The following is a 72,089-nucleotide window of genomic DNA, read 5'->3' on the forward strand; positions in this document are numbered from 1 at the left end:
CGCATTTTCTTGTCCGTGTGAATGCTTATTTTGGTCTCCCGGATTTCTTCAGGAGTTCCTAAATTAACCGGTTCGGTGTCATTAAGATTTGGCTTAGGTTTATTCTCAAAATGTTCCAACTCTCGGTTTATTTCCCTAAAAGCTTCTTCTTCATCATATTCTGGTTCTAGATTTATTAATTCATAGTTAAATAGCTCGTTGTGATCTGGGCGTGAAGTCTGCAAGCATGTCATATTTAAAGCCGCATTATTATAACTGAAAGGAAAGATAAAAGGAAAAATGACAAAAATCAGAACAAAAGAAAGAATGGGAAAGCAATGATGATTTTTTTTCTTTATTTTTCTTTGGGAAATTGGAAGACAACAATGTTTACAACTCAATAATTCAAAACAACAATTGAAAGGAAGAAAACGTTCAAGTTATGTCCTGGAAATAACTTGTGACACAGGAAAGGTGGCAGGATAGGTCTACCCGGACTTCCGTCTAGTTGGGAATGGCGTGGCCTCCCAGTTTCGAAGTTTGGCGTTCGGCCCCACGTACAGCATCTCAGCAGTGCTCTTGCCTTCACCTGGTTGAACCATGTGAGTCTCGTAGAGCATTTCTCTCATTGCCCCACATATCTCCTCGATTTCCTCAGCCGTGAAGACCTCGTCGTCCTCTTCTTCGGTGTATCTTGGCTTGATGAAGGTTTCATATAAATCCAGCAATGGTTGAGGTAACTTCCAACCCTCATTTTTCCTTTTCTTTGCCCACTCTTCGTCTGCTGGAGTGGGTTTGAAACCTAGTCCAAAAGGTTTCTTGGTGACTGGCAAGGTGATGGGTTCTGTTATTCCCTGCAGGGTTCGTCCAAGCCCTTTCCCTGGCCTAAATCCGTGCCGGATCATCTCTTTGGCCACCATAACCGAGGCGTTAGACAAGAAAGGTTGGGGGCAGGGTATTCCCTCTTCGTGCTGCTCTGCCAGTACAATCTCGAAAGCTTGATAGACCGTATGTTCGCTCCCTTCTCTCGGTTCAAGATATGGGATGGATGGGTCCCGATAGATAGCATGCTCGTCTTCTCCATGGACCACGATCTCTCAGTCTTCGTACTCGAACTTCACCATCTGGTAAAGAGTGGAAGGCACGGCTCCTGCCGCATGGATCCAAGGTCTGCCGAGGAGAAAATTGTAGGATGTATCCATGTCGAGCACCTGGAAGGTTACTTCAAATTCGACTGGCCCTATGACCAACAACAAGTCTATTTCCCCCATGGTATCTCTCTTGATGCCGTCGAAAGCCCTTACGCAGACATTGTTGGGTCGGATTCTTCCGGTCCCAATTTCCATTCTTTGTAGCGTGGAGAGCGGGCAATGTCAACACCTGATCCCCCATCCAACATTACCCGCTTGACATAGTAGTCCTCGCATTTAACTGTTAGATGCAAGGCCTTGTTGTGTGCCGCTCCTTCCGGGGGTAAATCATTCTTGCTGAAAGAGATTTGGTTGACGGCGAAGAATCTTTCTGTCATCCGCTCTAGTTGTTCAACCGAGGTTTCAACTGGCACATATGCTTCATTCAGGGTCTTCAGTAAGATCTTTTGATGCTCGGCCGACCTCATCAACAATGATAGCATGGACACTTGCTCGGGGTACTTGCGCAGTTGATCTATCACTTCGTAATCCGGCATTTTCATTTGTTGGAAGAACACTTCCGCTTCTTCAACGCTTACAGGCTTCTTTGGTGGGAAGCGTCGTTGTGTGGCGTTGTTCAGCTCTTGGGTATTTGAATACCTTCCAATGAAAGTGTTTTCTGGAATTTCTCCCATGACCTCTTTACCTTTGTACATTACCAAAGTCTTCTGATAATTCCACGGTACTGTGGACGAGTTGGTCATCGGCTTTTGTGGCACGCGTTCGATAACCACTGGCTCATTCAGCCGAGGTGGTTGAATCGTCCCCCGGACCACATAGGCCCCTTTTGGCACGTACATAGGTTTTGCCTTTTTGATACCGAAGTTCTGCGTCTTCTCAGCTTGACCTCGTGGTATGTAAAGAACTTCATCCTTTACCGGTACCACTTTCTTCTCCACCTTCTTTTCAGGCTCGCTCTTTATAGCCTTGGCCTCCTTCCCCTTTTCTGGTTTCTGGTCTGTCTCAGGCCTTTTCCCCATGTCTACAATGGCGATTATAGCTTTCAGAGCAGGGTCGAATTCTTTGTCTTCGCAAATCATTCCGATCAGCGGCCCATTATTGTGAGCAGGCAATGGGTTGTTAGTTACATTTGGGATCTCCTCATCCCTTAGCACTATTTTCCCCTGCTCTATCAAATTCTCGACCACTCTTTTCAACGACCAGCAGTCATTTGTATCGTGTCCCTCGGCCCCTGAATGATAGGCGCATCTGACTCCAGCTTTGTAAGAAGGTGACATCGGGTTTTGCCTCGTTTGAGGGATTGGTTGCAAGAAACCCAACTGGACTAGCTTCGGGAACAAAGTAGAGTATGGTTCACCGATGGGCGTGAAAGTCCGCCTTCTAGGTGGTTCCTGAGGGCGGAAGTTATTCTGCGGAGGTTGTGGGTTATAGTGGTTGCGGTAAGGAGGCTGATTTCTGGGAGGTGGAGCTTGGCCTCGGTTGGCTTGTTGCGGTGGATGGGCATAAGGTTGGGCATTCATGACCATATAGGGTTGATGAGCATATGCCAGATTTGAGTGGGGATAGTAGTGTTGTGGGGTTCTTTCCGGAAAATGGGGCCTGGGATTATGATATTCCCTTGCTTCCGAGGCTGTCATGGCCGTTTCTTCCTTCTTCTTCCCTCTTGCCATTCCCCCAGACCCGCTTTGGACGGCTTGGGAGGTCGCCCTTATGGCTGCTTGACTCAGAATCCTACCTGTTTTCAGACCATTTTCCACCATCTCTCCAATCTTAATTGCTTCTGCAAACGGCTTTCCCATGGCTGACATCATGTTTTGGAAATAGTCAGACTCTTGAGCCTGGAGAAAAGTGGTGACCATTTCTACCTCATCCATGGGAGGCTTCACCCTCGACGCCTGCTCACGCCACTTAATAACATATTCTCTGAAGCTTTCTGAAGGTTTCTTCTTCAAATTCGATAGAGAATTTCGGTCTGGTGCAATGTCGATGTTATACTGGAATTGTTTCACAAAATCTCTGGCGAGATCATCCCATATATGCCATCGGGACATTTCCTGGTCCATATACCATTCCGAGGCTATCCCTACTAGACTTTCCCCAAAATATGCCATTAGCAGTTCTTCTTTTCCGCCGGCTCCCCGCAATTGGTTGCAATATTTCTTAAGATGTGCAATGGGGTCACCGTGCCCATCGTATTTCTCGAACTTTGGGGTCTTGAAACCCACTGGAAGGTGCACGTGAGGGAACATGCATAGGTCGGCGTAAGAGACGCTCTTCTGTCCGCTCAAACCCTGCATATTTTTCAAACTTTGTTCAAGGCTTCTCATTCTTTTGTCCATCTCATTCTGTTCTGCAATTCTGGGGTTCTGATCCTGCCCGGGTGCAAGCTCGCACTAAGGCGGTGGAGGATTAGTGTTGGTAGCGAACCTAGTTGGTTCCATTGAGAACGAGGGTGCCTGGAATGTAAAAGAGGATGAGTCAAAGCTTGGCTTGTACGTAGCAGGCTGTGCCGTAATCGGGCAGGGCGGTGCAGTAAAGATGTTCATGCTTGCATCGGTGGCTGACATTCGGGGATGAGGCTCAGAAGGCGATCCAGCAGAGAAGGCTGAAGTGGCTGGTATCCAAATGGGGTAGCGGGATAATTTATGGGGACATTAGAAGTCCCGCTTGACCTGGAAAATAACTCAGGGAATCCGGGGACGACACTTGGCGGTTCTTTTCCGTTATTCCAGTCGTCCATCATTTCCAACATACGGAGTCGTAGGATTCTATTTTCTTCCGCAGTTGTGGATTCAGGTGTGAGGACAGCTGAGATCGAGCTCTCCTCGGAAACAGAGATTGTTTGTAACGGAATTTCTGAAGACATTTCCACACTTCCTTTTGACCTGGTGAAGTAAGTGTGAGTACTGCTTCCGATATTAACAACAGGTAGTTGAACACTTCTCTTTGACCTCGTGAAGTATGAGTGTGAGGCCAGACTTTCACCAAACCAATCGTCTTTTCCAAAAACCTGGGGTACTCAAAGACAAACGCACGGTTAATATGCAGCAAATAACATATAGGTAATCTCACGTTGGGCATGATGCACCTATACAGTTAAGTGGATTCCTACATGTTTGCGACGAGAGCATGCGTCGTTCCGTCATTCTTTTTAGGCTTCCCTTTTCTCATCATTTTTCTTCTCTTTTTGTTTTTCTTTTATGTTTTTATTTTGCGGAAAAAATGCGATCGGATCCGATGAGGATTGCCTACGTATCACGACGCCACGTGAATCAGATCATTACGTAGTTCAAAACACAAATGAAAGAAACACACCTTTTATTGTTGAAACGGTCTATTACAAACTACATTTGGCAAAAGAAAGAGCAAACTTTGAAAATAAACCCAGACTAAAAATCACCCTGATGGGAAAAACAGGCAGAAGATGCTAAGATACAGACTTGACTCATGAGTGCATTATGGTTTTGAAAATTGGTGTCCGCGGGGCATCGTTCGGCCTCGCCGCGGTCCTAGGTGTGAGATCCCTCTCAAGTTGCTCCAGCTCATGCATAGTCTGCTTGACATAACCCATCACTGCCGAGAGGACGGTAACGCTGGTCATGTTCTCACATCGTAGACATCGTCTGGTGATGGCATGGGCAATGGCCTTGATCCTATCTCTGGTTTGCTTCTTCTCTACGAGTAGGCGTTTTATCTGATCGCTACATATCTTGAATACCTGAGCATCCTGCATATGCTGATTCTTCAGTCGCCGTACTTCTAACTTCATCTGGGCTAATGAGTCATACCAGTATCTGCTCTCAATTTGGAAATTCTTAGCCTGATCAGCTGCTTTGATCTCAAGTATAGCCATCTCTTTCTTCATTTTGGCAACAGTTATCTCGTGGTCGTGTTTCGATTGGTTCAAGTGTCAGCGATGCTTCTCTACTCTTATCCCCCACTGTGCCTTGAGCTTTGACATAATCTTTCCCGATTCTTCTAAACCATCTCGCCATTCCGCGACTTCTCTTTTTAAACCCTTAATCAACTGCTGGTCTGATCGACTTCTGGGCTGTTCATCAAGAGACAATCTCAATTTTTGGATTTGGGCCTTAAGTTCTTCATTCTCTTGGACCAATTTATTCTTTTCGCTTCGATCCGCCGCAATTTGTATGCTGTTATTGAACTTCAGACTGTCAATTTGTAGCTTCAAATCACCAATCTCTGTCCGATACCCCTTTTCTTTTGCTAACCAATTCCATTGCCCTTGGGATGATTCTACAAAGTCTTTGAGATGCGGTCTTTTAGCTGGTCTTTCGCAAGACAGGTCGCCTCTGAACCAAGCGTGATACCCTAGGGCAACTTCCCCTTTTGCTATATCCATCACACAAGTGCTTGCCGTCAGATGTTGGCACTCACTCCAGATTTGGCGAACTTCTTCTTCGGGAAAACGACCGTCTGGACTGATCTCAATCACTTGGGTACTCAGATCTTCATCTTTCGGCACCACTTGATACCTCCCAAGTTGCCTCAAAACCCGATATGGTGCGTAGGGTTGGATGCTTTTAAGTCCCATCAACAGAAAGTGGGGCCTGGTTGCTGGCATGTATATGATTTCCTCAACAGGCGACCATCCGAGCGTCCACTGGATTTGGCTAGCAGTGAGAGTTCGGAAAAATGAGGTCCATGATGTGACGCCCTCAGGTAGATTGAAACCTTTGACTCTAGTGTAGAATTCTCCAATGCAAGTCTTCTCGAGCGAACTGTAACCCAAGAGCGGAGAGCGGTGGCATAAGTGATCGGTCATCCATATTTGAAACAGTAGGTTACATCCTTCGAAAAAGTCGCCCTTGGCTCGACAAGCAGTGAGAGCCCGAAAAATGTCAGCCATAATCATAGGTGCTAGAGTACTCTTATCTTGGGTGAGCAAAGTACTGACAACCCCAGTTATTTTTAGATCGATGTTGCCGTCCTTCCTTGGGAACACTATAAGACCTAAGAAGGCCATCATGAAAGCTAACTGCCTGTGTTCGTCCCACTTTTGTCGGTTGCCTTTACTACACAGTTTGAAATCCGGCTTATTGAATGAACCCGCCCTCATGACCGTATCTAGCATACATGAGATGGAGACTGCAGAAACCTTTGGCAAGATCTGGATGGTGAAATGTTCGGGGTATTTTCAGAAAATCCAAAAACCGGTGTACCGTGACGGCCCTAGGTGCAATCAAGTATTTGAACCTTAACGGAGCTTCATTACCCCCAATGTATCCCGCTATTTCCTCCAACGTCGGGGTGAGTTCGAAGTCTGAGAAATGAAATACATTGTGCGCCGAATCCCAGTAAGTGACCAATGATCTGATAATATCGCCCCGAGGCTGAATGTCTAGTAAATCCGGGAGATTTTTCAGATATTTCCTCACTTTGCCCTGCCCCTCCTTGCCTAAGTCGTTCCACCATAATCGCAACTCAAAAGGGATCTTGGTCATTATTGAAAACGGTTCGTTTTGTATCGTGCCCATCCTGCACATTTATTTAGGGTGATAAACTTTATTCGACTCAAAAATTAAAATTATCTAGATTTTCTTTTAGAAACTTTTTTTTTTTACAAAAACGGGAGGTTGGACACGACGAGGGTTGCCTACGTATCTCACCCCGTGCGAGAATCAAACCGGCGTAGTTCAGTCGGATCAAAATAGGGGAAACAAAAATAAAGCCCTTTAAAGAAGAATAACTTTTTTTTTTGAAATTTTGTTATATGTTTTTTTTATTTTATTATTTATTCTTGAAGAGAGACCAAGGAAATATTTACACATTTTAAACTTCCTCTTTTTTCGAAAATCTTTTAAAGAGGTGCTACAAATGAAACAATAAAAAAAATTATTTATTATTTATATATTTTTTGGATTTTGAAAGTGATTAAAAGGAATAGTCAAACTGAGAGACAAGCCCCCTTTTTTCATCATTTTTTATATATTTTAGAAAATTCCGGTTAGGTTTGACATTACTCGGACATGGTTTTTTTCCAAAAGAATAAGTAATTATCTCCCTACCCTGCTATTCTTTTTTTGAAAATTTTTCGGAGACCGGTCAACATGCAGATCTGAAGCAAATAGATGCGCACAACAAACGGGATGCAGCAGGATGGTCTTTTCATTCCAGGTTGCCTGTCCTAGACGGACCCAACCCCTGTGTTGAGTCCCCTATGTCAAATGCAACATGATGCAGATAAGCGTTCCTACTAGGGATCCGGCATGAGGTTTCGTTATACTAGGTTTATAACCTGGGTAGATGTTCTAGACTGTGTACCCGAGCGGACAACTCGAGTCGAGGAGGGGCAACTTACCGGGAACCAAAAGGCCGTCCGGCTTCGTAACTTATCCGTCCTCTTTCTTATTTCAGGTATCGACACTAACAGAATAGGGAGCCTCGACCAGCGAGCTTCTCCCCGGAGGTGAAGAGAGAAGGGTTCGGCACAGTTCATATACAGTTCAGATAATATCAAAGCGGTAAAAGACAACATTTAGCACGTTATGCCAAAACATGTAATAAAGATCAGATAATAAAGCCAAATATAACAATTATTCTAAGCTCGAATTCTTGAACCCTGAACCGGGGATTCTGGGTTCGTCGTTTCCCAGCAGAGTCGCCAGAGCTGTCACACCTCCTTTTTGCGCGCCCGCCCCGAAGGGTAGAATGCGCGAGGGAGTTTTTTCAATTTAAGTGACAATATTCGAAATGAGATTATTTATTTAATTCAGAGTCGCCACTTGGGAAAGGTTTGGCTTTTGGTGTCCCAAGTCACCGGTTTATCTTGAATCCCAAATCGAGGAAATTTTCGACTTTTCCAAATGAAGTCTGCGAACCAGAAATTCTAAGTAAGGAATTCTGTTGACCCGAGGGAAGGTGTTAGGCACCCTCGAATCCCGTGGTTCTAGCACGGTCGCTTAAATTGTTATAATGGCTAAATATCTGATTTAAATACATGTTGTGACTTATGTGCTTTTATTAAGTTTAAACCGCTTTTATTATTATCATTTATTTTTATAGAATTGCAACGTCGTGAAAATGCATCTCGAACCACGTCACAATCAATGCACCCGTAGTTGTTAACACATTTCGACTCCGTTGAGATTTGGATTCGGGTCACATCAATGTGCACCCGAGTTTAAGAATGTAATTTAATTAAGTCGTGCCTAAAAAGTCTAACGCATTATTATTTTTGGGGAAGGCCATGAAATACACTGAACGGCCTGTCCTGAATTCTAAATATTTATTATGGTTAGTTATTGAGGGCCCCGCAATTTGCATTTTTATTTGGCGAGGCTCGTCTCTATTTTAGAAAGGATATCCTAAAGCGGCTACATTTCTAAATGCGTTTGTCTAAAAATAGAAGAAGAAAGATACATGTTAATTCAAGTATATGCTTTGGCCTAACCCGGATCCTTATCAATTCTGATTAATTATTTATAAGATGGAGAGACGTCATACCTTGTGAAACATGCTTTAATTGGACAAATAAGTTACATACGAGATTGACGAAATACAACACTTAATCCGAACAACATCCTTAAGTCGGATTTAAATTAACTTGCTTAAGCAGGATTAATAGAATTCCTTATTAAAGGATGTTACCGATGATGTTCAAAACTAGTCCTATAAACTGCCTAAAGAAATCAAAACTGGGTGATTCAAAACTGTATTATATTTGGCTAGATTTAACAGCCATTTGCCCCTACCTATTCAAAACATGCTGAAAGAGTGAGTTTAATTCTAACAATCGTATTAAATAGTTTCACATTCCATGAATTGTATTTACATCCTGTATGCTACAAAACGAATCAAATATCGTAGTTTTAGATCAACATAAATTTTAATTAAGTACAAACTTACTAATGTATTCTCTATTAGACTAACAAACTAAAATTTACACAGCTTGACAATATTTATAAAAGTTTATAAGTGGAGCAACAGATGATTATAATTCCTTCAGATCTTTCGATTCAACTTTCATTGCGACATCAGTTACATCAGATGGATTCGAAGTGTGTACCTGAGGAGATGCTTACAATGAAAGAAGCAGGAGTGTCAGTTGAGCAGCAGTGTAAACGAAATAGCAGCAGTAACAGATAAATAGCAGCAGGGCAAATTGAACAAAAACCCAGTGCAAGAGGCAAAATTTCAGAATGATAGCAATGACCAGTAGTATAGAAACAGAAATCCAGACAATCCAATTCCAAGAGAATCAACCAATGCAAACCAAACTAACACACTTAGCTGATACTTTGACAGAAAACAGAACTGACTGAACAGGTTGAGCAGACTGAGAATCGAACAAAAGCAGTAAGAAAACCAGTTTCTGATTTCTGTATTTTTATCCCTCTCACTATCTCTTTTCCTTTCAAAAATACAATGTCAATTTTCAGTCTTGAAATCTATTTGGGCTATCAAAAAGAATTCTTTTCCAGTTTCTGTTTTTCAGAATTTAAACTCTCCAGATGTTCCCTCTCAGTTTATCTCTCTCTGTGTATTATCCAATCTCCCTAAACTGATGGAAGTTCTCCCTTTTATAAACCTAAAATCAACCCTTTAACAGTCTGTTAGACAATCAGAACACCCCTCCCATGTGCTATCTTCTTTTCAGTTTCCACTTACTATTTAAATAAGAACACAACCCCATGATATTCCCTGGCAGACTTACCTTTTGAGTAAGGTTTATTATTTCTGAAACTAAAGCAAAATATGGGCAGCAGAATGTAATCTGACAGCATATACTGTCAAACTATTTTAAACTTAACAAAAGCCTTTATGCAGGACACAGGTTGTGCACAAATGCACATGTGGTGCACAAGTGCACATGTTGTGCACAAGTGCACATGCCCTCCAATTCAGAACTGTAACTAAACAAAACATTCCTTTTACATTTCTGATTCAAATTAACAACTATAAGTAACTAAACTCAGTTACTAATTGATTCAGGCAATGCTTAGCAGAAGCAAGTCAATTTGTTATTGTTCGGACAGCTGAAACTAATTGACGACACATGTCGACTCGACTATATTAATCATAACATGTACAATCGTAGCCAAAAATCAGAAATCCAAGAGTATCACACAAGGGGTTCAGATTGCAATGTTAATACAGAAATGACCTTGGGAGCTAATTGAATGACCAATTACGAATTCAATTGAACATACAGTTTACACACACACATTATGAAGAAAGACTTGACCGAATACAGGAGTCCGGGCAAGGTGGACAATCAACAGTTGATAAAAAATTCAAAGACAAATTACACAAAACATGAACAGACCTTTAATCAGCACATGGACTAAAATAAAGAAAAAGGAAAACAAAACTCACCTTAAATCTCGAAAAATCAAAAAGTCTTGGCTTGGATTCGAACAGACCCTTCTCAAGGTTGAACGGACTTTAATCGAAGTGTTTCTCAAAAGGGAAACACTTCAATTAAGGTCCATTAGACCCTAATCTCTTGGTTTAAACAGGCACGGAACAGGCACGAGGTTTAAACCTAATCTCTTGGTTTAAACAGGCACGGAACAGACCCTTGGTTTAGCTTGGATTAAACCCTAATCTCTTGGTTTAAACAGGCACGAAACAAGCACGAGGTTTAAACCTAATCTCTTGGTTTAAACAGGCACGGAACAGACCCTTGGTTTAGCTTGGACTAGACCCTAATCTCTTGGTTTAAACAGGCACGGACCAGGCACGAGGAAACCTAGGGTTCAAAAAATCAGATCTGGGATTCGTGTTTCCCTGGTTAGATTCGGACCAAACCAAACATGGTTTGGTCACGAGGGAGGTTCGGGGACTATCTGGTGCGAAGCTAGGGTAGATCGAGGTAAGTCAGGTTCCGACTCGAATCTTCAAATGAAGATTCGAGAAGGTGGGAGGGGATTCGAAATGTGTAGTTGGTGGATTTGGGTTCAGGACGGTGAGGAGCATCTATGGTGTTAAGGAGGGGGTCACCGGCGTCCATGCCGTCGGCTTTCATGGTGAAGGTATACAGGGGCGGCTAGGGTTTCGTGGGGAAGGGGATGAGGACGAAGGCTGGGGTCTTGGATGGGGGGGGCAGGGTATGGTAGGAGGCTTATATATGGAATAGGTGGATTGATCTCAGCCGTTGGATGAGGCACGATGAAGGGCCAGGATCCTTCAACTAATGGGAAACGGTGTCGTTTTAGACCTAAGGGGGTTGGGTCGGTCCGGGCGGAATGGATCGGGTTTGTTCATGGGTTAATAGGGAAGTGATCTTGGCCGTTGATCAATCTGAGATCAACGGCCTAGATCAGACTAGGTCACTACGACGTCGTTTGGACGCTCTGGGTGTCAGCTGTTGTGGACCGGATTACATAGGGGTTTGGGTTTGAGTTTGGGCCTCGAATTAAAATTACATAAACACTTAATACAATTATTTGCACACATATATTAAAATATTTAAAGCAGGTAAAATCAACAAAACAAAAATCACGGACAAAGATGCCTATTTATGATTTTTCTATTTAATAACCGGATTACGGTTCAAACTACGCATGACACATACATTTTTTGTATTTTGTTTTAATAAAAATAAAAAATGGGCAAAAAATCATAAATAATTAACAAAGTGCCACGTAAAATCCAAAAATTGTACAGCAGGACCATTTGTTATTATTTTTTATTTCTTTTGGAGCGATTGTCGCGTAAGACAAAAATCACGTGCTCACAGCCATACTTCAAAACAACTCTAGATTGATCTGATGGGTTGGGGCTATTGAAGTCCCCCGATTTTGTTTGGAGACATGCGTTGATATATGGGGCCACCGGGGGCGCTGCTCCAAATGTAGGTCATCTTCGAGTACCAGGGGGTCCCTATTAGTCTTGTGTAGATGGCCCTTTAGGTTGTATAAGATAGACTTCTGCTGAGGAGCTTACATGTATTTGGGCGCTTCCTTGGACCTTTGTGTAGCTTTCGCGACCGGAGCTTCCTGCGTTTACTCCTCCTTTTTAGAAAGAGTGAATCGTGAGATCAGTTGCTTGCCTTGTGTTGAGTGCCAGCGTTTAGAGCTCATCGAGGCCCGACTTCTTTGGGCTAGGGTTTCTTGACGTAGAGTGCTGCCCCGAGCATGGAGATAATACGAACGACTCTTCGAGTTATGACTCCTTGTTGGAGGACGCTTCAGGGATCGAACATCGACCCGTTGATCTGTATCGAGGCTGTTGGCTTCCCGGGGCTTGCCTCGGGCAGGTGAATTGTTAATGCTTCTCGCATATATGTGGAGCAGCTTCGGCTTCTTCGCAAGACTTTACTATTTTCATGTAGCCACCTTTCCGTTCTGGTATAGAGTACTACATATTTCTAGGCGCGAAAGTATTGGTGCGCACCTTTGCTTTGGCATTTCAATCTCACCATAGCCATGGAAACCGCTTTGGGGCCGATCCGACAAGGGGCCGAGGGTGCTGCTCCTAGTGCTCAGGAATCAAGGGAGTTTGCTTTGGAGACGGTGTCCTTGCTAAGGGGAGAACATCTAGAGATGGCAAGGATATACTTTTGGTGGAGCGAAGGGATAGTCCTGCAGGCGCTTTCTCCCGACGATTGCATCGCGGACTCTACTAATGGATTCCTAAACGTGTATTTATATCCTTTTGCATTTGGCCCTCCTGATAGGATTGTCACAGATTCATCCATCATTTTGGCGAATGGTGTTGATGATGAGGCTCTTCACGAAGAAGGCCGGGCTTGAATTTACGCCTAATCACCTTGTCAGGTTGTATCGGCCTTTTCATCACCAAGGCCTGCTAACTCTGAAGTGCCGCTCGTCCATGCTCTTTGTAGTTGACAATGAGTAAGACGGGGATCGAGAGTGGGCTAGTTGGTTTGTCCGGGTTCGGACAACTGACATTATCCCTGCGGAGTTCTTGCCATTTCCTGAATGGTGGAATCACGCTCGTGAGTGAGGCGTTTGGCACTTTTTTGGATCTCGTCTATAGTGAAAATCAGCTATGTAATAATGTTGTTTCTTCTATTACAGCAACTCATGGGTGCCGGGTGAAGTTATGATCTGCCCGGCTGGGTTCGGAAGCTGGTGACCCATTCATCCTGTGACGAACGTAGGTGCCGAGCCGTGCTTCGCACCGGATGAGGAACGCAACACCGAGGTATATGCATATGTTTCCTTTGTTTCGCCTTCGTATACCTGAGATAACATTTTCCCCCTTCCATCTGTGTAGGATTCGTCCTTTGTAGATATCGGGTGGTTCCTCGGGACAAAACAATGTTTCTCTGAAAAGGGGAAGGAGCCGTTGGCCTCTGGTTTGGGGGATGATGGCAACGAGAGGGATCGGAACTTGCGATGTGATGGAGCTTTAAGTGGTGCCGGTCGGGTTCATATTTTTGGAGAGGGGGCGTCCCCCGAGTCTGCCACTCCCGGAGTGCCTGATTCCCAGCCGGTGGTTCCTTTGAATGAACACACTGCTCCAGGGGCCGGTTCTTCTAGGGCCTTAGGGGCGGGATCAACATGAGTGTGTTCCGACTTCGAGGAAGTCCGTCGTATTCACTTCTTGGTGAGTTTTTCGTACAGTTTCACTGTGTCCCGTATCATCCTTCTTCTATTGAACCTCCCTCGTGCAGGCTTGCGATAGGCTTAGGTCTGAGCTGCTCCGTCGAGGGGCCAAGCTTCAGAAAACTCGGGATGAGGGCGAGTCCCTTAGGCTCCTTAACAAGGAGACGAAAGTAGAGTTGTAACATTGGCGATATAAGGCACATCGGAGCTCAAACTATGAGAGCTATTTGGCGGAGCAGGTAATTTCTGGTGGTGTGTGCTTTGCTCCTTTCTATCCTTAAGGCTGATTCCTTTTTGCTGTATCAGTTGAGGAAAAAGTCGGAGGACCTGGAGTACCTCAAAGGCTACGTCAACCGCGTCAGAATTGCTTGTGGGGAGTTGAGGGCTCAAGCGCAAGCTCGAGCTTTGGAGGAGATGGGTGTCTCGGCCAAGGTCCCTGCCCTTGAGGTCTAACTCCGCTTGACTCATGACAACGCCAAAGTTTAAGAGGATATGATTGGGAAACTTGAATCTGATCTATCGAAGGTCAGAGCCGAGATAATTGACGCTCGGGCGGAGGCGGCACTAAATCGAGCTAAAGCCGATCGTGAGACGGCGATTTGTGTGAAGGATGCTGCTGATGCCTAAGCTGAGCTGAAGCAAACCCTTGACCAGTAGCGGAGGATCGAGGAATATGTTCGCTGTAAATCCCGGATAGAGGTGTTCGAAGAGATCGGTGCAAGGGGTTTTGTTCTTTCGGAGGAATGGGCTTGAGCATGGGCGGATGAGCGCAATGCTCGATCGCTTTTTATCGATGTTGCGGATGGCGATTTTGGCAAGCTATAGTTCTTTTAGTGTAGAGTGTAGATTTTGCCGTTTTGTTGCTTTGCTCAGAGTATATGTAGGGCATGCATGTAAATGGAGAGTACGTTTTTTCATGCGCATATAATATATATATAAGGAGATGTTTTGAATTTTTATTTCTTCTGTACCTCTTTTTTTTGCTTTCGATCAGGCAGGCTGGTCTTGGCGTTTGGCGAGGTCCTTCTTGGTCCAGAATTGATCAGACGGCCCGGGGACTCTTAAGCGTGATCCTCAGTTTCCGAGTCGGGCTCCGGCTCGAGCGTTCCTGCCTTTGGATTTTTTGTGCCTGTGCGGGCGGGTGGTAGTTGCTTTTATCTTGTGCCCTTGGGCATTTTGCTGTTCCAACTACTTTGGGTCCAGTCTCCAGGTCACACTGTGACTCGAGCTTCAATTAACCTTAGGTTTTTTCTTGCCTGCATGGGTGAATGATAATGGCCCTTTGTGCTTTGGGTTGAAGTGATCCTGTGGGCGTGTGGCCTGGAGATTTTAATCGGCTGATAACGGTATAATCCGAGCCATGCCTTTAGGCGTATTGCAATTTTCGTGTCCAGTCGAAGCGTCTCGAGCTGCAATCGCCCCTTAAATTTCATCGAGTTTCAGGGTGGTGACAATTGGCGCTTATGATGTGCCCTTAGTCATGTTGCACTTTTTTGGGTCCAGTCCCCGAGTCGCGTTGCGATTCCAGCTGTAATTGACCCTTAAATTTCATCGAGTTTCCGGGCGGTGACAATTGGCGCTTATGCCGTGCCCTTAGGCATGTTGCACTTTTTTTGGGTCCAGTCTCGAGTCGCGTTGCGATTCGAGTTGTAATCGACCCTTAAATTTCATCGGGTTTCTAGAGATGGTGGCACTTATGCCATTTGGTTGTATAGACTTTTAATATGTGGCTCGTAGGCTTGCATAGTAAACTATTTTGGATTCGGTCTCCGAATCGGGTTACGATTCGAACTCATTTTAATCCTCAAGTTGTCAAGATTTTTTAGCCGACGACAATGGATCTTACGCTGTTTGGTCGTAGAGACTTTTCAATATGTGGACCATAGGCTTGCTTAGCTAGCGACAATGGCTCTTACACTGTTTTTTGCCCGTGGGATTTGTGTAGGCTTTGTATCCGCTCATTAAGGTCTTTTTGTAGTATTTTTGCCTGACCCGTCGTCGATTCCAAAGGAACCTTGATTTCAAGTCATTGTCGGTAGTGTTTCGAGCACCTCGTAAGGTTCATAGCTCGTAGGTCGGGTAGATCGGCGCTCTTGCATTTTGGAGCCGATATTGTCGGAGCTCAACTTTGCCTGTGGAGGGAAGTCTGTTTTAACCAGTTCTTTCCGGAGTATATTCGGAGTAGTGGCCTGCAATTTTTTAGCAACAGTCGGGAGTCCCCGAGTTGCGTTATTTTGGTTGTATCAGTCGTTTTAACCGTAGTCATATGCATTTGGCCGTAGCCATTTTTGATCCCTAGCGATAGTTTAGGCGTCTACATCGAGGGTATGCCCTTTAGGGATTCTTACAAATGCGACGTATAGCCTAAATATCGGGATATTCATGCTTGTTGAGGTCTTATAGTTTTGTCATGCCTGTTGAGGTCTTACAGTTTTGTCATGCCTATTGAGGTCTTACAATTTGTAGAATATATCTAGTTATGTCGAGGCTGCCCGTTAGGGTCTTACAATTTCAGATTTTCCAGTTGTATGGCGATTGATAGCATTCTCCGAGTCATCAAGTTTATTTAAGCTTGAAGACAGCTTCTCGTGAGCTCGGAGTTGCCTTCTAGGGGCTTGATGAGCCCAGAGTTCCGACCTTGGGGTCATGCAAGTCGTCGAGTTGCTGATGCTAAGTCCTAGAGTACATATCGGGACATATTTGATGGAGAAATATTTTTTGCGAGCATATTTGAAAGCACTTTTTCCGAAATAAGAAATGCCGAAAGGGGGTATTCTTTATTTCTTGGCATAAGTATATGCTGTAAATAGATATTGTCTCATTGTTGCGAGCTCGTCCTGCACGGGCTCTGCCCTTCCGATCATCTGGTTCTGCTTATATGGTTTCATTTCAAGATCGAGCCTGCCATTTGTTGGCCTTTCCGAGGGGATAATGCCCTTTAAGAGAAAACCATCGTACGTCGCCTGACTATAGATGGAAGGCTAGTGATCTCACCGGGTCCTCTTCTGGAGGGTACGCTGCCCTGCTAATAACCTTGCTGGCGGCACCCCCTTTGGGTTGGAAACCCGATTGAGGATAGAGAGATTGGCGCGTCCCGTAGATACCTCGGATTTTCGAATCGAGTTTAGAATTTCTTAATTCCTTGGTCGGCCGCCTGCATGTAGGTTAGTAAAAAGGAAAGGAATAATAAAGGAGCAAAGTAATCCTCCACTGTTGCGGGGTGTGTAGGCAATGTTTTTGAGGCTTGGTCCTTTGCTGCCATTCTGAGGCGCGAGTTTCAATGCAGCCTTCCGATGCGTTCAACTAGGCTTAGACAAATATGCGGTTCCGCTTACCCTTTGATCCCATAGAGGGCGGAGAAGTCGACGCCGGCGGCCGATCATATGGTGAAGGACTTCCTCCCGTTGCCTACAGCTTTTTGTCGAATGCTTTTGTCCTACCTTTGCTAGGGCGGAGTGGGGTTGAAATTGCCTCTGAGTAGCATACCCGTTGTCATTTGAATAAAGCGTCCGCACTTTGTAGGCTAAGCGCTTTAGTCCGAGCTCAAGTGGGCAGTACAGAGGGAACGGCCTTCCTGATTAGCGTGCCATTTGTCGTCTGGTATCCACCAAAGATTCGAGGTGTGAGAGTGATTTGGTTCGTTGGTCTGGACTGCCCTATCGGCTTGGGCCCAGCGCCATTAGCATAATTGGTCGAACCATCTGCACTCCCGGACATGCTTCATTTTTAATATGATAAATGATAAAAGGGGGGGGGGTTACCAACGCGTTAATATGAGGATGAGGCGAAGTCTCGGCGTCCCTTCCTTTGAATTTAGGGATATTCTTTGGGTATATTCCCCAGATCTGTCTTTCCCTGGCGATGAATACTTTTTTTCTGCATTTTACGGACCTTTAAAGGGTGCCGCTGCCCTTTTACCGTCGTGGCGATACGCTGTGGCTTGTCGGCTTTATTTTTCCTGGTCTTCTTCCTCCCTGACCGCTCGACGATACTTGGTGGCGATCTCCGTCAAATAGCACGGTCGTTGCTCTTTCAAGCTGGTGACCTCGTGCGCCCTGCGGTCCCTGCACCGAGCCATATTTCTTTTGCAAGGGGCTTGGTCGAGTGGGTTTGGGCGGCCCGGCGTCCCCGGCTTCGCTTATGGGGATCGCTATGTTTGGTGTAGTGATGCTGAAATCACACCCAGCTGGGCGGGGTTTCCTTACTAGCTGTGCCTTGTTGAATCTGGTTCTATTGGAGGTTCCTCGAGGATGCTGCCTTCAAGCCATCTCCCTATTGCTGTGAGGTAGGTTGTACCTCAGTTCGTTCCTTTCATTCGCTGTGCATGGGTGATACCTCCATCTGTTTCGCATCAGCTTCTTTATCGGGAGTCTGCTTGGATATACCGAGCCCGAGGAGGTTCCCAAATGGTTCCACACGACTCTGATTCGTGGTTGACACCGGGTGTGGTCATCCACCCAGTCCTCGGCTGGGTACCTGATCTAGCTTTGCTTGAAATGTCCTGGAGTCGTCGAGCATGCTTCGTTTGGGCTTCGGGCGAAGGCCTGTGCTGTCCAACCATTCGAAATTGGGAGCGGTCTCGTTTGTCCAATTGAGGAATAGGGTGCGGGTTTTCGCGACATTTCATTTCTTCCTTGTTAGGCCTTAGGTGTGTCGGGCCTTCTCGACACTGCTTTGACGGTATGGGCGAGTGCTTTCGCAGAAGACTATGCTGGCATGGCAAGTGAGTCTGTGAGGCCAGGTGCCAGGCGGTGGTGCTGCATCATGGTTTCTTTCGGGAGAGTTTCTTCGAGATTCCTCAGAGAGACGGGCTCGAACTCATCATTTCGGGGGTCGCTGCATTCCAATGAGCACGCATGGGTAGAGGTGCGCGCATAGGGATCCGAAGTCCTGTCGCACTTAGGGAGTTCTGGCGTTCTAGGTTTCTACAGAGCGGGTTTTGGGGTTGTTACCCTGAGAGTCGGTTGTTGTAGGAGCTTCCACGAACCTAATTTGATCCTTTCGAAGGGGTTCCCGAGCATCCTCATTGTGGCGGGGTCAGTTACTGACTCATCGTCACTTGAGCTCTTGGGTATTGGCTCATCGTAAGGAGGTGTCTCTGTTGCTATTATGCTGGGAGTCCCCGGGCGACTTTGAAGCTGAGTGATATCTGACTATCGTGCCTGCAACATTTCAAAAATATCGTGGAGATTAACTTCATGTTCTTCCTGAGCCGGGGTTTTTTGAGCTTTCTGTTAGTCAGCGAGTTGTATGCTATCATCGGTACATGAGGCTTCGTCGACTTGTTGTGCGCCTCGCAAGCCCGCATCTGCTTGAATCGACCCAGATGCATTATCAGGGTCTTGTGGTGTCGGGTCAACCGTTGGAACAACCATACTACTTCTGTGATGGTTCTCGGGGTAGTCATTCTCGATTTTGCTTATCGAGCCAGACATTAACCTGAAATCAAAAGATCTTGGACAAGAAAAGTGTGAAAGATAACGTGCATTTGGGTGATGAAACCAACAAGAAAATAATCACCATTATTTTTAGCCCCACGGTGGACACCAAACTGTTTACCGTGAAAATGGTAACAATAGTTAAATTTGTAAATAGGATTCTAAAAATACGTGATCTATTCCCTAGCTAGTTTTTAAGGCAGTTTGTGTTAAGAATATGCAGTATAACAATAAAATACGAACTAAATCAAGGCAGTAGGCAAACCGAAGGGGCCTGTTAGCCAGATGCAGAGTAGGTCGATGGAGGCCTCGGGGCTGAAACTTGGGTCGAGTTTGAACTATTGGGGATAGTAGGGAAGGGGATAACAAGCAATAATATGATTAAATAAGGCTCTTTATGGCTAATCTATAGCTAGACAGTGAAGAACAAGTAAGAAAACGATAAATGCGAAGTGTCCTCAGGCCAATGAGAACGAATGACTTAGAATAAAAGGGGGGGGGGAGAGAGAGAGAGAGATTATTGCATTTGTGGAGAAATGGAGCAACATCAACTGTTTACACGATGGAGTGATCCCCCTTTATTTAGAGGGGAAGACTCGGCTACAAGTATGTGGGGTTAGCTACAAAGTACGGTGATGGGATGGCCTGACGTGATTCTTCAGCGTAGGCTCTGGGTAGGATGCGTTTGTCAGGTGTAGTCATGTGCCTAGAGGGCTTCTTCCTCTGTCCTAGCTTCGTCCTTGGTTTCCTCCAAGTCGGGCTTCGACGAGCCCCGAGGTTGAGAGCTCGGTCGCGACCTCCTGCTCTCGAGACCTCGGGATATGCTTCTAAAATGTCCTGACAGCAAGAAATCGAGTCTTCTGATTTCACCGCGTACAAGTGTCCTTCAAAGGAATGAAAATAAAAGGCAGCCTAGTAGACAAAACATCCACATTCATGTATGGTCCGAGGAAGGTCCGTACTCCAAGGGGTATGATGTAGGTATCCTACCCTTACAAATATTAGTAGATTATTTTACGGCTCGAACCTGTACCTGTAAGTCACACATAAACAACTTTATCGTTTCTCCCAGGCTTCCCTTCGGTCATTCAAAGAAATGATGGATAGTAAATTATAGTGATGTTGCTTGTACTGGATATACATATATGAAGTTTATTGCTACAAAAAAATGATCTACTTTTGTAGAAAATCACAAGATTGAGAAGGAATTGTATTGAAGAATCGTGTGTTTTCTTGTCCATTACAAAGCCACAAGTGACTGAATTTATACAAGTCACAAATCAACTAAAAACTACGCTAAGTATGCTAAGTGATAACTACAACAAATGACTTAGAGTTCTACTACATGTATGACTATTACATTGAGTTAAGTACAAACTCTACAATGCAATCTAACTATCCTTATCTCGTTCAAGCTTATCCTTATCTTGATCAACTTCTTCAATGCTTCCCCTCAATCTAGTAAGGGGTGTAGTTACCACTCCTAGCTTGCTTCGAAAATCTGCAAACATCTGCTTAGTCAATGCCTTAGTATGAATGTCAGCTAGTTGGTCTTTTGACCTTACAAACCTTGTGACAAGCTGACCACTAGCAACCTTTTCTCTAACAAAATGATAGCCCATCTCAACATGTTTTGTTCTGGCATACATCAGTGTATTGAGTCATATATAGTGCACTCAAGTTATCACAGAATAAAGTTGGTGCAGTTTCTAAATGAACCCCAATGTCATTGAAAATGTAGGTTATCCATGTCATTTCATCCATTGTTGAGGCTAGTGCTCTATACTCAGCTTCTGCACTAGACCTTGCCAATGTGAGTTTGTTCTTGGATGTCCAAGATATAAAGTTAGCTCCTAGGTAGACATTGTAGCCTATAGTTGATCTCCTAGTCATAGGGCACCATCCCGGGTCTGCATCAGAGAAACCATATAACCTGAATGGTGACTGAAACAAGATTCTTAGACCATACTCAGTTGTTCCCTTCACATATCTAAGAATCCTTTCTACAGCTTGGTAATGAGTGCTGTTTGGACTTTGCATGAATTGACTTGCTAAATCCACTGCATGAGTTATGTCTAGCCTTATGAGAGTCAAATGCTGCAGACTACCAACAATACTTCTGTATAGTGAAGCTTCAACTGGATCATCCACAATTTCTTGTAGACCATGCTTCTGTGCTAGAGGTGTGCTTATTTGTTTAGCAAGTGTCATGCTAGTCTTGGCAAGTAATTCTGTAGCATACTTACTCTGATTCAAATGAATGCCTCCAGTAAAGTAGATGACCTCAATCCCTAAGAAGAAGTGCAGAGGGTCAAGGTCTTTCATAGCAAACTCCTTACCTGAAAAAACCAGCCAATCTACTCTCTATTTTTTGTATCCCCCCTGTAACTTGATAAATCATAAGAGAAGAAGAAATCGTTGCGTAGAAAGTCTTGCTTACTATCTCCTCCATCTAAGTTATGTAAGAGGAAAAGAGCGAAAAACTTACTTTTAGGTAGTGTCCTAAAAGTAACTCCCAGTGATAATTATATCATCAACATACAAAAGGATTAGAATTGTGCATCTTTTACAATGCATCACAAAGAGTGAGGAGTCTACCTTACTGCACTTAAACCGAAGGTGTAGCAAGTGTGCTTAAGGCCATACAGTGCTTTCATTAAAAGGCACACACTGTCGGGATGTTTAGGATCTTTAAAACCTGGTGGCTGACTCATGTACGCTTCCTCCTGTAGTTGTCCATGCAGAAATGCATTCTTTACATCTAGTTGCCTGATACACCAGTGGAGACTCACAACTACTGAGAGAACTACTATTGTAGTGGTTGCTTTAGCAACTGGACTGAAAGTTTCTTCAAAGCCTACTCCGTCAAGCTGTGAATACCCTTTGGCAACTAGTCTTGCCTTGTACTTGTCAAAGGATCCATCAGCCTTCAACATGATTTTAAACACCTACCTATAGCCAACTATATTCATACTAGGTGCCTTAGCACCAGTATCCAGATCTTGTTTTGGTGAAGTGCATTTATCTCCTCTTGCATAACTGCAAGCCATTTTGGTGAGCTAAGTGCCTCATTTATAGTCTGTGGCTACTTAGCTGCTACCAGACACATGTATCTCATTGGCATGTATTTTGATTTCTGCCTCGTGACCATGTGATGGTTTTGCGCATTTGATGTGTGCTCTGTTGGTTCTGCATCATGATTTGGTATAGCTTGTGTATCCTGATTAGGTTCAGCATTGAACTAATAAGACAACTCAACTTCAAGTTGAATTCCCTGTGGATCATAAACTGAAAACATATTAGAGTCAAAAGGTGCAATGTCCTGAGCTGAGCTGTTTGGTTCTTCACTTTCAGTAGTAATCCAAGGAAGGCTAGGACTTGTTGCAGTCATGCGATCATCTGTTCCTACAGGAATTGCTACTAAAGGTGATTCAGCAGGCTCAGCATTGTAATTAGCTATAGGTGTAGGCTCAGCAGAAGGCTAAGCATTATGATCAAGAGCAAGTATAGAAACATTAACTAGAGACTCGTGTGTGAACTGATCACTTAGTGATGGTGCATTCACATCAGCTGTAGGCTAATCACCTACACCAATTAATGGTGGTAGATTCAACACTTACCCTCAATTAGAAGAGTGCACATTTGAGCTTGAGGTATCCTGCAACCTGGAGAAAACTCATAGAAGGTAGTAATGTGAGCAGAATCACTTGAACTGTCTAGTGGTGCATCTAGTTGCACATAAGGCAATGTGTTCTCATCAAAGACCACATGTCTTGAGACAAACACTCTCCTGGTAGGTGGGTGGTAGAACCTATAGCCTTTGGGAAGGCTACTGTATCCAATAAACACACAAGGATAGGTCTTTCGAGAGAATTTTGTTTTTCCTTTCAAGTAAGGAAATCACCTGCATCCAAAGACCTTTAGACTATTATAATCCGGATGCTCTCCAAAGATCTTAAAGAATGGAGTTACCATTTGTAACACTGATAAAGGTATTCTGTTAATTAAGAATATAACTGTCAAGAAGGCTTCTACCCAAAGAAACTATGGCAATTTTGCATGAAACAACAATGTCAGACTAGTTTCTACTCTGTGTCTGTATTTCCTCTCAGAGACTCCATTCTGCTCAGGTGTGTGAGGACATGATATATGTCTAACAATTCCACAGTTATCTAGATGTTCAACAAATGCAATGCTATTAAATTCACCACCCCCATCATACTAAAAAATCTTAATAGTCTTTGTGAATTGTTTCTCGACCATCTTTTGAAACTTAACAAAAGTATCATAGAATTCATATTTTCTTCTTAATGGATAGAGCCAAGTATATCTTGTACAGTCATCAATAAATACTACCTAGTATTTCATGTAATGTGATGATTCAACGGGTGCTGGACCCCAAAGATCACGGTGAATTTTACGCAAAAGCTCTTTTTTAATCTTATTTCTCAATTCAAATGGAAGCTTACATCCTTTTCCTAATTGACAACTAACACAAACAGTATGGACTTTATTCCAGTACTTGACATCAATACACTTGTTACTACTAAGAATCTTTAAAGACTTTAAGCTAGGGTGGCCTAATCTAGCATGCCAAATATTGTCTGTATTCTTCCACTCCTTTGATGTAGATAAGGCATAAAAGTTATTATCCTCCAGTGCATATAGATCATTCTTTTTAGATCCCTTTTCCAGAAGTCTTCCTGAGCTCTTGTCCTTTACAACAAAATCAGATTCATCAAACTCAAGTATACAAGAATTGTCCTTAGCAACCGTACTAACTGACATCAGTTTCTTTTTAATCTTAGGAACAATAAGGATTTCCTTTACTTTAAGTCCAAATTTTGTTGTATTTCCAATATGTGTGATGTCAGGTTTAGAGCCATCCCTAACTATTATCTTATCAGAACCATTATAAGATTGAAGGTTTGATAGATTATCTGTTGAATTGGTTATGTGACTGCTTGCACCAGAGTCAACATACATAGCTTCATCTTCAGCCTGTGTGTTCTACAGATTAACAGCAGAAAAAGCCTGTGGCAGATCCACTGCAGCCTGGTAGGAATAGTCCCACCTGTAGTAGCATTTTAAGGTAGTTTGGTTGTTCCTTCCACATATTTGGCAATTTTCTTGCCCTTTTGTTGACTTGAATTTGTAGTGTTCTGAAAAGCTTGATTAATCTGATTGTTACATTGTCCTACAGGTCTGAAACCTTTTCCTCTTGAGGAGAAGTTTGAGTTTCCTCTTCTGTTAGAGTAACCTCGACGACCTCTTCCTCTTTGAGCAGCAAAGGTCATATTGTAGCCTTGTTCAGCCACTTCTCCTTCATCTTCTCTCATGTCAAATCCTCTGGTTCAGGGTAGGATATGGAGCCTTTCCCGGCATGACAGTCCTAAAGGTTTTGTATTTTTGATCAAGTCCTCTGGTAAAGTTGATTACTTTGTTGTCTTCATCAACATGCTTGTATATGGCTGAAAGACCATCACATATGCCTTTCCACTCCTTCAACTATTCATCAAGCCTTTTGGTTCCTAGCTTGATGTTCTGCAACTGTTGCTTAAGCTGAAATTCCTTATCCTTAGTTGTCTGCAGGTATGTTTCCTCTATACATTCCCACATTTCTTTGGCAGTTGAATATCCCACAATGAGATACATGCTTTCCTCAGTCATTGTAGCAGAGGTCCAACTCCTCGGGAGCACATCTTTTTCTTCCTAGTCAGTCTTGTCATCACCTCTGTCGACAGCCTTGTCAGCACCAGCAGAAGTAGATGAACTACTTGTGTCTGGCTTGCCTTCCTTGATCAGGTTTGTCACGCTCATTACCTGAATCAACTGGAGTATTTGTATCCTCCAGATTAAATAGTTTGATGGTTTCAACTTAACTGGACAGAAGGCAATCAGATGGTGCTGGGAAGCAGGTGATAGGCACAAAAAGGTTGAGAGTGTTGTTTTGGCCATGTATGATCGTGATTCTGATGTGGACAGCGTAGCTTCAATAAGCTCTGATACCATGTAAAAAATCACAAGATTGAGAAGGAGTTGTATTGAAGAATCGTGTGTTTTTTTATCTATTATAAAGCCACAAGTGACTGAATTTATACAAGTCACAGAACAACAAAAAACTAGGCTAAGTATGCTAAGTGATAACTACTACAAATGACTTAGAGTTCTACTACATGTATGACTATTACATTGAGTTAAGTACAAACTCTTAATTTCTTCTAAATATATTAATTTTCATTTATTTTATTGATGATATAAATAAATTATATGCAGTAGCATGTGCAGTCATGAGTTCATTTAATTAAGGAAGATATCAGTAGAAGAGGTAAATATAGTTTCCAAAGCTAGAGAAATTATTATTTCTATATAATATTATATATAGAGAGGTAGTGGTTAAGTTTTATATACTGATAATTTTTTTAAAAAAAATTGCTATCAGATTACTTTTAAGGTAAATTGTAGATAATTCTTTAGAATAAGTGGGAATTGGCCACCGAATAATTATGATAATATGTTATATAAATTATTAAACAGTATTTTTAGTATAAGGCTACGAAACATCCTTGTTCAAGTGTCATGTTCATCTTTTTCGATATTTGACGGGTGAGTAGAAATTATTTGTCGAAACAATATATATTAAAGATTAATAATAAGATATCTAGTAAACCACAGAGTGTATGTTCTGCTGAAGCTTATGAATAACATTTTTCAAAAAAAAAAAATTTTGCTAACCAAATATTGAAAAAATAACTTTCTGATGAAACATATTTTTTTGAAGAATCACTTCTCTCATACCATACGAACTTAACATTAATGGTTTTTCAAACTTATATAATGATATTTAAGAATAGATTGTGATACATGAGATTTCAATATTAAACGTCGATGTGAGGTGTTTGACAAATTCTAACGCTATTATAAATCTCATAAATATTACCCTTCGTCGAAAAATTACACAGTGTACATAAGTAAATATTACGTTTTAGAGATATATAACACATATTGAACACCTTAAGTCAGAGAATTTTTTTACTTCTTTTAAATTTAAACACCCTTGAGAAAATTCCTAACTTCTCCGTTGTGTCTCATATATTACATTCAAATATCTAAGGCCCTTTGCCTTCATCTCTAGGGAACGCAAAAATAAAAACAAAAATAAAAACAAATTTGGATGGGAAGGGGAAAGAGACATGGTCATAATCTCAATGAATAAATGTTCTTTCCTTTTTTATTCAGTTTGTTGTCGATTTCATGTGTCAATTTTTACTCCTTGCTCTAAGTCATGTAGCACAGAAAGGTGTCCCTATGCAATTGGAAAAAACCTAACAAAAATTGACTGATGAATATGGAGATAACAGCACAACCCCACCCCCAACCCCAACCCCCCCCCCCCCTCCCCCCACCCCGAGAAAAAAAAAACAAAGTCCCAAATGTTAAAATTTCTTCATGTATGCAACATGTGTTAAAATGGTCCCCAAACCCAATTGAAAAACAATGTCTTCATAGTGGATAACATTCGCTGACACATTGTTGTTGAAGCATCATACTGACGAGATTCACAAAGCAATTTAATTTGAACCAAATGGTGAATGTACAAAGAACTTCTATAACATAAGGAAGGAGAATTTGTTAGTATGTAAAATAATTTCGGAGAATATAAAATAACGTATAAACAGAAATGAAAAACAGAAACAAAGTTTAAGCTGAGCCCATTGAATTCACAGTGTTTCCTTAAGGAACTTAATTCCCTCATAGTATTCAAAGTTGTGGATTATTTTCTCCAAGGATAGAACGAATTACACACTGGTGTAGCGGTACTTCAAACCCCAGTGTTTTAGCAAACACAAAGATCAGCAACAAATCACACTTACTGTTGGTTTCTTAGTAGTTAAAACAATGCAGAAGAAAGTAGGAGAAGTCAAAAATTCGTATGGAAAATTTGAGAGAATGAACAACTTATTTATAGCCCCAACCTTTGAGTTCAAACGAAGAGAGGTCAGTGTAAAACGGTCATAACATAAATGGCCATTTACGCAAATTAAAACGGGCAGAGGAAATGTTCGTTAATATTTACTATTAAGAAATAAATTTGGTCCAAAAAATTAATCAATCAATTGACCAAAGTCGAAGCCGGGCGACGACGGCGCGGGGCTTGCCTTCTTCTTAACTCTTTAAGAGCTAAAAGAAGATCAATTGTATATATACCCATCAAAAAAAAAAATCTCTTCTAATATGGAACAATTTCCCATTGTGAAGGAGGGAAACTTAAAATTTCATTTTCTCTCCATTTCCCATTCACCCTCTTTTAAACTTATTTTAGCTTGCAAAAGTCAACAGAATTCTTGATAGGAATAGTTTCTCTTAAATTCATAGTAATCCAACTCTTTCTTTACATTTAAGTAAAGAAGTCTTTACTACTTAAAAAAAATTAAGTAAAGAAGTCTTCTCGTTTATTCATATGTAATTTTTAACAACGATAAGTGTATCCGTAGCATTAGACTCGAACTATATTTTATTGTCCCAAAATAATATATAGTGAATGTCATCATCATTCATACTTACAGGTTTGAATTGAATCCTATATCTCCAACTCTAAGTCAACTAATTTGTATGCAATTGACGTACAAACATATAAATCGATACTATTAACATGTCCAATGATACTGTCGAGTCATGATTTTCTTTTCTTTGGTAAAAAAGAAAAGGTGGGTAGCGGGTTGATCACATTAAGTACATATTATTTTGGAAAACATCAGGAATAGCCTGTTACAATTACTAAGTAAAAATTAACCGCGGTTTTAAAAGTAATAGAAATTTAATCATTTTATCATGTAACAATAAAATATAAATAAAAATAGTACCCTTAGAAATTCGAAAAATTTCAACATAATATGCTAGAGTTCAAATTTTTTACATACGAGATTTCAGTTTAATGTGCTGGAATTTCATAATGTGCTGGAGTTCCACCATAATATGCTGGAAGTTTATATGTAGAAGTTCCATAATCCATCATATTTTGCTTGAACTTTTTGTGTTTCAGCTAGGGTGTTTTGTCCAGATTTTATCTTCGCATAAAATAGTGGTTATTTTTTAATAATTTTTTAAATGCTAATCGTTTTTCAATTACCAATCTGAAAATTGGCTTGCTATTTTCACGTTTATATTTGTATATACACCCTAATAAGCTCAAAAAAATGTCACTCATAATGGGAAAATGACATCATTACGAATTGTGTCCGTGCACATCGCAATTAATTCATAGACCTTTTATCAGTATAAATATTAGGGAATTTCGCTCACAGATATTTAGATACAAATAATTTAGAATTGATCGGTGATCGTTTAATATTCGTAGCTTAATTTCTACCTTTTCAAAAGCAATTATTCAATTGGACACTTGGCAAAGAAAAGATTTATTCTTTAATTTAAGAGTGTGATTGTAGTATAAAGTTGGAATTAAATAAAAACTTTGATGTGCACACTTGTAAGATATGCTGTGCAGGTGCAGCAATCCTAGTAGGGATAAGAAGAGTGAATTATATTTCTAGATGCTTTGGCCAAAGAAACTACATCAATCAAATATATAGTTTTTTAAGCACAAAAAACTGATTAATTAATATAGTTAGTTTGAATTGAATAATCTAGATCTCAAAAAGTAGCAACTTTTTATATACAATCAAATCTCTGTGTAACAGCCTCGTTTGTTTCGAAATTTTTTGAATGTTATAGTGAGGTGCTGTTATAGAAAACATATATTATAACATAACATGAAATTTGGTTCTGTAAAAGCTTGACTTTCATAGTGAAGTGTTGTTAATATTGTTATATAGAGGTCCAATGTACTTGTGCACTTGCGATTTTCCAATGCTTGGAAAAGCTATTATATGGTCATAACCCTAGAATAAATTAATTGATTGAAAATTACATCGATCTTTCATTTAAAATAAATATCATCGACAGCTCCATTTTTAGAACTAGGTGATAACAAAAAAGAATAATATTGACGGTCTCTTCACGCTACCCTTTCAAGTAAAGCAAAGGGAAGAAATCGTAATCAATGATCTGGTAACAAAATTAGAGTACGTAATTATAAGGAGCATATAAAATTTTAATAATAAAAACATTTTCGAAATTACAATTCTACACAAATTCACCTACTAATTCTATTTACGAAGAGTAACAAAATTCTGAAAACGAAAGAGATCATTGATACAAATTAAAAACTTCAAACAAAACGGCTCCTATTTAAAAAATTTAACCGAATTCTGAAATTTGCATTTGGTATATATCAAACAAGCAAATATACGGTTTTAACCGGGCCTACCCGATTTTACTATTTGATCGAGACCAGGGAGTTGCATCAAAGGTCGGCCTCGTAGTGGATCAAACCAGAGCACGAAGACAAGGTACCGAGTTCAAGAATCGAGGTGCTTGTCGAGTTCGAGGCCAGTAGCGATCGAGACCAAACAGGGCAGACTTCGAGCAAAGCGCAACAACAGAAAAGCGAGATATCCGTGACCGGTCGAACATCTTGGCGGAAATCCCGGAACAAATCAAATCAAGGGCAGTTGTTCAGGCTAATCATGAGATTTACTTCCGTAATTAAAATTGCATCATAGATATGATTCCTATACTATATAAAGAGGGTTCTAACCATTTTGTAGACACCTTACACTCTGATATATAAAAGCAATATGACGCCTTTTCTTTAGTTCATGCTCTTGTTCATCAGCTTGTTATATTTTAACTGTTCTTGAACTAATCAATTCGAGGGTATTCAAGCTCGAGAGCTGAATCTCGTTCAAACACTAGTTTGTTTTATCCTATTGTTAGATATTACTAATCTTTACATTTACCAATTGGTATTAGGTGAAATCATGTGTCCCTAAAACCACATTATAAGTTTAATTGTTATCCAATTTTAAGGGTAAACAGTTTGGCGCCCACCGTGGGGCTAAGGATAATAGTGATTGCCTCATATTAATTCTCGTAACACACACTACTTTACGCTTGTTCTTGTTAGTATTTCTTATTTCAGGATCAACAGGTCTAACTTGCAAGCAGTACCCACTCACGCCGATAACGACCTCGGTTTCTATGGAGAAAACAATAATGTAGTCGCCCAAGGGATCGAAGTGCCTCAAGCTGGCTACGAGGGAGTACAGATCGCAGACCCCGTTGATGTCAGTTCGCATGTCGCCCTAAATGCAAATCTGGGCGTTGACCCTAGAAATAGTGTCCGCAGAGATGCCCGAGCAGCCGATCAGAACGCACAGAGCGGTGAAGAAAGCGGAATTAGCCTTCGAATGATATACGAAATGTTGCAGACTCAACAAGCTGCGATAGCGCAACTCCAAAATCAAAATCGATCACCAAGCAGAATTGAGCTCGAAACATCACAGAAGGTTGTTCATAGAGTCGAGCCTGTACCAGAGAAATCAAATGCCAATAGATCAGGGACTGACCCCTCCATTATAAAGATACTTGAAGAGCTTACTAAACGAATCGAATCAGGTAAAAAAATCGAGGCTAATGACAAAAAGGTAGAAACATACAACTCACGGGTTGACCAAATACCGGGGGTACCCCCGATCCTAAAGGGTTTGGATTCGAAGAAGTTCGTGCAGAATCCTTTCCCTCCAAGTGCAACTCCGATGACCATCCCGAAGAACTTTCGTATGCAAGAATTTCCCAAATACAATGGGACCACTGACCCTAATGAGCATGTTACTTGTTATACATGCGCAATAAAGGAAAATGACTTAGAAGACGATGAGATTGAATCTGTTCTATTGAAAAAATTTGGAGAGGCTTTATCAAAGGGAGCGATGATATGGTACCACAATTTGCCGCCCAATTCCATCGATTCCTTCACGATGCTTGCAGATTCGTTCGTAAATGCACACGCTAGAGCAATAAAGGTTGTGACTAGGAATTCAGACCTCTTCAAAGTAAGACAAAAGGACAACAAAATATTAAGGGAATTCGTATCTCGATTCCAGATGGAACGTATGGATCTACCCCCGGTCACAGATGATTGGGCTATTCAAACTTTTACTCAAGGTTTGAACGAGCGAAGTTCGATAGCATCACGACAACTAAAGCAGAACTTTATTGAATATCGAGTTGTAACCTAGGCCGATGTACATAATCGCTACTAGTCGAAGATCAGGGTCGAGGATAATCAATTGGTAACTCCCTCCGGTTCTGTTTAACCAAATAGGCCCATCGATAGAATTCAAAGGGACATCGACAGAGAACCCCGATCAAACAGAGATCGGTATCAACCATACAACATAAATTGTAGAAATAGCGGCCGGGAATGTAATCCCATTTGAAATGATCGAAGGAATGATTGAGGATAGATCTACCGAGGGCTCATGAGTAAAAGTGGCTTCGATAAACATGTCGGTACCCAAGAAGCACCACGACTGTCAGAATACAACTTCAGCATCAATGCATCGGGTATTGTATTAGCAATCATACAGATCAAAGATACTAGGTGGCCCAGACCCCTACAGACCGATCTAGCTGAAAGGAACCCTAATCAAATATGCAAATAACATGGTACCCATGGTCATAAAATCGAAGACAGACAGCTGAGGGAGGAGGCAACTCGTTTGTTCAACGAGGGTCATCTTCGAGAATTCATAAGCGACCGAGCGAAAAATCACTTCAGAGATAGGGATGCAAACAGAAAAAATGAACAGGAAGAACCACAACACATAATTCATATGATCGTTGGTGGGGTCGATATTCCTCAAGGACCGGTATTTAAACACACCAAGGTGACAATCACGAGGGAGAAGCGAACTCAGGACTACTTACTAGAAGAAACCTTGTCTTTTAATGACGAAGATGCAGAAGGGACCGAACAACCTCACAACGACGCGCTGGTAATATCTATCCTTATGAATAAAATTCAAGTTAAGTTAAATGTGTGTTGATTGATCCAGGTAGCTCGGCAAATATTACTCGATCAAGGGTCGTAGAGCAACTCGGCCTCAAAGATCAGATCATGCCTGCAACTCTGGTACTTAATGGCTTCAACATGGCAAGTGAAACCACCAAAGGGGAAATCATTATGCCAGTAAACGTGGCCAGGACTATCCAAGAAACAAAGTTCCATGTGATCGAAGGTGACATGAGATATAACGCGCTACTCGGAAGGCCTTGGATTCATAATATGAGAGTGGTGCCCTCGATGCTTCCAAGTCTTGAAATTCCCAACATCAGAAGGAATCAAAATAGTGTACGATGAACAACTCGCCGCCAAAGAAATGTTTGCAATCGATGAGGTAATACCAATATCGATGATGTCATCAACAAAGGGATCAGAATCGAAGGGAAAACAAGAAGTCAAATAATAGTCACAATCGCCGGCCTCAGCCCGACCGGAGGAGCAGGAAACTTTTGAGGATGATGATTATATGATACCTCAAACCTTCGTAATCCTTGATGATTCTGATGCAACAAAGTCAACGATAGAAGAGCTAGAACAAATCATAATGATCGAGCATCTACCCAATCGAAAGCTATACCTAGGCACGGGTTAACTCCCCAGCTCAGGAAAAAACTCATTCAATTCCTTTTAAATAACATGGATTGTTTTGTTTGGTCCCACCTAGACATGACAGGGATCCCACCGGAGATCACTACACATCGACTGAGCTTGGACCCGAAGTTTTGCTCGGTAAAACAAAAAAGAAGACCTCAATCCGAGGTAAAGCACGCATTCATTAAGGATGAGGTAACAAAACTTCTCAATATAGGATCCATTCGGGAGGTAAAATATCCCGAATGGTTAGCAAACGTAGTTGTAGTCCCTAAAAAGGGAAACAAACTTAAAATGTGCGTAGACTATAAGGATTTAAACAAGGCATGCCCTAAAGATTCTTTTCCTTTGCCGAATATCGATCGTATGATCGATGCCACGGCCGGGAACGAGATCCTTAGTTTTCTCGATGCCGACTCCGGCTACAATCAAATACAAATGAACCTGGAGAATCTGGAAAAGACTTCGTTTATAACTAAATACGACACCTATTGCTATAATGTAATGTCGTTTGAACTAAAAAATGCTGGTGCTACTTATCAATTCCTAGTAAAATGAATGTTTGATGAACAAATAGGTAAATCAATGGAGGTTTATATTGATGATATGCTAGTTAAGACCCTGCTAGCAGAGGACCATTTGAAACATTTGCAGGAGACTTTCAACATACTGAGAAAATACAACTTGAAGCTCAACCCAGAGAAATGTGCATTCGGGGTCGATACTGGTAAGTTCCTCGGCTTTATGGTATCAAATCAGGGGATTGAAATCAACCCCGATAAAATCAAAGCAATCGAAGACATCACAGTTGTTGATAATGTCAAAGTTGTACAAAGGTTAACGGGCGCATACCCGCCCTGGGTCGATTTATTTCAGGATCCTTAGATAGGAGCCACTGGTTCTTCTCACTACTTAAGAAAAAGAGAAATTTCGCATGGACCCCAGAACATCAACAGGCTTTGGAGGAACTCAAATGATACCTATTGAGCCCGCCATTATTTCACACCCTAAGGGCGGGCGAGCAAATTTACTTGTACTTAGCGATCTCGGAGATATCAGTAAGTGGGGTCTTAGTTCGAGAAGAGAAAGGTACGTAATTTCCTGTTTATTATGTTAGTCGGAGCCTAGGAGAAGCCGAGACCCAGTACCTGCACTTAGAAAAATTAGTGATCGCTTTGATATGTGCATCTAGGAAGTTAAAACCATATTTTCAATGTCACCCAATTTATGTTGTAACCACCTACCCCCTTCGCAACATTTTGCACAAGCCCGAGCTCTCGGGTAGATTGGCCTAATGGGCCATCGATATCAGCGGGTACGATATCGAGTATCAACCCCGAACAACCATCAAGTCTCAAATCTTCGTAGAATTCATGGCCAACTTCACGCCAGCCCTCGTACCCGAGGTCAAAAAGGAATTATTATTAAAATCGGGTACATCATGATGGGTGTGGACCCTTTTCACAGATGACGCTTCGAACGTGAAGGGGTCCAGGCTAGGCATCGTTTTGAAGCCACCCACAGGTAATACAATTAGACAGTCTATCAAAACCTCGAAATTAACTAATAATGAGGCCGAGTATGATGCTATTATCACATCCCAAACTGATGGGCCGCGACGGGTGCCCGAGTCCTACTTGTCGAATACCCTTAAACATGCGACTAATATATACATGAATAATATCTGCTGAATTACGAGAATAACATATGTGAGGAAAACCTGTCCAAAAGACATATATACATATACGTGCAAAATACGTAGGGCGAGCCGATAAGGCTGCTATAGATAACTATATATCCAAAACTGGAAGCTGACAAGGCCATATACTACCCAACTATGCATGACTGTCTACAGACCTCTAACAAAATATACAACTGTACAAGGATGGTACTAGGCCCCGGCATACCCATATATGTAAACAAACCTATCGTACCAAAATCAAAAGCAGCTCCGGATCAAATGGAGCACACCAACTCTCGCTGGTCAAGGATCCTAAGAAGGGGGACCGTTTTCTTGTCTACCTGCACCTGCGGGCATGAAGCGTAGGCTCTGGGAAATAGGGCGTTAGTACGAATAATATACTGAGTATGTAAGGTATGAAAATTAGTATATAAAAGACATAGATAAAACATGGAATAAAGAATTCCGCTTGTAAGTCTAAAAAACTTTGTAAATCCTGAAACATTTATAATATCATGCACGTGCGTGTAAATGTCATGTCATGCATAGGTATAGGTGTACATAATGTCATCAAGCCTCTGAGGGCATCCCATCATATCATCTCGGCCACTGTGGGCAAAATCATCAATATATACCAGCTGATTAGGTGGTGGTGCGTATATAACGCCGTAACCTTTTCCCATATCCCATATACATATTTATACATATATATACTATATAATTCCATTTATTCATGGGTCAATGTACACGTATAAATGAATGCAATGCATGAGAAGTATGCCAATAAAATCTTTCGGAACATCATAAGACCATTATGTCTCTGATTAATATCATGAAATAGACCTTATCAACTTATGTATTTTCCGAGACCCATAAACAGACGATAGAATAATAAGACATATGGGGAATCACAAATATAAGTATCTCTAGCAATTCTATGAATAGAGTTATTTATGGAAGTTGTGCAGTTGCTCATTTCATTTGTCTTATGGATCATGCCAAAAGGAAAGAGGGGATAGCCTTAACATACCTGAGCTGATTCTCTTGACAATCCCTCCAACACACGTCTTTTGCGAAAAACATGTAACGGCAGATCGAAGTAGGGAAAAATCTGTACGATATTCTTGAAAAAGATTGTACCGTGCTCTCTTAGAATTTGTAATTCACGCTTTATCCCATTGGCACGGAATCAACGAACAACATCATTCTTATTTGGTATAGAAATATTTGCTCTTGGAAGGATTCAATTCGACTAGCCCACTCTTAATTCTTTAATTCTTAATCTTTAGATATTAGGAAATAAAACATATCACTAATGTAGGAAAGCTCTTATAGTGGGTGTGGGCCACTTATTAGATAAGTAAGCCACTTAATCCTCCAAATTTGTGATCTATGTAAGACTTAATAGTCACTTTAAAAGTGATGGGGGATGCTGCCACGTTTTTTGGGGGGGTTAAGTCATCCAAAATCTATAATTATCCAAATTTTAATTAATCTCTCACTAAAAATTATTAGTTACCTAATTATTCACATAATTAATAATTATCTCAAATTACTTAAAATACTACTCACTTTTAACACACCTTTATGTACCCTACTATCATGGTTATGGAGTACCTTGTATGGCACTAGTTCATAAATACCGGGTATTATAGCTCGGACCGTATTCTATCCCATATCGACAAACTTCGACAAAACTCACTTTCTTCGATTCGTTTACCTTTTAACCTTCACATCACTTTCTTATCACTTGTTATAAATAACATAAATACATATAACCTTATGATAAGCTCATCCCCGAGTCTACACCGATTAACTGAAGATGGAACTTTAATGTACGAAAATGCGAGATGTAACATCCTTCCCCTTTTAGAAACATTCGTCCTCAAATGTTTAATTCCTCGGGATCTATATAAATCTTGGCAGAGTCGCCCTTGTAACAGTACTACTGTCAACCCTTTATGTAGAAAACTCAATAATGCAATGTCACATAGGAGCACAATCATCAATAACGACAATGGCCTCACGACCAATGATAATAACTAACACAAGAATCCATACACGTACCTTAAAGCTGTGATGTCTTAGTTGGATCCTTCTCTAGAAGAGGAAATAAGTGAGGATACCTAGAATTCATGTCTTTTTCGGCTTCCCAAGTCATTTCTTCCACATTAATGTTTTTCCAAAGTACTTTCACTGAAGCTATGTCTTTAGTCCTCAATCTTCGAACCTGTTTGTCTAATATAGCACTGGGAGTTTCCTTATGTGATAGATGTTCTATGACCTGAACATCGTCAACTGACACAACTCTGGAAGGATCTCCAATACAATTATGGATCACAGACACATGAAAGACTGGATGGACAGATTCCAAGTCAGAAGGCAAGTCTAACTCATATGCTACATATCCTACCTTACGTATGATCTTATATGGTCCAATGTACCGAGGTCTTAGTTTTCCTTTCTTTCCAAACCTCATAACCCCTTTCATCGGTGATAATTTTAGGAATACCCAATCGTCAACTAGAAAATCTAAGTCTTACTATCAATTATACGCATAAGACTTTTGATGGCTTTGAGTTGCTAATAGCCTTTCCTGTACAAGCTTAATTTTATCGATTTCCTGATGTACCAATTCTGGTCCTACTAATGTAGCTTACCCAACATCGAGCCACCCTATAGGCGACCTATACGTCCGTCCTTAAAGAGCTTCGTATGGAGCCATATGAATATTGGAAGCTCTGTAAAGAGCTTCGTATATGCAAACTCAATAAGCAGCAAATGATCATCCCAGCTTCCCTTGAAGTCTAACATACAAGCCCGTAACATATCCTCAAGTATCTGAATAGTACGCTCAGTATGTCCGTCTGTCTGGGGATGAAATGTGGTAATAAGACTTACCTAAGTCCCCAATCCTTTTTGGAAGGACCTTCAGAAATTAGCTGTAAACTGAGCTCCTCTATCCGGGATAATAGATATAGGGACACCATGCAGCCGTACTATCTCCTTAATGTAAAGCCTTACATAATCCTCTGTCGAATATGTAGTCCTAATGGGCAGAAAATGGGCTTATTTCATAAGTCTATCAACAATCATCCATATAGAATTGAACTTACGCTGGGTACGAGGTAAACCTAGGATGAAATCCATATTGATTACTTCCCACTTCCAAGTCGGAATCACTATAACCTACAATAATCCACCGAGTTGTTGATGTTCAATCTTAACCTGCTGATAGTTAGGGCGTTGAGCAACAAACTCTACTATATCCTTTTTCATAATGTCCCACCAGTATATTTTCCGGATATCATGATACATATTTGTTGCTCCTAGATTGATAGAATAACGAGAATAGGGAGTTTTTTCCATAACCTGTCGACACAGGCCTACAATATCAGGGATACATAATCGTCCTCAATATCTGAGGACCCCATCTTTTGTAATCACAAATGGTGTCTTCTCCTTCTGAGGGGTTGTATTCCTATAATGAACTAACATAGGATCCTCGTACCGGCATTCCTTCACTTCAGTTACTAAAGAGGATGTTGTTGTGTCCTGAATAGTAATTTAGGTATCACCTGAATCTAATAATCGAACTCTAAGACTAGCTAGCTGATGAATCTTATGGGCTATTCTCCTATTCTCTTATTGTAAATATGATAGGCTACCTATAGATCTATGGTTGAGGGCGTTGGCTACTACGTTCGCCTTCCATGGATGGTATAAAATATCAATGTCATAGTCTTTAAGTAGCTCCAACCATCTCCTTAGATGTGAATTCAATTCCTTTTGCTTGAAGATATACTGAAGGCTCTTATGATCCGTATAGATATCAACATGAATGCCATACAAGTAGTTCTTCCATATCTTTAGTGCATGAATCACCACGGCTAACTCTAAATCACGGGTCGGGTAATTCTTCTCGTGCCTTCTTAGTTGTACAGATGCATAAGCTAAAACCTTACCATGCTGCATCAGTACACAACCCAATCCAATGCCCAAAGTGTCACAATAGATGACATAACCATCGGTCCCTTTTAGGAGCATTAGAACAGGTGCTGAAGTTAATCTGCCCTTCAATGCCTGGAAACTCTACTCGCAAGCATTGGATAATGTTTGGACCTTCGATTGAGTAATAAATTGAAGAGGATTTCATGAATTGTATGGGATTAAAATGCCCATGTAAGGTGAGTCATATTGGGATGCTATCAAATATGGTTATGGAAATATCGTATCGCCCTTAGGTGGATCAATCTAATTACTCCAGATATCCCCGATGAGACGTGAGCCCTAGTGGCAGTGTTACATAAAAGATCAAGTTATCAGTGGTAAATGATAGGTCAACATTATGGTGAATCAACAATGGATGGACAAAATTCATAAAGTACAAGGTGAGATTAGGTCGTCATTCTTAAGATGAATAGTAATAAGGAAGCATTAAAGGACATAGATTTATACATATGGGATAAGCAACGAACGTAACCTGAAGTTTGGTAGCAGACCTCAGTAAAGATAAACCGAGGTAAGAGTTATGGTATATTATGACCTACTTAGATGTAGTAAAGTCATGCGGATAGATAACCAGATCTATGAAATAAGGTATATCAATATTCGTAAGTTCAACAAAGTACCATGAGAAGGACTTCAATATACCTATAGATGCCTAGAGGGACATCTTGTCAAGTTCTGTATATGTTCACAAAGTGAGGCCTAGAGATTGGCTAAAAGCTAAAGGGAAGAGTCGCGTAGGTGTATTTACAAGGTCAGAGTCGTACAGGCTGCATGATAGAAGGTGGCAACAATTACAATATTGGAAGGATTTCGACCACAAGTCGTGGTGTGAGAAAAAAGCCTAAAGGGGAGAGGGATGCCCTAGCCTTTGGAATTATTCACAGAATAGTTGCCTAGATGGCAAAGAGAGTACTAAAGTATTCAGAAGGTATAAGTTATGATAATGATAAGTGCATCTGTCAACATTCGAGGACAAATGTTCGAAAGGGGAGAATGATGTTACACCCCACGTGATAGTTTATATGAGTCCACCAAACTATAGAGTACCAGGTCCTCTATGAGTTTCTACTAAGAATACTAATAAAACAGTAAGTAAATAAGACAAGGAGTTTTACGTGGAAAAAATTCCTCCTCAAGGGGATAAAAAACCACGACCTACACTAGTAGGATTTCAACTTCACTACTGAGCAATCTTTAGATTACAACCTATTGTAACCTAGGAATTAAACTCCTAATCCCTCACTAACATGTAATACACCTACTGCAAGCTACTTTGCAATACACCTATTACAAAGACTTCAACACATGTCTAACTCTAGTCACGATACAAACACTAAGGTTTATGATTTTACAAGAGGGTTCCTAAGCGACGCTTCTAGATAAGCAAATTAGGAATTATAATGAAGAACAATTACAAAGTTACAACTCAACTAAGGACAACAAAATGCTAGATTTGGTAACTGGTCTGTAGAAGTGTTTAACTTTGTTCTTGATGCACTTGAAAATTGAATCCTAGAATATCAGATGGCTTGAATCCTTGAAGTTGATTCTCAAGTATTCAAATGATGTTTTGTTGTAATACTCTTGTTAATACAACTTGGATGACATCACTTGAATGATGTAATCACTTGGTTGGTCAAAGGACAAGTAACCGTTGGAACACTGCAGTGCAGGCAGAAACAGTGCAGGCAGTTACGTCACTTTCCAGCTGTACCCAATTGATTTCGTACCGCTTTTAGGGAACCACAAGGGTATCAGGTCCTTATGTTGGTTCTCTATCGCCTAAAGCTGTAGGAGTTCACATTTAGCTAGAGTCCGTTGATTAGCAATGTATACCAATTGTTCCGGGTTCCATATCTGGTTCTTAATAGTAAGTTTGTTAGATCATCAAAACATAAGGCTAAGACATTGAAACCCCATCAAGTTCCCCTTTCTTGATGGTGAAAAACTTAGACATTGATAACACATTTTTAGAGCAGAAATAACCAGATGAAGCAACATGAACTTTGCAAGTTCCCTCTGACTATGTGCTTCCCCCTTAATCGGATCCCTGTTTCAATTATACTTCCTCCTTTTGGAATCATTAAAAGTAAACAAGCAAGCAAGTAGCATAAAGAAGTCTAGCCTAGCTAACTCATGCCACATATGTGCACACAACATGATAGACGAGAGAAACATAAGCATTATATACCAAAAGGGGATAGTTTTTATATATATAAAACATATGCCTTTGCTATATAGCAAAGGAAAAGATTGGATTGTTGGAGAAGTACTGATACATCCCATCCACATCAAAACAAAAAAGAAAACAAAAACAACTACCAAGTCATGAAAAACAAGAACAGAAAATCCAGAAACTGATCACTGAAGGGGGTTGCTTAGGGGGCACTAGGAGTAGAGGGCTTGGAAGCTGCAGCAAGGGTTTGGAGAACTAGGTCTATTCGGGCATTTGCTAACTTTTACTCGGTGAGCAGTTCTGATTTTAGGTTCTCCACTTGTGCCCTGAGATCAACTTTTTCTTTTTTTAAACGAGCTATCTCTTCATTTGACTCTGGATCCCCTTGGGCTTGCTGACCTTCCAGGATAGCGTTCCTCGCCTTCAATCTTCGAATCTCCTCAGTTGCGCTATTTTGTGCATTGATGAGCTGAGAGATTGCTGATATGCTACCTACCCCCATTCTTCTCAATGCACTCACACTCCTTCAAAGTTGTGTGAAAAAAGGTCTACTTCTTGGTCCCTATTTTGCACTGTCCTAGTGGCACTTTGAAGAACTTAAACACATGCGTAAGGAGGAACCCATAGGGAAGCCCATGATTTCCATCCTTGAAGGTAGCTACCTTCTGCATGTGCTCAATAATAATTGCAGGCAAATTCATAGCTAAAAATCCATCTAGTGCCTCCATTAGATATAGGTCTGATTTTGAATCCATGGACCTCCGCTCTGCTCGAGGTAGGAGAACTTTGTTCAATAGCTCAAACAACAACCGATAAATAGGCAATAGGGCTTTCTTGTGAACCTGTTCCCCTTGCAGAGACACATCAAACATAATAGCCACCCCATTCACCAAGGCACAAATATGGTCAGTATCAATGGGAAAGAGGTCAGCATAGAAGTGTCGAACTTCATCCTCATACATTTTGGGCGCATATACTTGGAACATATGCTCCCACCGTTGAAATTCAACCATCTCAATTACTTGACGCATACCAGCCATATCAAAGATTGTTGGGTCAAAATTGCGACCCAACAATACCTTTTGGTGCCTCAAATGTTCTGAAACGGAACTAGTTTCACTTCTTAACCTTTTCGCAGAAATTGGTTACTTAACAGGTTCCAACTTTCTCTTCCCAGACTTCACAACACTTGATTTTGCTTTTCCTTTAGACTTCACCAATACATCCTCATCATAAGCTGATGGTTCACTCATAACATCTTTCAACTTTGAATTGGGGGTTGTAACTTTCTCTACTGAAGTTGAATGCTTCTTCTTCTAGGACCTTCTCACCAAGGAACTAGGTTCCTCTGTTGTCTCCTCTTCCACTTCTACCACAGGGACATCCTTATCACACACTACTTTATTGTTTTTCACCAGTTTCTTCCTTTTCTTCTTACTGCTCTTTTTACTATCTTGAAGGGCAGAGTCATAAGCTACCTTTGCTTGTAACCTAGTAGTAGGTCGCTTAGTAGAAGACTCAGGGGTGATCACTGCCCTTCGCTTGACTATGAATGCATCAAGAGAAATGTTGTCTTGATCTTCCTTTTCGCTAGATTGCATCTCAGATACTATAATGTCCAAAGGCTCAACAATAAAGTGTGGAGAAGGTGCAGGAGCAGAAAAGGACTAGGAGTGGGAACCTTGACCCGTTTCCTTCGGAGAGAGGTCAGGTCCCGCACAAGAGGGCCCAGTTGTTTCTGCTGGTGTAGAGCCTTCAACAAGCGGCTCCTTCTCCAACCAGTTCCTGTGTCTTATTCCTCTAAGACTTGGGTACAGCAGAAATTACCTTATTCAATACTCCATCTGCATATACAACAAAAATGATCGTGATAGTTTTATTCTCGATAGGCTCTATGGCCACCACAGAATCTGAAGCAACAATGGTGGAAGATTGATCAACCCTAGCCCCAAAAACTCCCACAGCCTTAGGACCTTTACCCGGTTCTCCACTTTTCCCTTGGTCAATGAGAATCTCAGAAGATAGAGATGAAGGATCATCGATTTTTAGGGTTTCTGAGATAGTCGCCTAAGAACTGGTAGATGAAGGGAAATCTAGGTTAGATGTGGTTTCAGTGATTAGGACAGGGATGGTGACAGAGGATTCATTGGGGACGGAGAACTCAAGGGTTTTCTTTAGGTTAGTAACAACTGAAGAAGGGATTTTGGGGAAATTGTCAGCCATTGAAAAGATAAAGTTGAGAATCTTTGGAGAGGGTCTAATAGGGAAGTATGATCAGTGAAGAGAAGAGAGGGGTTTTAAAATAGAGAAGATAATTATGAGAATAGAGATATGAACCGGTTCTGAAACGGCGATAGTTCCTGGGGAGTTGCAACGTTTCAAAGGGAGATGGAAAGGATTTGAAATGAAAAGACGTGATGGTAGAGTCTGAAAAGGTGGATGATGTGGCAATTGATATTGGTACCTTTCCAATATGTGTATTAAAGAATGCACAGGACTACTAACCTTTGGTACAAGAACCAGGTTCTTGACCTATTTTTTGAATATTTTCAATCCTCTTTCACCACCCATGCAATGTATCTACAACTTCTATAATCATCATGCATGTTTACATACAACGGTATTGAAGTGAGTTAGACTTGGCCAGAAAACACTTTAGCTAATTTTACTTGAAGGTGATTTTCATAGCCAACTGATAGGAATGAGGTTCTCAATTAGGCTTTATTAGCCCTAGCTTCACCCTATTCTTTTAAAAAGTTCCCTACTCAAAACTTTGGTGAAGATATCTGTAATTTGGTCTTCTGTACTGCAGAACTTCATACAGATAAACCCTTTCTCCACATTGTCCCTCAGAAAGTGATGTCTTGCATCAATGTGCTTGGTTCTTTTGTGTTGAACTAGATTCTTGGCCATGTTGAGTGCACTGGTGTTATCATATAGAAGAGGCACACAATCAGTAAATACCCCAAAATCCTCCAATTATTATTTGATCCATAAGAGTTGAGCACAGTAGGAGGCTGCAGCTACATATTCTGCTTCAGCTGTTGAAAGAGCCACTGAGTTTTGATTCCTTGTGTCCCAAAAGATGAGACATGATCCTAGAAAGTGAACCATTCCTGAAGTACTTTTCTTGTCCACAAAATAACGTGCATAGTCAGCATCAACATACCTAGTAAGATTAAAACTATCACCTGAGGGGTAATACAAGACGAGGTCTCATGTTCCCTTAAGATATCTCAGAATTCTTTTGGCAGCCTTCTGATAAGATTCTTTGGGATTTGACTGAAACCTTGCACATAGCCCGACACTGAAGACAATGTCAGGTCTGCTGGCAGTAAGATAGAGAAGAGACCCAATAATGCCTCTATACATAGTTTGATTCACAGGAGATCTAGCCTCATCCATGTCCAGTCGAGTAGTCGTTGCAATAGGGGTGTCTATCACTTTTGATGCTTCCATATCAAACCTCTTCAAGAGCTCCTTTATGTATTTTTGCTAACAAATGAATGCACCCTTTGTATACTACTTTTCTTGAAGAACAAAGAAGAAATTCAGCTCCCCCATCATGCTCATTTCAAACTCACTTCCCATGAGTTTTGCAAATTCTTCACACACTGAATCGGCTATTGCCCCAAAAATGATATCATCAACATATACCTGAACAATGAGCAGGTTCCTCCCCCGTTTCTTCAGGAACAAGGTGTTGTCAATTTTTCCTCTAGTAAAACCATTTTCTTAGAGGAACTTTGACAACCTTTCATACCATGCTCGAGGAGCCTGCTTCAACCCATACAATGCTTTGTCCAGTTTGAACACATATTCAGGGTGCTCATGATATTTAAACCCTGGAGGCTGCTTCACATAGACTTCTTCCTTAAGAAATCCATTCAGAAATACATTTTTGACATCAATTTGGAATAGAGTGAATTCCATATGTGATGCAAAAGTGATTAGGATTCTAATAGCTTCCATGCGAGCAATTGGAGAAAATGTCTCATCATAATCAATTCCTTCCTCCTGATTGTAACCTTGAACCACTAGCCTAGCCTTGTTCCTTGTAGTGTTTTCATGTTTATCAAGCTTATTTATGAATACCCACCAGGTTCCTATGATGGTTCGATCTTAGGGTCGAGGTACTAGGTGCCATTCATTGTTACTTTAGAACTGATGCAACTATCTTGCATGGCTGTAATCTAGTCTGCATCTTTAAGGCCTCATTGATGTTTTTAGGTTCTATTTTGGAAAGAAAGGCTGAAAAGGAAAGTGAATTTCTGACTTTTGTTCGGGTTTGAACACCTAAATCTAGAGGGGTAATTATGTTGTCAAGAGGATGAGAGCTTTTTTATTTCCAGTTAGGCACTTGTTTCATTTGCAGAGGAGCTAGGTAAGTCTGACTGGTCCCCTTGCATTCTTCTCTCAGCTACTTGTGGAATACTTTGAACTATATCAACCACTCTTTCTTCAGCTTCAGTGGTTGTAATTGTGGTACCTGGTTCCTCTCCAAACGGTGAGGAGGATACAACATTATCTTCACTTGGTTCCTTCACCTGGATCATCATCTCTGTCTTCCGTTTGTCATGTTAATGATTTCACTTGGAACTAGCAGAGGCTCTCCATCTTGATCATCCGTGTTGCTTTTCTCATGGGAGGGATAGGACTGATCAAAAATTACATGAACACTTTCCTCGACACAGTGAGTCCTCTTGTTGTACATCTTGTAGGCTTTGTTTTGAGACGAGTAACCCAAGAAGATTCCTTCATCACTTTTAGCATAACATTTTCCAACCTGATCCTTTCCATTATTAAGAGCATAGTATTTGCACCAAAATGTTCTTAGGTGAGTCAGCTTGGGCTTCCTTCCATTCAGCAACTCATAGGGGGTATTGTTCAGAAGAGACCAGATCATGCACCTGTTCACCAAGTAACAAGAAGTGTTAATGGCTTCAGCCCAGAAGTTCTTGGCAATCCCACTATCGATCAGCATTAATCTTGCCATTTAATTAAGGGTTCTGTTCTTCCTTTCCACAACTCCATATTGCTGGGAAGTTCTTGGTGCTAAAAAGTTGTGGGTAATTCCATATTCATTACAAAACTCATCAAATTTGGCATTGTCGAATTCTGTTCCATGATATGACCTAATACATGCTACTATAGACTCCATCTCCACCTAGATTTTTTTCACAAAGGCCACAAATACCTCAAAGGTTTCATCTTTTGTTCTAAGAAACAGAGTCTAGGTGAATCTAGAGTAGTCATCCACTATCACAAAGATGTATCTTTTTCCTCCCCTGCTTTGCACTCTCATAAGGCCACACAGATCCATATGAAGAAGATTAAGTGGCTTTGAGGTGCTGACATCTTTCTTAGGCTTAAATGAGGACTTCACATGCTTCCCTCTAACACAGGCATCACAGACTTTCTGTTTTTTGAATTTTGACATGGCTAGTCCATGAATCAGGTCTTTCTGAATCAGCGTATTCAGTAGGGAAAAGCTTGCATGCCCCAACCTTCTATGCCACAATTCAGCATCATCATCAACTGCCTTCAAGCAACTCTGATCACCACTTTGTAGAGACTCAAAATCAACAACATAGATATTCTTGCATCTTTTGGCCACCAGTACTACTGCACTAGCTACTAGACTTGTAATTGTGCATATCTTGGACAAGAATTCCACCTTGTTTCCCTTGTCACATATCTGGGAGACACTCAGGAGACTGTACTGGAGGCCATATATGTAGTACACATTCTCAATTGGGTGAGTAAGTGACTTTCCAATTCTTCCAATACCAAGAATGTATCCCTTTTCCCATTTCCGAAGGATACACTCCCTTTTTGCAGGGCTTTTAGTGAAAGAAAGTCCATGGTGTTTCCAGTCATGTGCTTTGAGCATCCATTGTCCATATACCATTGTTCCCTGCACAAGGAGATCACTGGTTAGATTTAGGAACCCAAGCAAGTTTGGGTCTCTTGTAGCAAGCAAGAGGATGAATAAGTGCTCTTTTAGTCCAAGCAGGTAACATGCGTTTTTTATGAGTGGCACCTGGTCTCCTTTTAGTAGTTACTTTCTCAGCAAAAGCTTTGTTTTTCTGCAGAGACTTAACCCTGGCTTGGCAATTTTCCTTTGTTCCTACAGTGGGTACACCGCCAATTATTGGGTACAACAACATACTTGATATGAGGGTTGGAAGGAGTTCTCTCCCTTTGAAACCCTATTCCCTGCCTGTTACCACAATTATTAACATATATGGCAGTGACATCCTCTGAGGACTAGGTCCACTTAAGGGACTTCTTAAGATCATTTTCTACTCTTTCCAGTTCAGCTTGGAGCAACCTAGTTTTCTCAAGTTCAGCACACAAACTAGTTTTCACATCTTTTAATTCATTTTCAAGCATAATGTGCACCTCACTAGCTACTTCTTTCCCTATTTCTAACTTTCCAGGCCTACACTCAGCTCCAGGTTTCTTTATTGTTTCCCTTATCTCTACAATCACTATTAAGAGGTCATATCTCTTCTACTCAACAACAGTCACTTTCTCTACTAAGGCATCCTTTTCTTTACTGAATTTTTCAATGGTTTCTTTCAATTCAACTACTACTACCACCAGATCATCTCTTTCATGTTCTACACTAGTAAATTTCTCAGTTAAAACCTTTTTTTCATTTTCCAGATTATCTATAGTTTCCTTTAGATCAACCACACAAACTACCAAGTCATCTCTGGTTGGCTCAGCATCTCCTAATTATTTGGTCAAGGAATCCTTATCATCTATAAGACTATGATAGGCATCAATCAATATATTTGCTAATGACATGAGTTTTTTAGGAGAGTAGGATTTCATATTTCTCTAAACATCCCTGAAATTTACCTCATCATTGTCATCATCTTTATCATCATCTGATTGTGCCATCAAAGCAAATATTGAGTCATATTCATTTTCTCCACTTTCAACTGCCATCATAGAGATATCACATGCATCAGTTTCTTCATCAGACTCACTAGAGGAATCTCCCCATGCTACAAAAGCTTGCTTCACTACATTATCGGCGTCATTCTTTCCTTTGAAGCGTTTGTCAGGAACCGGGTTCCTTTTAGCTTCTTTATCAGGGTTGTATTTGAAGTGTTCTTGCTTTAGGAGAGGACACTCTTTGATAAAGTGCCCTGGCTTCCCACATTTATGACAGAGGTCATAATTCTTTAGTCTGCTGGAACTGTCTCTCTTTGGTATCCCCCTATTCATTCTGACCATTTTCTGAAATCTTTTGGTTAGGTAAGCCATGTCACAGTCTTCCTCACTTAAGTCATTTCCTTCAGCTTTGAGTACCAGGTTCTTCTCCTTCTTTGGTTCTCTTCTTTCACTGTCTATCTTCTTCTTCATTTTGTAGGTCTTCAGATTTCCTACTAGCTCGTCTATGGTTAGCTCCTGCAAGTCCTTTACTTCAGTGATATCATTTACTTTACTCTCCCATGAACTAGTCAAGATACTAAGAATTTTCCTCACGAGCTTGTTCTTGGGAATGATTTTCCAAGTGAGTGTAACTCATTTATGATGGAAGTGAATCTTGTGTGCATGTTTTGGACAGATTCATCGTCTTTCATCCTAAAGAGCTCATACACAGTGGTAAGCATATCAATCTTGGATTGCTTTACTTGAGTGGTTCCCTCATGTGCTGTTTGCAAAGCTTCCCATATCTCCTTGGTAGATTGACAAGCTGTGATCCTGTTGTATTCATCACGTCCTATCCCACACACCAAAAGTTTCTTGGCACGAAAATATTTCTCCACAACTTTCCTATCTGCATCGGTGTATTCTTTCCTGGTCTTTGGCATCGTCAGTGGAAGTTCTCCAACATTCTTTGTTTGGACAAAAGGGCCATCACATATGATATTCCACAACTCAGAGTCTTCACCCATGATGAAATCATGCGTTCTCGTCTTCCACCACCCATAGTACTGCTCATTGAACCTGGGTGGTCTGTACGTAGATTGACCTTCTTCAAAATTTGGTGGAACAGCCATATGGATCCTTCCTAGGTGTTAGCCTGATAGGAGGAACCCGCTCTGATACCAATTGATAGTTTATATGAGTCCACCAAACTATAGAGTACCAGGTCCTCTATGAGTTTCTACTGAGAATACTAATAAAACAGTAAGTAAATAAGATAGGGAGTTTTACGTGGAAAAATCCATGGTCAAGGGGATAAAAAACCACAACCTATACTGGTAGGATTTCAACTTCACTATTGAGAAATCTTGAGATTACAACATATTGTAGCCTAGGAATTAAACTCTTAATCCCTCACTAACTTGTAATACACATATTACAAGCCACTTTGCAATACACCTATTACAAAGACTTCAACTCATGACTAACTCTAGTCACGACACAAACACTAAAGGTTTAGGATTTACAAGAGGGTTCCTAAGCGACACTTCTAGCTAAGAAAATTAGGAATTACAATGAAGAACAATTACAAAGTTACAACTCAACTAAGGACAACAAAATACTAGATTTGGGAACTGGTCCATAGTGGTGTTTAACTTTGTTCTTGATGCACATGAGAATTGAATCCTGGAATATCAGATGGCTTGAATACTTAAAATCGATTCTCAAGTGTTCAAATAATGTTTTGTTGTAATACTCTTGTTAATACAACTTGGATGGCATCACTTGAATGATGTAATAACTTGGTTGGTCAAAGGACAAGTGACCGATGGACTAGTGCAGTGCAGGCAGTCACGTCACTTTCCCGCTATACCCAATTGACTTCGTACTGCTATCAGGGAACCACAAGGGTATCAGGTCCTTGTGTTGGTTCTCTATCGCCTGAAGCTGTAGGAGTTCACATTTAGCTGGAGTCCGTTGATTAGCAATGTATACCAAGAGTGTCGGGTTCCCTATCTGGTTCTTGACAGTAAGTTTGTTAGATCATCAAAACATAAGGCTAAGACATTGAAAACCCATCACCATGTTTTTGTACGTGAAAGTATGCCATAAGTAAATTGATGGAATCTCGGAAATGAGATGTTACATCCCGCATTTTTGTATGTTGAAGTTTCGTCATAAATTAATCGACGTAAGTTCGGGAATGTGATTATTTTAAGATTATAAGCATTATGCTATTTCAAACAAGTGATAAGTAAATTCTTGAAGGTGAGAGGGTAAACAAATCGAGAGAATAAATTTCGTCGAAGTTTGACATTTTGGGATAAAATACGGCACGAGCTAAAATACCCGATATTTATGGACTAGTGTCATACAAGGTACCACATGACCATGATAGTAAGGTATATAAAGTGTGTTGAAAGTGAGTAGTATTTTAAGTAATTTGAGATAATTCTTATTTATATAGATAATTGATTAATTGTGGTATTAAGTAAGGATTAAGTGGATAATGATCCTTTTTGGGGCTGTCACATGGCATTAAGCCAAGCCAAAGTGGCACCAATAGGGCATGATGAGTCATAAGACATAAATTGCATTGGTTACACGTAAGAGCCATTGGATAACTACCTTGGTTTGATTCTTTATTTGATAATATAACTTAGAGAATAATAAAAAGTTACGGCATCTTTAAAGGGAATGTTGGCTCAGCCATAAAAGTCTCAAATTCACAAATATATGGAATGGAAAACGTGATTGCTTCAGCAAGAAAAGCCATAAAAAATTGTGATCAAATTCACAAAAATGGAGATGTTTTACATCTACCTAGTAACGATCTTCAGCAAAGGAATTCATACGAAGTTATACGAGCAATAGTAATGGGGTTTGCAATTCTAAGGGAGCTCGGTATAATCTTTCTCAAGAATATCATATGGATTTTTCCCTACTTTGATCTGTCGTTGTGTGCTTTATTACAAAATATGTGTGTTAGAGGGATTGTCAAGATAATCGGCTAAAGTATGTTAAGGCTATCCCTTTTTTCTTTTCGGCATGATCCATACGATATAAACGAAACGAGAAAATGTACAACTTCCATAAATGACTCAAGTCATAGAAATGCTAGAGATGCTTATGTTCTTGACTCCCCATGTGTCCTATAATTCTATCATCTGTTCATGGATCTCTAAGAATACATAAGTTAATAAAGTTTACTTCATGATATTAATCAAAGGCCTAATGGTCTTATGACATTCGCAAAGATTTTATTGACATACTTCTCATGCATTGCATTCATTTATACATGTACATTGACCCATGAACAGATGGCATTATATACGCGTATATATGTAAATATATGTAAATGGGATATGGAAAAAGGTTATGGCGTTATATACACACCACCACTTGATCAGCTGGTATACGTTGATGATTTGCCCACAATGGCCGAGATGATATGATAGGATGCCCTCAAAGGCTTGATTATGTTATGAACACATATACCCATGCATGGTATGACATTTATATGCATATGCATGACATTATAATATTAAATGATTCTCAAAGCTATTCAGATATACATGTTGAGTCTTTTACTCAATGTTTCTTTCATGTCTATTGTTTACTGATTTTCATTCCTTACATACTTGGTACATTATTTGTACTGATGTCCCTTTTTCCTGGGGATGCTGCATTTTATGCCCACGGGTCCCGATAGACAGGTTGCGAGTCCTCCAAGTAGGCTATCAGCTTAGTGGAAAATGTTGGTGTGCTCCATTTGCTCTGGAGTTGCTTATTTGGTTAGTATGATTTACACATGTATTGATTGGTATGTCGGGGCCCTCTCCCAGCCTTATGATGTTTATGTTCTCTTTGAGGCTTGTAAACATATGTCATGCATCCTGCGCTCGAGAAATATGCTGATTCAGCCCTCGAATCAAGGAATACAAATTAGAGACAAGAATCAGGGGATACACAGAGTTGTACTCACAAGTTTTATTAATAAAAGAATGCATAACGCCACCTAATAAAAGGATATCCCATTTCATATACTCAATATGTCTTCCTATATCTGGATAAGATTCGACTCTTGAACTTTCTTATAGTGAGGAAGCCATAATCTATCTATCGGATTGCCTATTTGTCTATCTGTCTGGTGAAGAGAGAATGGAAGAGACTCTCAATAGGGCAAGCACAAAATACCTCGTTCGAGTCCCTGGACAAAGGTAAGACCAACCTTATCTGAAACTTATCTCCCTTCTGAGCCAACTTACCTGGGTATTCTAATCTTTTACAATTCATGAAATCCCCCCTTTCGAAGGCCCAAATGTCATCCTTTATCTATCACAATTACGCCTTTATTCCATTACCGGGGTAGCATTCCACCTCTTCTAAATGCTACTAGTCTTAGACTCTTTTGAGTTCATTCAGGCTATACTAAGATTTCTATAACTTAGAGAAACCATCAGCTCTCTTATTTTCATGGGCTTAATCCCGAGGAGTTATCCATTCTTGTCAATTTTTCACTCACTTTTTCTTATTCTTACTCATTTCTTCCTAAAACCTTGTTGCTCTACCATACTTTACCTTACGACCTACGCCTATCTATTTATACTTATTCACAACCTTCCTTCAACTTTCTTGCACCATAGATTTCCTTATATTATTCTAGAACATTAAGCGAGACATCACGTTGTCACACCATTTTTGTCAAAGATGCTGAAAGAGAAGAAAATCCCTCTACAAATTTCCTGTAATAACCTGCCAAACCGAGAAAGCTACGAACCTCTATCGGTGTCGTGGGTCTAGGTCAAGTCTTTACTTCCTCAATCTTTTGGGTATTAACCAGAATACCTTCACTTGAAATAATATGCCTAAGAGAAGCTAGAGAATTCAACCAGAATTCACATTTAGAGAATTTTGTATACAACTTCCCTTTTTGTAGAACTTTGAGGACAATATGAAAATGGTCTGCGTGCTCAGTCTCTTAAAGAGAGTACACCAATATATCATCAAATAATACAATCACGAATAGATCTAGAAAGGGTCTAGACACTCGATTTATCAAGTCCATGAATACTGCTGGGGCATTAGTCAAACCGAATGACATGACACGAAACTCAAGGTGCCTATATATCGTCCTGAATGTTGTCTTCGGGATATATTTCTCCTTAACCCTTACCTGATGGTACCTGGACCTCACGTCTATCTTCGAGAAACACTTGGCACCTTGCAACTGATCAAAGAAATCATCAATATTCAGGAATAGGTACTTATCTTGACCGTTACCTTATTCAACTGTCTATAATCAATACACATCTGTAAGGAACCATCTTTCTTCTTCACAAATAACATAGGTGCTCCCCACGGTGATGTATTAGTTCTGAAAAAGTCTTTTTCAAGCAAGTACCTTAGTTGTTCCTTCAACTCTCTCAGCTCTGTAGGTGCCATTCTATAGGAAGGAATATATATTAACTGGATACCTGGTAATAGGTCAATTGCAAACTCAACCTCTTGCTCTGGCGGGAGACCCGGAAGTTTATAGGAAAAAAAACATCAAGAAACTTATTAACCACAGGGATAGATTGAACAGTTGGTGACTCTACCTTCATATCCTTTACCCAAACTAAGTGATAAATGTAACCCCTTCTGATCATTTTCATTGCCTTGAGATAGGAAATGAATCTACCTCACGGCGATGTCGTATTGCCTTTGCACTCTGAAAACATGCTCTCTTGGGAATTGAAATCGAACCATCTTTGATCTACACTCGATGTTAGCATAACAAAAAAACAACCAATCCATACCCATTATAACATCAAGTTCTACCCAACTGAACACCACGTACCTTGTCCTTATTTATTATCAAATCTATCTCGGGCCATTACAATCCATATCCATATATATAAGTAACAATATTAAGACTTAACTCGCATAACTAATTTAGAAAACGGTTTATATACATAGGGGTTGACAAGGCCGTAGACATGTCATACCCAAAACTATACACGTGATACTATCTGAAAAAGCTCTAAGAAAACATAACCATAATATATAAGAGGGACAGGGCTCCCTACATCCTCATAAAACAACCTAACACATTCAGAACCCTAACTTGGTAATACTCCAAGAAGAAGTGGAGCTCAACAACAAAAAGCTGACATCTGGAGGAAGTCTACAGTAGAGGGTCCTTGCCTCGTCCTATATGAGAGCTTCGGTCAGACACATTTCGAAGCGGAATCTTCATCTCCTTATCAGTTAATTTCCTCCTCTTGTCCCGGCTATTATCCTCTTCATATGCATGTCCCATAATATACACAGACAAACCTTGATTAATGGACTCCCAAGACTGTGGACTATCTGGAACCTCAGAATAACTGGTGTCTATAAATACCCTAACATAGTTTTGAGCCTGAGGGGAACCCAGTTTTGCGAATCCGTGCACCACTCCCCTTATACCCTAATCAACGAGCCCTGATAATGAAACTAAGGGCCTTTGTAAGGTCGGAACTCCTCTCACCCTATCTACTGCCGGCGAGATCGAAACTGCTCAAACGGATGACTCATATGGATCCTTGGAAAGATCCTCCTCAATAGAACCCATGATCTTCGATGGGTCTGACTCCATAGTGTAACTTATATCTTTTTATAACACTTTCATAGCCTTTTGACCCATGCTAGTGGCTTGCGCCTGTCATCTAGTAGTAATAGGCATCACTAAAACCAAAAATAAGGCAAATATTAGGAGTGGATACTTACGACTCAGTTCTATCGCACAATCTGGATTAGATGGAAAAGTAACCATCCTAAATATCTTGTAGCCTTCTATTTATAAGTGTGGTTCACAACACACCCATAAACAAGGCTTACTAGACACGGTCTATAGACAACCCTAGGACAGAACTACTCTGATACTACTTCGGTCACGTCCCAAACCGAAGGGCCACGATGGGTGCCTAAGTCTTATCTGTCGAACACCCTTAAGCATGAATAACATCTGCTAAATTACGAGCATAACATGCGTGAGGAAAAACCTGCCCAAAAAGACATATATACATATACGTGCGATATACGTAGGGCGAGCCGATAAGGCTACTATAGACAACTACATATCCAAAACTAGAAGCCGAAGGCCACATACTACCCAACTATACATGACTGTCTACAGACCTCTAACAGAATATACACTATACAAGGACGGGACTAGGCCTTGTCATACCCATATATGTAAACAAACCTATCGTACCAAAATCCAAAGCAGCTCCGAATCAAATGGAGTACACCAACTCTCGCTAATCAAGGATCCTATGAAGGTGACCGTCTTCTTGTCTACCTGCAGTTGCGGGCATGAAATGCAAGCCCCAAAAAATAGGGCATCAGTACGAATAATTTACTAAGTATGTAAGGCATGAAAATCATACATAAAAGACAAAGATGAAACATGAAATAAAGAATTCCGCCTGTAAGTCTAAATAACATTGTAAATCTTGAAACATTTATACTATCATGTAGGTGCATGTAAATGTCATGTCATGCATGGGTATAGGTGTACATAACATCATCAAACCTCTGAGGTCATCCCATCATATCATCTCGGCCACTATGGGCAAAATCATCAACATATACCAGTTGATCAGGTGGTGGTGCGTATATAACATCGTAACCTTTTCCCATATCCCATATACATATTTATACATATATATATATATATATATATATATATATATATATATATATATATATATATATGCGTATATAAAGCCATCTGATCATAGGTCAATATACATGTATAAATGAATGCAATGCATAAGAAGTACGTCAATAAAATCTTGCGGAACGTCATAAGACAATTATGCCTCTGATTAATATCATGAAATAGACTTTATCAACTTACATATTTTCTGAGACCCATGAACAAACGATAGAATAATAAGACATATGGGGAATCAAGAATATAAGCATTTGTAGCATTTCTATAGATAGAGCCATTTATGGAAGTTATGCATTTGCACATTTTGTTTGTGTCGTATGGATCATGCCAAAAGAAAATAAAGGATAGTTTTAAGATACCTGAGCTGATTCTCTTGACAATCCCTCTAACGTACGTTTTTTGCGAAAAACATGTAACGACAGATCGAGGTAGGAAAAAATCTATACAATATTCTTGAGAAAGATTGTACCGCGCTCTCTTAGAATTTGCAATTCACGATTTATCCCATTGGCATGGAATCAACGAACAACATCATTCATATTTGGTATAGAAACATTTTCTCTTTGAAGGATTCAATTCGACCATCCCACTCTCTTAATTCTTTAATTCATGATATTTAGATATTAGGAAATAAAACATATCACTAGTGTAGGAAAGCTCTTATAGTGGGTGTGGCCCACTTATTAGATGAGTAAGCCACTTAATCCTCTAAATTTGCCACCTATGTAAGACTTATTAGTTACTTTTAAAGTGATGGGGGATGCTGCCACATTTTTTGGGGGATTAAGTCATTTCAAATCTCTAATTATCCAAATTTTAATTAATCTCCCGCTAAAAACCATCAATTACTCAATCATCACCATAATTAAGAATTATCTCAAATTACTTAAAATACTACTCACTTTGAACACACTTTATGTACCCTACTATCATGGTTATGGGGTACCTTGTATGGCACTAGTCTATAAATATCGAGTATTATAGCTCGGACCGTATTTTATCCCATATGACAAACTTCGACAAAACTCACTTTCTTTGATTCGTTTACCTTTTAACCTTTACGACACTTTCTTATCACTTGTTATAAATAACATAAATACTTATAACCTCAAGATAATCCATCCCCGAGTCTACATCGATTAAATGAAGAATGAACTTTGACGTATAAAAATGCGAGATGTAATAGCCATGATTACAGGTCTCAAATTAGCTAAGAGCTTGGGAGGGAGGTCATCGAGGCCAAGTGTGACTCCCAACTTATGATAAATTAAGTCCACAGAACTTTTGAGGTTTGAGAAGATCAAATACAGAGGTACTTGGACATACTACAAGTGTCTGTACATCGATTTAAAGAATGGACCCTACAACACGTACCTCGAGAATAAAATAGTGAGGCCGATGCCCTTGCAAATTTGGGGTCGTCGATCGAAGATGATGAACTTATCTTAGGGACTGTTGTACAACTTTTGAGGTCAGTAATCGAAGAAGGACACGCCAAAATAAACTTCACAAGTCTAACCTGGATTGGAGGAATTTGTACATCGAATACCTAAAGAATGAGAAATTGTCATCGGATCCTAAAAAATCAAGGACTTTACGCACGAAGGCTACACGGTTCACATTAGCCGAGGATGGAACACTATATAGGAGAACATTTGATGGACCATTAGCAAAATGTTTGGGACCAGGAGATACCGATTACGTTCTACGAGAAATTTACAAGGGCACTTGCAAAAATTATTTTGTTTCAAGTCATTGGTTCACAAAGTCATCAGAGTAGGATACTATTGGGCTGATATGGAAAAGGACACTAAATAATTTGTTCGAAAGTGCGATAAATGTTAAAGGTATGCGACGATGATCCACCAGCCCAGGGAGCAACTCTGCTCAGTCCTATCCCCATGGTCGTTCATGTTATGGGGAATACATATCGTCGGCCCTCTGCCATCGGCCCCAGGTAAAGCTAAATTCAATTTCTTTATGACTGACTATTTCTCTAAGTGGGTTGAAGCATAGGCCTTTGAGAAAGTCAGAGAAAAAGAAGTCGTAGACTTCATCTGGGACTACATTATATGACGATTCGGAATGCCTATCAAGATCGTATGCAACAATGGAAAGCAATTCATCGGCAGCAAAGTGATGAAGTTTTTCAAAGATCACAAAATAAAAAGGATCCTATCAACGCCGTATCACCCTAGTGGGAACGGACAGGCCGAATCAACAAAAAAGACCATCATCCAGTATTGCTCGAGGTCCTTTGGGTGTATCGAACAATGTCGAAATTCAGTACGGGGGCAACACCATTCTCTTTATTCTACCGTGTCGAATCTCTGATCCCGGTCGAAGTTAGGGAACCTAGGTTTAGGTTTCGTTATGCAACGGAAGAGTCAAATCACTAGGCTATGAATTTGAGCCTCGAATTACTAGATGAAAGACGGGAACCCGCCCTCGTTCGAATGGCCGCATAGAAACAACAGATCGAAAGGTATTACAATTGAAGAACCAATCTTCGATACTTTAAAATCGGGGACTTAGTTCCAAGAAAGGTCATACTCGAGATCAAAACGAAGGAGAACTTGGCCCAAATTGGGAGGGGCCATATTAGGTCCTTGATATCGTCGGAAAGGGATCACCTACAAATTTGGCACGATAAACGGTGAACAATTACCAAACAATTGGAACGTATCACTCCTCAAAAGATATTACTGCTAAGGTACGACCTTCCCCATTTTTGTTTACATCTTGTACTAACCAGTTGCAGGTGTTCCATCGAATACATCGAAGGATTCTTCATCACAAAGTCCTTAGTTCTGAAAGAACGCATTGCACTCTTTTTATCTTAGACCGATTTTTGTCCCAAGTGGGTTTTTCCGGTGAGGATTTTAATGAGGTAACCATTGTTCGTGCTAACTTAGAACAATTCAACAGTATCCGAGGCCTCTTTACAATCAACCTCAAATACTGCAGGGGCATCACCCTCGAATGTTAACTTTGTTACAAGAAAGGTACTTCATGTCAACAGGGTCTCGATAGGTAAAATTTTGTAAGGGCCAAACGGTCAAATGAACCATGCCCATGTAGATTGCTCGAGCCCTAAATGCAAATATGTATGCATGTATAATCTATTGAGAGTAAGTATTTTTCCTTGCCAAATATTTTATGCCTTAGAGAAAATTTAACTTTACAAGTTCTTGCTTTTGATCTGTTGTGGAAACAGGCTTAAGGGCCAAGCACAACTGAAGTTCAAACTACTTACCCCATACTCGACGACTTCCATCCGAAAAATCAATGTAATCAAACTACTAAAATCTCGAGATCATAAGACCTTAAAAAGGCAACCCTCATTTTTATAGGCCACGACCACCCCACTCGGGGACTCACACTTCAACCAATTTTGAAGTATAATCGGGAAATAAGCCCAAGAGCCAAATCCCAAATTAAAGGCTACGTCCAAACATGCATTCTTCTTCACAAAACCGGTTAAAAGGTCCACCCTTGGCAAAATTGTAAAGAGTTTCGATAATATCAACCCGCGAAAACCCCAAGGAGTACCAGATTGTAAGGCCCCAAAAACTTTTGCTAAGTAATTTAAGGTTTTGTGGTGTCGATTTAGGCTAAAGTGTTCAGAAGTAGTAAATATTTATACGACACAGGCTTTTTGGGTTAAAGAATGCACTAAGGTGTTGAGGAAAATTTTTGGCAGAAGAATGCAATTCTGCGGTTTGGTTTGCGACTGCAGAATCGATATGTGGGCTGAATAAGTGCCGCGGATGGAGCAGGAATTGAGATGAGTTGAGGACCCTTATGTTGTGCATTTTGCGACCGCAAAACAGGTCTGCGGTGCATTTTGCAACCGCATAATAGGTCTGCGGTCCGCAAACCTGCCGCATACCCAACCTGAAACATCCTAGTTCTGAGCATCTATTGTGCGACCATTTTGCAGGCTGCACATCTATTGTGCGGGCACTTTTGTGAATTCAGATCTGAGTCGAAGGGTCCATTTTTTTATTTTTATAACCCGGCCTCATTTTGATAAATAGCCTTTGGGGATTATTCTTGGACGTTTATTTGATGATTTTAGAGAGATTAATAGAAATTTAGAGAGAGAAAGAGGGAACCTAGCATTCCAATCATTCAATCTTGCTCAACTCTTCAAGAATCAAGGAAGCTAGCCACTAGATTATTATCTATCCGGGTAATTCCTACTTCTAAGCTTTCATGCAATAGGTTAAGAGTCCAAATATATTGTGAGGGTAGAAATAGGCCATGCATGTGGCACTAAATTGTAGTATGTTGAATTTATGAACCATTGTGGGTGGTTTCTGGTTGAAATTTGTTGAAGGAGGAAGGGACTACAATTTTAGGTCCTTGTAGTCTATTTTTCATGATACATGTTTGACAAAATTCCTAGGAGAGTTACACCATGGAAATTCTTCTAATTATTAATCGATTTTCACTATATTTCTATAGATTGTTATTGCTAGAAGTGTTGTTGTGTTGTAGTAACTTAAGGAAAGCTCAAACAAAGTATGTTTGCTAAACTTTCTCTCTCGGAATCGAATTCCATAATGTTTCTGTAAGTTCAAGTATGGTTGGCTCAAAATCTCTAATTTCTATATTCAGGGTTATCCCCGATGAACTTGATTATTCTGAATGAGCCTTATATCGAAAGATAGATGTTCAAAGTATGGTTTGCTTATTAAAACAGTATGGATTTGAGTCGTATTTTTAAATAAAAATTAGTATACTAATTGGGTGAGGAAAACTCGATATGCTCAGTATTCCTAATTGCTGGTATATGTAACAATGTCTTGCGTGAGTATGCCTTGTTGTTAATAATCTATAAAGATGTTTTTAAAAAATGAAATAAGTAAATTGGAGAAATAGAAAGTGGCCAACGTGCGAAGAATATAAGTTATAATTGTGGCTAGTGGTACCAAGGAAATGATAAGATGTAATAAGGTGTTACACCCCATGTTTTCGTACATGGAAGTACTCCATAAGTAAATTGATATAGAATCAGAAATGAGATGTTACGTCACACATTTTTTTATACGTTGATGTTTCGTTGTAAGTTAATCGACGTAAGCTCGGGAATGAGATTATTTTGGAATTATAAGTATTATGTTATTTCAAACAAGTGATGAGTAAATTCATGAAGGTGAGAGGGGAAGCAATTCAAAGAAAATAAATTTTCGTCCAAATTGACATATGGTGATAAAATACGATCTGAGCTACAATACCCGATATTTATGGACTAGTACTATACAAGGTACCATATGACCGTGATAATATGATGTATAAAGTATATTAAAAAATTGAGTAGTATTTTAAGTAATTGGAGATCATTCTTAATTATGTAGGTAATTTGTTAATTATCGGATAACGGGATATTACCTAATTAATTAATAAAATTAAGATAAGATTAACCTCCCTCCCCCCGCCCCAAAAAAAACATGGCATCAAGCCACTTTCCAAACAATGACTCTTAGTCATTTTTGGATTAGGTGGCAACAAAATGGATAATTAAAAGACAACATTTCATGTCTTGAAAGACTACATCTGAACGTTTTCATCTCTAACAAGACATTTCAAACCTTTTCATTTTAGGATACAAGACATTCAATTTTCTAACCTTTTCATCTCTAACAACACACTTCATTTTAGAACAATCTCAATACTACGATCAGATGGGATTTGGAACCTTAGCAACGAAATTTCTTCAAAAATTCCTACAAGTTTTAAACAAAAACTTCTTACAACCAAACAATTCCAACGAAAATTATTAGAACCTTAGCAACGTAAAATTTTGTTGTTCTACAGGAGTACGGTACAACCGTAACCAAGAACATCCTATAAACTTTTTCCTACTCCAGGTATGTTAAGGCTATCACTTCTTTCTTTTTGGCATGATCCAAATATTACAAATAAAACGAGCAAAATACGCAACTGTCATAAATGATTCTATTCGTAGAAATACTAGAGGTGTCTATATTCTTGATTCCCCATGTGGATTATTATTATATCTTCTGTTCATGGGTCTCAGAAAAATACGTATTTTATAAAGTTTATCCAAAAGGCATATGGATTTTTATGGCATTCCGAGAAAATCTTATTAACGTATTTCTTATGCATTTCATGCATTTATACATGTACATTGACCCATGACCAGATGGCGTTATATACGCGTATATATTGATATTATATGAAATATGAAATATGGGAAAAAGTTATGGCGTTATATACGCACCACCACCTGATCAATTGGTATACGTTAATGATCTTGTCCACAATGGCCGAGATGATATGATGGGATGACCTTAGAGGCCTGATCATGTTATGAAACATCTACCTATGCACAACATGACATTCATACGCATATGCATGACATTATAATTATTTCATGATTTACGGAGTTATCAAGACTTATAGGTTGAGTCATTTACTCTATATTATTTCCATGTCTGTTATGTACTTAGTTTTGTGCCTTACATACTAGGTATATTATTTGTACTAACGTTCCTTTTGCGTAGGGATGCTATATTTCATGCCCGTAGGTCTCGATAGACAGTTTGAGAGTCCTCTAAGTAGGCGATCAGCTCAGCGGAAGATGTTGGTGCACTCCATTTGCTCCGGAGTTGCTTATTCGGTCAGTATAATTTAGATGTGTATTATTTGGTATGGTGGGACTTTATCCCGACCTTTATGACCATTATGTATCTTAGAGGCTTGTAGACAGATGTCATGTACGTAAAAGATTGTATGGCCTTGTCGGCGTATGTTCGGTATATGAGTGGTTATTTTGGCCTTATAGGCCCGTACGTCATATGTATAAGTTTGTATTACATGTTGGATTGTCCAATGTTGATTATTTCTCCATGTTTTAGTGTACTTATCTCACAATAGCCTCTCTAGCTCATTTACCTATGATAGTATGATACAAAAAGATACATTGTGTTGGTACTAGATTGAATAAGGTACCGGGTACCTATCGCGGCCCATCGGTTTGGGTCGTGACAAAAGTGGTATCAGAGCAGTTCTGTCCTGGGGAGTGGACAAGTCGTGTCTAGTAGAGTCTTGTTTATTGGTGTATCGTGCACCACACTTATAAGCAGGAGGCTACAGGGCATTTAAGACTGTCACTCTTTCTTCTTACTTTAGATCGTGTGGCAGAGCCCAGTTGTAAGAGCTCAACTGTCTAAACTCTATCTTATTCATAATACGATGGTGCCTACATCCAGAAAGACGATTGGTAAGTTATATAGCCATGGAAGAGTTGAGTCAGAGGAACTCGATTTTGCATCATGCTTATAATGAGTAAATGTGAGCCCTTCAGCAGATCATGCGTGTACTAAAATGTGTAAAGTTCTTGATAAGGAGCTATAAGGCAAGAAACGTTTATACACTCTTACCGTAAAAAGGAATAAGAAAGGAGGTAGGCACAAGTTTTAACAAGTAAAAGAAGCAAGGTGAAGAAAGTTACGAGATACCTAGTTAGTAGAGATGAACATTATCTACTATTCAAGTAGAGAAATATAAGCATTTTGAGTCACCTTTAATTTTAACATAGGTATGTACAATTGGTCACACTCATCTTGGTTATGCCCATGGGAGCTAAAAATATGGTATGAGGGGAGGACGGGATATCAGAATCTAGCTGGGGTTAGAATAACCCAAAATGATGAATGAATAGTTTACATCAGTTGACATCTCCAAGGATATTGCAGATGTGCTAATAGATCTCTTTATGAGACACCCAGATGGTACACTCTAAAATAGTGCAGCTAGATATGAGTACTACAAAGGTAGGCACTGGAAGCCTTAAAGGTATAAATATATTACCTTAGTATGACTCCCGTCCCTAGTAGAGCAAGAATGCTTGGAAATTATAGGAGCTAGTGGATGGAGCAAGAAGGGATAAAAGCAAAAGAATGTTTTGTTCGAGTTTTTAGAATAAAGGGAAGTCGGGAATGTTAGCAGAAAAATAAGAAGAGAGTTAATGAAGCAGTATGAGTAAAGTGTGGTACATGGATGACAACAGTAGATCAAAAAAGATAGTATTACAGAGTCTGTAGTCAAGTAAAAGGAAAAACTAGAGGTGACAGGCCTTGAGACAACAAATGAGTATAGGCCATAAAGTCATATCCTCACTTCGAAAAATACGTTTGTGACTCCAACATAACTACCGAAAGGAAAAGTTGGATCCTAGAATAATAGAAATCGGTAGGGGCTGGTGAACAAGATAAACTAAACATGAATTAGGAACCGAGTGATTTGGTAATAGCCAGCATCATGACAATTTCAAACTGTATTCCGGTAATAATAGAATAGACAACAGAAGAAGATCCATGATGAATTCCGAGAATGGTCATTCAGGGAGACGTTTCCCTAAAGCAAGCAATATGAGCAAAGTTAAGCTTAAGGGACTGTATGTTTTAGTTACACTAAGTGTCACCATCACGAGTAAGGTTATTGATGTTGTAAAACGACGCCAAAAATAAAGAGGTAAAACATCCATAGGTATATCCTTGTGGCTTCAGCTCTTAGTACTCCCCTAAAGGGGGAATATGGAGTGATGTGGCATTAAGTCAGAATTAAGTGGTTCTAGTGACTATGGGATGGTAAAGGAAGAATGCGATAAAAACAAAAAAGGAATGAGATGGCACTTATCCAAATCCTACAGATATGCTACGACTCTAGTGCAAGCATGACATCAAAGAGAGGAAATAAGGGCTGCTGCTGGAGCTGTTATTAATAAATAAGGAGCCAGTACGAGACTTAAGTTAAGACAAAGGAAATAACCCGAGAAATATTACGCGGAATATTGAGATGACAATGGGCCAACGAGTGGTTAGTAATTGATTAGGAAGAGCCAATTTATGGCTAAATAGGAGGTTACAGATGAATCAAGCAGATCGTGTAAGACAAACATAGTAAAATCTAATATAATGAATTCAGCCTTGCAGTTATAACATCATGATCATTGAGAAATATTTAAATAGGAGTTGGGATAATTAAAGGTACCATATGAGTTTTACAGAGATAAAAGAGAGTGCCACTGGGTGATCAGTAAAAATACAAAGTTCAGAAGCAACCCTAAAAGCACAAGGACATGGAGGTAAGCAACTACGGATGATTATAGGCAAGGAAGGACATCAAAAGGTCTGTAATAAGTTCACAGCTTTACGAGAGTCAAGGGTTACCCCTAAGTACTATAACGAAAGACTAGATGACGAAATAAGGACGAAAGCTTCAACCTAAGTACAACGACCTAAAGAGGAAATGGTCATGTAACAACAGTCTCACAACAACATTGTAAGCACTCCAAAGGAGAGTGACACCTACCGTGGCTAATATTTGAGATCATATGAGCTGCACGGAAACTCTGGCATGTGTGGGCACTAATATAAGCTAAGTATGGACGCAACAAGGGGTAGAAACACCAGGAAAAGTAATAACATATGTTAAAAGAAAGCTAAGATGGAACAAAAGAAATTATCCGATCAATGATCCAGAGTTGGTTATGTTATCTACGCACTTAAGGGGAGTTTTATATGCAACATATATAGCCGTAGAAGATCCTGGTATACGTTAGAAGAAAGAATTGAGCCCAGGACTTAGACAAAAGATTAGATTGTTAGAAGATTGTATCATACATATTCCTCAGCGCCCATGAAAAGCTAAACATAATAACTAATACCATGAACCACAGATCGGGAGATAACATAAGCCGACATAAAGGCTGATCAGAAAAAGGAGGAAACTAAAGAGTTACGTCAACAAAGTAAATCAGGAATCCGATTATTGGACCCAGAAGTTATAGGAATCATGATTGAGAACATAGCAGAATCACCGTTAATATTAAATGTGCAAGAGAGATAGCACCAGCCTCATAAAAAGTCAGTATAGAGCTACCACCAGATCGTGTATGCACTAGAAGTGTAAGTATTATAATAGAGCTTCAAGTTGTGGATGTGAATTATACCTATGGAAGGGAGGTCAAGAGAGAGATAGAAGACGTGATGAAAGATTATAGGATCAATAAGGTAAATGTGAACACTGTATGAGATACTCAAATGCAGAAGGTTGTGAATAGTCCATATTGCTGATAAAAAACTAGAAGCACGGGGATTCAGTATCCAGGAATTATAGCAGCGTCGTCAGTGGCATACCTTCCGGCCTATGGTTTCTAAGAACCGAAGGGTCTAATTAGAAAGTAAAAGAAGAGTTAGAGACGATGTGATGTCTCGCTTGATATTCCAAAAAGGCATAAGGAAATCGGTCGCAAGCTAAAGTATGATAGAACGACAAGGCTTTAGAAAGGCAGGAGTAAGGGCAAGTGAGAAGGTGACGAAAATGGATAAGTCCTTGGGATTAAGCCCGTGAAAACAAAGGAGCTGATGGTTCCTCTAAATTATAGAAATCTTAGTATAGCCTGAATGAACTCAAATGAGTCTAAGACTAGTAGCATTTAGAAGAGATGGAATGTTGCCCTAGTAGTAGAATGACGGTGTGATTCTGATAGATAAAGGATGACGTTTGGGCCTTCGAGTGAGTAATGACTTGAAGAGGATTTCATGAACTGTAAGGGACTAAAATACCCATATAAGGTGAGTCACATTAGGATGCTATAAAGTACGGTTATGAAAGTATGGTATCACCCCTAGGTGGATCAATCTAATTACTCCAGATGTTCCCGATGAGACGCGAGCCCTAGCGGTGGTGTTACATAAGAGATCAAGTTATCAGTGGTAGATGATGGATCAATACTAAGGTGAATCAACAATAGATGGATAAAAGTTCAATAGTATGAGAAGAGACTAGACCATTAGTTTTAAGGATAAGCAACGAGAGTAACCTGGAGTTGGTTGCAGACCTGAGTAACGATAAATCGAAGTAAGAGTTATGGTATAGTATGACCTACGTAGATGCAATAAAATACGAATGGATAACTAGGTCTATGAAATAAGATATAGCAATATATATTTGTAAGTTCGACAAAATAACGAGCGAAGAACTTCAGTAATGGCTAAAAATCGGAGGAAAAAGGAAAGAAGAGACACATAAGCATACTTACAAGGTCAGAATCGTACAGGCTACATGGTAGAAGGTAGCAACAGTTACGAGACTGTTCTGACCATAAGTCATGGTGTGAAAAAGAGGCCTGAAGGGGGGGAAACCCTGGCGTTTGGATTTATTTACAGAACATTTGCTTAGGATGGCAAGGAGAGCACTAAAGTATTAGCAAGGACAATAGGCTATGACAATGATAAGTACATCAGTCAACATTCGAGGACAAATTTTCCAAAGAGGGGAATGACGTTACACCCCATGTTTTCGTACATGGATGTACGCCATAACTAAATTGATATAAAATCGGAAATGAGATGTTACATCCCGCATTTTTTTGTACGTTGATATTTCGTCGTAAATTAATCGACGTAAGCTCGGGAATGAGATTATTTTGGAATTATAAGTATTATGCTATTTCAAACAAGTGATGAGTAAATTCGTGAAGGTGAGAGGCAAAGCAAGTTAAAGAAAATGAATTTTTATCCAAATTGACATATTGGGATAAAATACGGTCCGAGCTATAATACCCGATATTTATGGACTAGTACCATATAAGGTACTATATGATCGTGATAGTATGATGTATAAAGTATATTAAAAATGAGTAGTATTTTAAGTAATTTGAGATAATTCTTAATTATATGGGTAATTGATTAATTATCGGATAACAGGACATTACCTAATTAATTAATAAAATTAAGATAAGAATAACCCCCCCCCAGAACGTGGCATCAAGCCACTTTCAAAACAATGATTCTTAGTCATTTTTGGATTAGGTGGCAACAAAATGGATAATTAAAAGACAACATTTCATGTCTTGAAAGACTACATCTGAACGTTTTCATCTCTAACAATACATTTCAAACCTTTTCATTTTAGGATACAAGATATTCAATTTTCTAACCTTTTATCTCTAACAACACACTTCATTTCAAAACAATCTCAATACAACGATCAGATGGGATTTGGAACCTTAGCAACGAAATTTCTTCCAAAATTCCTACAAGTTTTCAACAAAAACTTCTTACAACCAAACGATTCCAACGAAAATTATTAGAACCTTTACCAAGAATATCCTATGGATTTTTCTCTACTACAGGTATGTTAAGGCTATCACTTCTTTCTTTTTGGCACGATCCAAATATTACAAATGAAACGAGCAAAATATGCAACTGTCATAAATGATTCTATTCATAGAAATACTAGAGGTGTCTATATTCTTGATTCTCCATGTGGATTATTATTATATCTTCTGTTCATGGGTCTCAGAAAAATACGTATTTGATAAAGTTTATCCAAAAGGCATGTGGATTTTTATGGCATTCCAAAAAAATCTTATTAACGTATTATACGCGTATATATGTATATTATATTTATATGAAATATGGGTAAAATATATGGCATTATACACGCACCACCACCTGATCAGCTGGTATACGTTGATGATTTTGCCCAAAGTAGTCGAGATGATATGATGAGATGCCCTCAGAGGCCTGATGATGTTATGAAACATGTACCTATGCATGCCATGACATTCATACACATATGCATGACATTATAATTATTTCATGATTTACGGAGTTATCAAGGCTTACAGGTTGAGTCATTTACTCTATATTCTTTCCATGTCTGTTATGTACTTAGTTATATGCCTTACATACTTGGTACATTATTCGTAATAACATCTTTTTTTCCTGGGAATGCTGCGTTTCATGCCCGTAGGTCTCGATAGATAGTCCGAGAGTCCTCCAAATAGGCGATCAGCTCAGCAAAAGATGTTGGTGCACTCCATTTGCTCCAGAGTTGCTTATTCGGTCAGTATGATTTAGATGTGTATTATTTGGTATGGCGGGGCTCTGTCCTGACCTTTAAGACCATTATGTATCTTAGAGGCTTGTAGACAGATGTCATGTACGTAAAAGATTGTATGGCCTTTCGGCCTATGTTCAGTATACAAGTGGTTATTTTGGCTTTATAGGCCCGTATGTCATATGTATAAGTTTGGATTACATGTTGGATTATCCAATGTCGAGTATTTATCCTTGTTTTAGTACACTTATCTCACGACAGCCTCTCTGGCTCATTTACCTATGATAGTATGATACGAAAAGATACATTGTATTGGTACTCTGTTGAATAAGGTACCGGTTCCCCGTCGCGGCCCATCGGTTTGGGTCGTGACATAAGGATTATAAAATGAGCCTCGGCTTAACTGTTCATAAATGACTTCAAAAATAGAATGACCTAAAGGCTTTTGTACTCAATCTATGCCCATTAGTGGTTGTTTTTAACTAAAGGCTTTACCTTATAAATATATTCAATGTGACTCGAGTTCTTACATACACCGGTGTTGAAATTGTACATTTTCGTGATTGAAAAAGAGTAATTCAAGAATAATTGGTGCATTGCTTGTTTATGACTTTGATGTGTGTTTCTATTGCTGGTTGGTATGTCCCCTTCTTTGGAAATGATTCTTTCTGTTTAAAGTTTCCATTACTAATGAACTTGAGGTATATGATTTTTGAAATACTCTATATGTTGGTCGTTGGTGGTGATCCTTGAAATTCAATGAAGTGAAAGTATGGAATATAAAATGCGGCTGTCGTACCATGAATAAAGAAGCTTGTGAAAGTCCCAAAGAGCCAAGGAAATATTATTAATATGGATGGTCGAAAATACTAATAAAGATCTATACAATGTGAAACATTCTGAGATGAATCTCATGCAAAACGAATTTAGGCCATATGCCATTGAAATCGACTTATTTGTTCACCATGCGCATGTTAAAGTAATTTTAATCATGTCGCTTGACTTTACATATGGTCTCGGGCATAATGAGGTGTTATGTGAACCCTATGGATGGTCTATGAAATGCATAGGTGTATTGTATATGTGATCCTATGGACGGTCTATGAAACGCATAGGTGTATTGTATATGTGATCCTATGGACGGTCTATGAAATGCATAGGTGTATAATATAATATCTGAACCCTATAGACGAGCTATGAAACGCATAGATGTATAATATAATATGTGAATCCTATGGACGGGCTGTGAAATGCATATGTGTAAAATATAATATGTGAACCCTATGGACGGGCTATGAAACGCATAGGTATATAATATAATATGTGAAAATTATGGACTGGCTATGAAATGTATAGGTATATAATATAATATATATGAACCCTATGGACAGTCCGTGAAACGCATATCCAGTACGAACAATAGATACCACTTCATTGCCCTTGTTTATACATGTTGAATTTATTTTATATTCTGTCTCTCACGCATAGTTCAAATTGCATACTTGATCCAAAAAGATGTTCAAAATGAAGTAAGTATAATAAGACTTGAAATGTGATTCTATGGGAGATTTCATAGTTTTTGGATGTACTTCATTTGCCTCTTATTTAAGTTACAGTATTTCCATATGTGGACAATTGGATATTGTTGAATATGACTTGTTATTTATATGGTTTTCCACTTCCTATATGATCATTCTATTTTGAAAGAGGAATTTTAGCTATACATACTAGTACTATTCGACGGCACTAACGTCCCTTGGGCGCTGTATCTTTAATTAATACAGGTGGTTCCACAGCAGGCGGCATTCATCAGTGATACCGGCATACTCTTTTTCAGTTGACTTGGTGAGCCCCACTTCATTTCGGGGTTTTGTATCTTTTATTTCTCATGTACTTTGTATTTTGAGGTATAAATAGAGCCTTGTTGCCAGTATTTCTATATTATTCTCCAGTTGTACTTAGAGACTCCGTAGATAAGTTGTGGGTGGTGTTTGATATTGGGAGTTGAATTAGAAACATTCTATATTTGGCAAACATGTTTTTCATCATATCTATAAAATTGTAATATTTTGGAAATTATGGTTAAAGCTGCTAATGGAAATGAAATAGAAGTTGTTAATGAAATATTTTCAGAGTATGATTAATGGAGTACATATCCTCTTTATTCATAGATGAATTTGGGTAGAATGAAATCTAACAGGATTGCTCAGTTGGGTTTACTCGGTTGAGCGCCGGTCGCGCTCCTTGATTTTGGGGCGTGACACGGATTGTTTGAACTCTCGAACAACGCTATTTCATGCTAAGGCATAACAAATTTTAATATGATTAACTTTTTAAGCCGAAAAGGGAAAAAGTCATTCTTTTGAGACCATATCGGCCTAATTCAATAGCCTAAGGGTCGTTCCATTTTTTTGAGTTCGAGAAGGCATTCTCACTCAACTAGAACCTAAGGGTCACCTTACTTCGAGTTCGATCAAGTATTCACTTGATTACAAAGACCACATTAGTCCGACTTCGATCAGATTGCCTAAGCCTTTTACTCATGAACAAAATTTACACAAGGCATCGACGAAACAGAATTTTCACAAGGCAGAAATTGAAGTAAAGACAAGTTAGAAATCAAACGGACCTTTTATATATAAAAATATTTACAAAGACCGATCAAGTTCCTACACAAAAAATCAAAAAAGGAAAATCCTAATGTTCCTCATTATTTTGGGGGCATCTCCCTCTCTATCGGGATCCTCCCCACTCTCGGAATCGCTCTTGCTTCCGGTATCATCGTCATCATCATCGTCATCGTCGGAGGAGGCCAATGCCTTGGCATCGTCTTCAAGCTCTTTGGCATTCCTTATTTCGTCAGTAAGATCAAAACCTCAAGCATGGATCTCCTTGAGAGGTTTCCTCCGAGATTGGCACTTGGTGAGCTCATCAATCCAAAAAGCTCAATTTTGAGCGGCCTCAGTAGATTTTCTTGCTTGGACTTGAGCAACTTCTACATCAGATGGGTAAACGGCCACGATCGCCTCCGCGTCAGCCTTTACTTTTTTTGCTTCAGATTTAACTTTTGCAAGTTCTGCAGCCAATCGAGCCTTGAGCTCCTCTATTTTCTTGGCTCGAGCTGAGCTTTCCTCCTTCATGCCTCGAAGCTGACTTTCGGCTAATGACAGTTGGGCTCGAGCAAACATCTTTCTTCGAGGCAAGGTGGTCCATATTTTGTTTCCACCCCAAGGTCTCCGCCCTTACATGTTAACTTCCTCACGGAGCTGTTTAATCTTTTTGGCCTTCTGCTGAACCTTTGAGATTGAAATGTTAGCCATCGACCTAAAACTAATAACATGAGCTTCTTAGATTTTCATTACATGCTTAATCAGGTCGATATGTTCTTTGTGAGTCGTGGCCAATTCGCATCGGATGTCCTTGATCTCTTCTTCATTTTGCTCGCTAAGAAGTTTGAAGGCCATTTTCTCCTTCGTGGGCCTTCGAATATCGGCCTTGCATCGTCTCTGGTCTGCTCGGGATCTAGAAAATGCCTCTCGATGGAGTGCCAAGGCCTATGCAGAAAGTAGAAAGGAAATTAGACAAGAAGAAATAAATACAAGTGTGATATTAATGAGGGGAGTTGAGACTTACCCGACTCGGGATTCGTTGACCCTCATCAAAAAGACTCGATGCTTCACTCGAGTCGATAGCATCCTCAAATCCTGTAAAGCAACCATGGAAAAGGTCATCCCCTTTATGGGCTCTTTCTACATTGGGAGTCCTTATAGCTTGGGCATCCTGAATTGCCTCCTCGAAAAATGCAGGGAGAGTCGGCGAGTCTCCAATTATTATTTCCCCGAGTGAATCACTTGGGGCGTTCTCTTCATTTCGAAAGGCCTTGGATCTGGTCCCTTCAGGCATACCCACCGATTGGTCATTTTGGCGGGAAGCATTTTTAGTCTCTACTGACTTAGTCTCTACTAACTCGGGGACTTTGCCTGGGCCCTCTTCCAAGACCTCCTCAGTTCGAGGTTGAATTTTTTCAACCCTAAACGACATAGCGGCCTTTGGGGCTTTGGTGTTTTTCTTCACTCGGGCA

At 40.0% G+C, this 72,089-nt stretch overlaps 2 protein-coding genes across 2 annotated transcripts; both read right to left on the reverse strand.

The window, feature by feature from the left end:
• Positions 1 to 36,414: 36,414 nt before the first annotated feature.
• On the reverse strand, positions 36,415 to 36,837 carry LOC138887003 (uncharacterized). Its single transcript, XM_070168710.1, has one exon. The coding sequence runs from the start codon at positions 36,835 to 36,837 to the stop codon at positions 36,415 to 36,417; it is 423 nt and encodes a 140-aa protein (XP_070024811.1).
• Positions 36,838 to 48,032: 11,195 nt separating this feature from the next.
• Positions 48,033 to 48,554, reverse strand: LOC138887004 (uncharacterized). Its single transcript, XM_070168711.1, has one exon. The coding sequence runs from the start codon at positions 48,552 to 48,554 to the stop codon at positions 48,033 to 48,035; it is 522 nt and encodes a 173-aa protein (XP_070024812.1).
• Positions 48,555 to 72,089: the final 23,535 nt, after the last annotated feature.

This window comes from Nicotiana sylvestris, chromosome 3 (assembly GCF_000393655.2).
Source record: "Nicotiana sylvestris chromosome 3, ASM39365v2, whole genome shotgun sequence".
Taxonomy (NCBI): Eukaryota; Viridiplantae; Streptophyta; class Magnoliopsida; order Solanales; family Solanaceae; genus Nicotiana; species Nicotiana sylvestris.

What these genes read in the sequence shown, in the direction of transcription:
- LOC138887003 (XM_070168710.1), bottom strand. Translation starts at nt 36,837, where the DNA reads ATGAAAGGGGTTATGAGGTTTGGAAAGAAAGGAAAACTAAGACCTCGG.
- LOC138887004 (XM_070168711.1), bottom strand. Translation starts at nt 48,554, where the DNA reads ATGGCTGTTCCACCAAATTTTGAAGAAGGTCAATCTACGTACAGACCA.